At 34.2% G+C, this 72,089-nt stretch overlaps 8 protein-coding genes and 1 pseudogene across 8 annotated transcripts; 4 read left to right on the top strand and 5 right to left on the bottom strand.

Annotated features, from left to right (window-relative positions):
- Positions 1–13,797: 13,797 nt before the first annotated feature.
- YCF37 (homolog of Synechocystis YCF37) lies at positions 13,798–14,574 on the top strand. The gene has a single exon (XM_079086076.1). It carries the CDS (start codon positions 13,892–13,894, stop codon positions 14,357–14,359), a length of 468 nt encoding a protein of 155 aa, XP_078942202.1. The 5' UTR covers positions 13,798–13,891; the 3' UTR covers positions 14,360–14,574.
- Positions 14,575–16,043: 1,469 nt separating this feature from the next.
- HCF164 (Thioredoxin superfamily protein) lies at positions 16,044–17,615 on the top strand. The gene is made up of 4 exons (XM_079086075.1): positions 16,044–16,354; positions 16,752–16,973; positions 17,051–17,154; positions 17,240–17,615. Exons 1-4 carry the CDS (start codon positions 16,178–16,180, stop codon positions 17,520–17,522), a joined length of 786 nt encoding a protein of 261 aa, XP_078942201.1. The 5' UTR covers positions 16,044–16,177; the 3' UTR covers positions 17,523–17,615.
- Positions 17,616–22,319: 4,704 nt separating this feature from the next.
- LOC145164414 (uncharacterized) lies at positions 22,320–23,198 on the top strand. The gene has a single exon (XM_079083132.1). It carries the CDS (start codon positions 22,320–22,322, stop codon positions 23,196–23,198), a length of 879 nt encoding a protein of 292 aa, XP_078939258.1.
- A 9,923-nt stretch (positions 23,199–33,121) lies between these two features.
- Positions 33,122–36,266, bottom strand: LOC145167000 (uncharacterized). The gene is made up of 4 exons (XM_079086074.1): positions 35,065–36,266; positions 34,514–34,980; positions 33,825–34,442; positions 33,122–33,754 (listed from the first exon to the last, which is right to left on the bottom strand). The coding sequence occupies exons 1-4, from the start codon at positions 36,250–36,252 to the stop codon at positions 33,652–33,654; spliced, it is 2,376 nt and encodes a 791-aa protein (XP_078942200.1). The 5' UTR covers positions 36,253–36,266; the 3' UTR covers positions 33,122–33,651.
- A 542-nt stretch (positions 36,267–36,808) lies between these two features.
- On the bottom strand, positions 36,809–37,537 carry LOC145164412 (wall-associated receptor kinase-like protein). Its single transcript, XM_079083131.1, has one exon. The coding sequence runs from the start codon at positions 37,535–37,537 to the stop codon at positions 36,809–36,811; it is 729 nt and encodes a 242-aa protein (XP_078939257.1).
- A 2,573-nt stretch (positions 37,538–40,110) lies between these two features.
- LOC145164411 (uncharacterized) lies at positions 40,111–45,287 on the bottom strand. Its single transcript, XM_079083130.1, has 8 exons — positions 45,275–45,287; positions 44,967–45,134; positions 44,622–44,867; positions 44,086–44,521; positions 43,057–43,997; positions 41,718–42,848; positions 40,859–41,587; positions 40,111–40,736 (listed from the first exon to the last, which is right to left on the bottom strand). Exons 1-8 carry the CDS (start codon positions 45,285–45,287, stop codon positions 40,111–40,113), a joined length of 4,290 nt encoding a protein of 1,429 aa, XP_078939256.1.
- Positions 45,288–48,331: 3,044 nt separating this feature from the next.
- LOC145164410 (replication protein A 70 kDa DNA-binding subunit A-like) lies at positions 48,332–51,025 on the bottom strand. Its single transcript, XM_079083129.1, has 11 exons — positions 50,960–51,025; positions 50,513–50,783; positions 50,309–50,402; positions 50,100–50,227; positions 49,940–50,024; positions 49,666–49,803; positions 49,373–49,492; positions 49,172–49,292; positions 48,905–49,087; positions 48,657–48,725; positions 48,332–48,559 (listed from the first exon to the last, which is right to left on the bottom strand). The coding sequence occupies exons 1-11, from the start codon at positions 51,023–51,025 to the stop codon at positions 48,332–48,334; spliced, it is 1,503 nt and encodes a 500-aa protein (XP_078939255.1).
- A 1,189-nt stretch (positions 51,026–52,214) lies between these two features.
- Positions 52,215–54,392, top strand: LOC145164409 (nuclear pore complex protein NUP62-like; annotated as a pseudogene).
- Positions 54,393–56,761: 2,369 nt separating this feature from the next.
- Positions 56,762–60,988, bottom strand: LOC145166999 (Protein kinase superfamily protein). The gene is made up of 3 exons (XM_079086073.1): positions 59,747–60,988; positions 58,224–58,298; positions 56,762–58,112 (listed from the first exon to the last, which is right to left on the bottom strand). Exons 1-3 carry the CDS (start codon positions 60,483–60,485, stop codon positions 56,806–56,808), a joined length of 2,121 nt encoding a protein of 706 aa, XP_078942199.1. The 5' UTR covers positions 60,486–60,988; the 3' UTR covers positions 56,762–56,805.
- Positions 60,989–72,089: the final 11,101 nt, after the last annotated feature.

Below are 72,089 nucleotides of genomic sequence, written 5' to 3'. Positions count from 1 at the left end.
GAGGATCTCAGAATAGAACTTAACAGAGTTAGATAATGGGCTCTACCTGATGTAGAGTCAAACTTATTGACTTTAACATCCTTAGGTAAATTGGGCAGCTTTGCAATCAACGCCCCTTCCTTTGGCAAAATAAACATATGGACCCTTTGGTAATGGAACTATCTCAGACTTAGCCTTTCTCTTTACCATTTGGTCAACCGAGTTGACTATGGCCAATCCCTTTCCATTGGGAAGAGAATGCTTTTTCTGGATTTCCAGTGTCACCATTATCACTGTCCATAAAGTTTTTGGGAAGTTGATCTTCTAATCAAATTTGCTTTACTATCGTTCCAAATCATTGCTGATTCAGCAGCACCAAGCAAATAGATATGATCATTAAGGTTCATGTCATAGTCTGTTTCATAGTAGTCCCAAAGGAACTCACTATGTGACTTAGAAAGTGATTGAACATCCAACTTTCTCAAGACTTTGACACCCAACTCTCCCGGCTTGTCAATATGTGACTTCATCTCTAAGATGTGATCACACATAGACCTTGCTTGCCATTAGGGCTTGAGTGACCTTGAACTTGTGGGTTAGGGAGAATAATTGGAGGAGGTGGAGGAAGAGAAGTATGACTTCCATGAGCCAAACTCGGGAAGTCATATTCATTAGGAAAGCTTGGTTTGGGAAGATCATTGTTGTCTAAACCAGACATCAACAATGGGAGAAATTCACGTAAAGTTGATTTAAGTCCTTAATATAACACCAATATGATATATTAAGGCTAGGACCCAACAAACTATTTTATAACTTGGAAGAGGGATGCCGTAATCCAAGCTATAAAATATTTGAAGGTGGTGAATGACGATTCACCAATTTCCACCAAGATAAACGAAATGTATTATTAGGTTTTAATTGGTTTTGAAACTCCTAGATTCTTTTGAGATTCATTGAACTTTTCAATGGCATGTTTCAATCTCGAGTGTGCCCTTCAGGTTTTATGACTGGGATGCCGAGGATCACAAAACAAGGTGTGAAGTAACAATGCAAATATACTTGGTACCCTTAATATTTACCCCTCAATCGATGTGCCGGTTAACCACACACGCTCCAACGATACTATGATAAACATTAAGTTACCCTTTGCCTACCTTGTTAAGTCCAGGTTAGTGTGCCGGTTAACCACACACGCTCCACTAACATCTTAAACAAAGTGCAAAGTGTAATTTCATGGATTATCACCTTATTCATATTTTCCTAAGTAACTAAGATTGGGAATTTATAAGTGTTTAGTTACTTAGTATTTATCATTATACTTATAATGAAGGGAGAATTATAGTCCTTGTCCTACCTGTTCGGCTAACGACCCTCCACCGGTCAAGGAAGCGGTGGGTGAGAGTGGACACCCATTAAACTGCCATTTTATAGGTAGTAACGTTATACCCCCCCTTATAGACCGGCTTCGTGAATGAGGCCTACTAATGGTAAGACGACTTGTTCTTATACATATAATATATTAAACTTTTAATATTATAATAGTATAAGGGTGTATTTTAGACATTTAAAATACTTGGTGGTTTAATCTATTAATTAAACTAGACTTTTAATTTAATTAAACTCAAACCATATATTTATGGATTAATAATACTCTTTTAATTAAACGCTTTAATTAACTATTAATAAAGTCCATAAGAGTTAATTGAATTATTCAATAAAACATCATAATTCCAATTATTAAATTCAAAATTAAAACCATTTAATTAATTGTTTAAGTTATGAACCCAAGAGTTTTAGAAGTCAATTCTTTTTTTTTATCATAAAAAAACTTTTTCCAAATTCCAAAACTTGAGGGTAAGTTTTGTAATTCTTGAAAACTTTTGGATTCCATAACTTATGGAGTTAAATACTTGTTTTATGATGAAAATTTTCATGTTCCATAACTTAAGAACAAGTTATGGAATTCTTTAAAACATTAAGACCAAGTTTTGTAACTCCATAAAAAACTTTGAATCAATTTTTTAAAAACCTTTTCATATCCATAACTTATGGAGGTTTCAAAAAACTCTGTAGATCAAACTTTTAAAACTAATAAAATAATCATATCATTTTATCTTTTACTAAATTTGACCTAATTCAACTCATATAGCAAATGATTCAAATTTTACAAATAATTAGTTTTTCACAAAAACAAGTAATTATCTTAAAATTTGACAAACGTCATGTTTTTTTTTCTTTTTTTTCCAACTTTGAAAATAAAACATTTGCATCAATATAACATAAAACAACTCATGGCTCTGATACCACTGTTGGGTTTTGAGCATTCTAACACTCCTATGGTGTACATGCAACCCTATAAACCTTGGATCTATGTTTTCTCTATTATACATGCAAATATTAACTATTTCAAGGTTTCATCCTAACTAGCATATTATGAAGCACCTATACTACAAAGTTCTAGTTAGATGACATATCTTTTGATGTAGCTTGATGTCTTCAAGCTTTAAGAGCTTAGCCCCAATAGTGTGGAAGCCTCAAATGGAATCACAAATCACCAAAACACCTTGGAAGAACTTGAGAGAATATGTATGCACATTAAAATCGGCCCACTCTTATTTTCACACACTTTTGCCCATTTTGTGAGCCAATGACCCCTTTATATATTATGGAGGATTAGGGTTACATCCATGTAAATCCTAATACCCATGACCTTTCATTTACATAGGATCCATGGGTTAAAAGCTCCATGGACCATCCATGAAAGCTTAGCCCAACCTAAATGAACTTGGCCCATTCCATATATATAAGAGTCCATATTTAATTAGTTCTTTTTGATCACTTAATTAATTATAAATTAATTCTTGATCAATACTAATTAAATAATATGATTCCATATTAATATATTAGAACTTATAATATATTAATATAAATCATAAATATACTATTCTCAAAAGACTATCCATATAAATTGTGTCGGTGAAGTGCAACCCAAATGGACCATGCCGGGTCGGGTCAAGTACATACCAAATATAGTTATGGACTTAGACATTAATCCAACAAGATGGACCTAGCACGGATCCTATTATAAACACCAGGGCAAGTTGCCAGGCCTACGAGTAAGTATTCTACAAATCAGAGAGGCACAACCCCAGTAGTACTACGAAGAAAGCAAATTTCGGGACGAAATTCCCTCTAACGGGGGGATGATGTGACAACCTGAAAAATTTTTGCTTTTAAAAACTCAGCCAGTCAGCTCAGTTGAGTGTCAGGGTCATTTCTGCTATCATTTAGCCTCGTTTGGAGTCCGTTTAAAGGTCCAAAGGTTAGTACATTCAAGCATTGAGCAAAGGAATGGATCGCGTACACTTCTAGCATCAAAACCGGGCCTTACACTCCAACACAAGGAGTGTACGGCCGCACACATGGGTGTGCGGCCACACACCCCTCTCATGTCAGCACACTCACGTGTATAAGTGTAGAACTCAGCCTCCTTTAATCCCTTTTCACTCCCCCAAGCCTAGAACTCGATTTCTCTCTCAACTACCATCCGATTTTCAGCCTAAATCTTCAAGAATGTAAGTGTTCTTCCTTTGGTTTGTTGTTAATCTTCATAAACTAGTTACAACCTTTGATTTCATCCATTTGAAATCGTGTTTTGGCTTGATCTTCAAATCTTCATCCATTTCACCAAGAACACCAAGAACACCAAGAACACACACTTGTTCTTGGCGATTTTGGGCCTCCTCGAGCTTCCAGATCGTAAGTACTCTTCCCTTAAGCTTAGAACTTATTAAGAACTCGAGATTAAGGCCTTGAAAATGCCCAGAACTCAAGAACATATGAGTGTGCATCCGCACACACTCATGTGGCCGTACACCCTTCAAACACCCTCAAAACACCATCAAAACACCCCTAAAGGCTTGTATACTGTAAATACCATTCCCCAAGCTTGGTACTTACTAGATATGAGCCTTAGAAAACGTCCAAAACTTGTTCATCAAGGAGTGTGTGGCCGCACACACTCATGTGGCCGTACACCCCTTTGTTTAGTGCTTAAGGTCCTCTAAAGTGCCTTTCTAGCTTCAACACTTGATGAGCATCAGTCCTACAAGCCTCCCCACCATTTGGAAAACGTTTTGTGCACTCTTTACCATGAGTGTGCGGCCTCACACTCCCCTGGCCGCACACCCATGGCCGCACACTCCCTCAAGTGGCCGTACACTCCCTTAGTTTGAATCACATGTGATTCCAACACTTGGACAAAGTGTTTCCTAGTCCCGCGAGGTGTTTCCTTGCATTTGGTTACCTCTAAACACTATATTTATGTCAATGTATGCCATTATATGTCATTTAGGATGTTTTAAGTCTCGGGAGTTCATTCGTGGAACTTCTCATCCTTACGCACATATTCGTTGAATCACCCACATCAGGTGAGTTCATACCCCGTAATGAATCTTTTAACTGTTTTAAATGTTTTAAGGGGGGGGATACAAGTTGAACACAATGTTAATTGTGTAATTGTTTGTTATAAACGTTTTCAAAAGGATTACTTATTTCATTTATAAGTTGTCAAAACATTTCAAAAACTCTTTTAAAGTTATGTTACTTTATAGTTTTACCAAAACTCCGTTTTAAAGTGCAAGCATAACTTAGTAGATGAAAGAATCTTTTCAACAACAATTGAAGTACATTGCTAGTAAACTATAATAGGTATAGTTTGGAGTCAGTTCATACACGAGTCAGAACACACTATTATGAGAAACAATACACACTGTACACTATACAAGAGACTATACTATACACTAGTACCGAGTGAACATTACTACACTATACAAACACTTGAATGCTATAAATAAAATGTGACATACTACTTCTCGATACGACACACATTGTTGTATCACCTTGTAACCAGAGTCTCCTGGAGGGAGAGCGGGCATTGTGTGTATAGATCTATACGGGACAGACACTCCCACACCCCGACTGCTAGCTATAGTCCCAACCGATAAGGCCAAGGGGTGACAGAATGTTACCTCACTACATATGACACCGGAGGGTCATCAGTTATTCAGCCGTCGATCAGCATGGTTACATATGAGTTCACATTCAAACCCTTAATTAACTAATTAAGAATTAAAGGCAAATAGACTCCCCGAGGTGTATTGTCCATTTAATACTACCTGGAGTCTGTGTTTACTACCGTAGACTCCCCGAGGTGTATTGTCCATTTAATACTACCTGGAGTCTGTGTTTTACTACTTTAGACTCCCCGAGGTGTATTGTACATTTAATACTACCTGGAGTCTGTATTTTATTACTTTATAACCAGCAGTGTCGCTGCTGAGGTAAAACATTATGTTCCCTATTACATTTACCTTGTGATCTTCTCACATATTCATTAATGTATAAACTATATTTGTTAATGATAGTGTCACTGGGGAAAATACACACTCATACAAGAAACAAACATACATAACATTTGTGCCTTGTTAGAAGGCTACGTTTAGTAGAAAGGACCATAATGCTAACCTTATGATTCCCTAATGTATACATCAAAGGATACATATATATCAATAGAATCTGACAGGTAATAGGATGTGTGTTTTCCGTTTCATTTCCTGTTCCTTGTTTGGTTGTGGGCTTGAGACAGATTCACCCAGCCTATTATCTATTCGATTCTAGATATATAGGTTCCGTATACATTAAGTCATCTTAGGGGTACCAGGTATGGGTCAAGTCATAGGACACAAGGTCAATGCACAGTTTTCTAGTACAGAACATGTTTTCTAAATCAGAACTTTGGTATACAAAACTAGAAACTTACCAGTTAATGGTTTAATCCATTTTATTAAACCAGTGTAAACTTAGAGGGCCTTAAGTGATTAACTTTATAATACTTTAGTTTATACATCATGGTTACATATCCTTAATACCCAATAGGTTGCTGGATGTGTGCTTTCCGCCTTACTTCCTGTTCCTTGTTTGGTTGTGGGCTTAGGGCAGATTCACCCAACTAACTATCTAATCGATATTAGATTATATATAGCCAGTATAAACTAAGTGATTATAGAAGTAATCATTATGGTCACCATTTTATTATAAGAAATAAGGGTTTTCCTAAAGAAGCTTTTCATCAAACATAAAGGAACTATTACAGTCAACTCCGTGAGTACCAAGGGAATACACCAGGGTTATATACAATAAGGATCTAACAACCAATGGGATGTGTGTCATCTGCCTCATTTCCTGTTCCTTGTTTGGTTGTGGACTTAGGGCAGATACACACAATCGATTGTTTGTTTACTCTGAGTTTTATATAACTTGTATTCATTTAGTACACATAGAAAGGATTGTAGAGTCATTTTTACTCATCTTTCATCAAGGCAGGAAATATAGGATTTCCTGGAGGAACAGACGAGCTTTTCTAAACAGAACTTACAACTTACTACATTTTTCAACTACATTTTAACAGCAGTTTACCACAACATTTTACAACTTACTACATCTTACTAAGCTTTCTACAACTACTTACATCACTAAAATCTTATAAACTCACCAGCTTAATTGTTGATCAACTCTTTCAAATAACTTGTATTCTCAGGAGCCTAGTAGACAGGTACTCGTGCTGGGATTCAAAAGATGGAGCAGTATGGCTTCAAGCCTTGTTTGTTATTTGCTTATATACTCTATGTTTTGTGAATACACCCTTTGTAAACACTTTCCTTCTAATGAAATGGTTGTTTATTACTTCGATTACTATGATGCATGTCTTGTGATACTAAACATAACGTCCTCCACCCCAGAATGTTTCCGCCGTTCCGGTTTTGGGGTGTGACATAATTCATTCCTTTATTGTACTCTGTTTCTTATTCTCCTCATCTTAGCTTCTTGCTAATCAATTGAGGTTTTTGATATTTACTGTATTTGTCGTTTCTAAAAAAAATTAGACTAGGTTACTACATTCCATAGATAGGATTATTATTTATGCACATATTGCAAAATTGGTTAATAAGAACAATCAATTATCTTATATGTTATCGAGTTATATATATAGCTGATTCTTGGCCTATCCTACATGTAATCGACCTAATATCATCGTGGGTGGCCCTCTTCTTCTTATTATCAATACTCGTTGTTGCGAACACAACCTCTACTCAACGATATTCAACCACAAAACCATATCTCACTTTATTGACCTCCTCTTTTGCTTCTTAATCAAAGTTGTTTCATCTCTAAGCAACCAAACCACCTACGTTCTTCTCTTCTACCTTCTGAATCTCTTAAAACACGTTTCCATATTATCAAAACCCTTTTCTATGTCTACATAAAACAAATTTGATTAGGTTTTTACAATCTTCGTCATAAAGTATTGTATCCTGATATTGTCGTATTTAGTTACATATTCTAGGAAATATATTTGTGTTTTTAGCTACAATTAGTGATTATTTACTATAAATGATACTTAATATGTTTATATTTCGTTTTTGTAGCAGCAAATACATTCTTGAGGAAAAAGGTGTTAAAATGCAAGCTAGAGGCTAAGGACCGGAAGCAATCATCAAAGAGAAGAATTTGTGCAGAAAAGGTGTTAAAAGTGTCTGCCACGTCGTGGTCATATCTTTGCCACAACATGGTGACGTGTCAATTCGTAGAAGATTCATGGTTGTTTGTATGAAAACTTGGAGGCCACGTGAAGAAGTATCCATCACGACGTGGCGAGACTTATGCCACGACGTGGTGGCGTGTTTTTGGCAACTTGTAAATACGCTTATTAGGTTTGATTTTAAGGCAGAGTAAACAAACACAAATGGTGGTGTAATTAAAATAATTTTTTGGTAAATAAAAAATGGGTTTACAAATTTGTGAAACCCACTACGTGGTCCTCATATGACCATGATGTGGTGTTAATTTTTAGCCCGATTGGAAACCATATGAATAAAGACCACGACATGGTCAATACCTTGCCACGACGTGGTTCTTGCGAGTTCAGTAACTTTCTAAAGAGCTAAATGTTTTTTTTTCAATTTTCACTTTCATAAACAAAAACCACGTCCTCTTTCCTTTGTTCTCTTTAGTTTTTTTTCTACAAAATCGATGTTCTCTTCTCATTTTTGTGCTTAGTACATCACAACAGTATGATTTTATGCCCAATTTACTTTGCTTTGCTATATTTTGTGTTATTTGAGGCAAAAAGGGGGGATTTTTATTGTTTGGGTTTGTTCAAATTGGGGATTTAACTGATGAATCACGTTGAATAAATAGTGTAGATGTGTTTAGACATACCTTAAGACGAAACCCTTTTGAATATTATGTTTGATTTTGGCCAAAAACATATTCCGATTAGATACCATGTTCACCGATGTGCACCACGACGTGGTTTCAGGGGAGAACTAATTCTATTTTTTTATTTAATTATTAATTTGTGAGATGCTTGGTATGTTTGTTTCAATGTTTTGCAGGCAAATGGCTCCTAGAAGAAGGCCGAATCAGCACCCCCGAGCGAGAGAGGAGAATTTGGATGTCCCACATATACACCCGTTTATCATTTTCCAACCAATGTTGAAGATGATCGTTTAACCCGGTATAATAACCGGTTCAGATGGATTTATAATAGGGACTTCGTAGTTTCACCTACAATTGATTGGGTTTGGTTGACAAATCAAGGAGTGATGGAACGTTTTGAACAATACTTGACTAAAGTGTTTATCGGGGACGGATTTTCATTCATGTGCAATGCTTGGAGGAATTTGTTTATGATTGAAGAACCAATTTATAGGGAGTTGTGCATGGAGTTTTTCACAACAATCGCTTTTGAAGAGAACACGTTGGATCCACACTATCGGAGGACACTCACCTTTAGGCTAAGAGGACAATATCGGGAATGCATTTTGGTCGAGCTTGCATGGAGGTTGGGAATTTATGGCCATAAAGAAACCAGGACTAGAAATTTCACCACATTTATGGAGTCTAGGCTTCGGGATTTTTCAGCAGGAATTCAGAATTATGAATTTTGGACTACTATTGCCAACGGGGTTTATGATTCGCAGGAAAGCCAAATCCAGTCGCCTATTCATCATTTTCTCCATCGTCTCATTACTTCCAATGTCAATCACAAACGACATGGAGACAAGGTCCCTAGCTTGAACCTCTTTTATTTATGGAGTATTATTACACCCAGAGTATTTTTCAACATCTCGTATGCTATTACCTGATTCTTAGCCGAAAAATTCGTGAAACCGCAAGCGAGAAGTCCCATATGTGGGGGACATTTTGTGACATGACTTGCAAAATCTTATGGAATTTTGGACTTGACTAAGCTACAAACTTTTACACTTATTCCGAGTCAACGCCTCACGGTGGGAAAGTTAAAACCAATGAGAGTCGATGTAGGAGTGGATTCAAAATACCAGCCGATGATCCGAAGGTGCCGACAGGAGGAGTTGATGAACCAAGGTCGAACCCACAACCACGTCGAAACAAGAGGAGACCAGCCGAGGCATCAACTCATGAGTATGTTAAAGATGTACCCATAGGGGTGGGCCCCCTATGGATCCTTTTTCGATACAATTGGGACAATACATGGACAATATGTGTGGGGGCATATCTTATACGACTAGAACACATGGAGCAGGGAAGAGCGGAGTGTTAGAAATATGGTTTAGTGGCACTTGGAAATCTGAGAATCGTGATAATCACTTTCAAATCGAAGTATTTCGGTGGTACTCCCAAATCCTCAATTGGATAAGACTCAGATAAAATCAGAGAGAAAGAAAGAGAATGAGATGGTGTAATTTCGTGAGTACCAGAAAACTGACTAAGATTTGGTTATAAACCTTCCTTATCTGAAAAAACTGTCAAAACTGTCATATAACAGTTTTTTCTCAACAGCTCGATCCCAGCCAGGGGCTGCCGCCCCTTGGACCCCGCTCCCAGGGGCGCTGCCCCCGGATCCCCGTTCGTTCAGGGGCTTCGCCCCTAAATGACAGTATACTTTGATACTTGATCAAACTTAAACAAGTTTGTACTCCACACTTTCCTTACTTGTTTAATATTTATCAAGGTCATTTTTAGTCAACAAAGTAATCCCATTACACTTAAATAACCTTGATGATAACAAATCACCAACACGGAACACATCAGCCAGACGATGAGAAGGAGTGACTCTATCCTTTTATTTTTAGTTTTATGTTTTATTTGTTTGGTTTGCGTAAGACTATTTTTCTATTTTTATTTTGTTTCGGTGGTGTGTTTTTTAGTTTTTGGATTGTAAACTTGAACAATTTTCCTTTTTATTACTCGTTCCTGTTTTGATTTTGATCTCGCAGAATTTATAATAGGAGGTAGCACTAAGTTCAATGAACAAACCATGTGAGTCAAACAATTATATTCACAAGACACGATTAAAAAAAAAAGGAGTAAATTACAGAAATGACTCCTATGGTTTGAATAAATTCGTAGGTTTGGTCCAACCTTTAAAATTTTGATAGATGACGTCCTTATGGTTTGCAAACCTTGCAACAATGGTCTTTATGTCTAACTCCGTTAGAATATTACCGTTAAATACATATAGAATGACCTTTTTACCCTTTTTTTTGTATTCTTTGTCTTTTTGTTATTTATATTTAATACTCTTAGCATTTATTAAAAGTCTCAACACGTTATCTCAAACCCATCTCCCCCCCCCCCCCCCGGTTATCTTCTCGACAACTCGTCTTCTCTGGTAACTCCTTCCGGCCATCTTCTCCAACAACCCCCGTCGGCCATCTTCTCCAACTAAGTCTACTAGTTAAATAAAATAACATGTAACGTAATTTTCTTCTATTATAGGGGTTATAGAGCACCACCCCACCACCATATTGTCCTATGTTCATATTTTCTTGCAACATCTCCGACGACCATCATCGGAAGAACATAATCTAGCATGAAGAAAATTAGAACACAACGTTTTCTTTCCTTTTGTATTTATCGACTGGTATTATAAAAGACAAAAAGAAATCTAGCATGAAGCCGGGGATAATTCAGGGATGCAACACAATGAAATAACAAATCGTTACTAGACACCTGAACCACCCACTAGGTTGTTGAATATAGTACGTTGGCAGAGCTAGAGACACCAAGAGTAAGCCATATTTTTGACAATTTATAACACAATAATACAGGAAAAATATACAACATGAATAACCTAACCTTGTATAATCCACATCTAGGACACCTTGCAAGTTGCAACATCAAGTTGAGGAGTTTGAGAACTTCGAGAGCATGGGCATTTATTTGTCTAGAACAAACAAAACAACACTAAAGATTATTGACCTTCATAGAACTTTGAATTATAGAGCACCCACTGTAGTTGAGCTCTGATCCCTTGATCTCACTTCTATATATGTATAAATTATGAAGGCTAGGAGCAATAATCAACAAATTCATCTCACAGTAAGAGATTAGGGTTGTGAGTTTGATTAATAATGGATTACCTTAATACAAATAATTGCAGTACCTTCAATTTCATGTTAGTGCAATGTCAGTGGAGTGGGATGAACCGGTGGTGGTACCTTCAGTTTCATGTTAGTGCAATGTCAGCGGAATGGGATGAACCGGTAGTGGTGACCTGAGCTGGAGTGGGATGAGCAATTGGTCCATCGCCTAACAACTCTTTGCTTTCACCGAATAGGGTTCACTGAATTGTAAGTTGGAGTGAGATCAGGATGGTGATGTTGTTTCTTGACCCAACGATGGGATGACAGAGGCGACGACTATAGAGGATGGAAGATGAGAAGGAAGGTGGGTATGTAGAAGGCTGTATGGGAGAACCTCCTCGCCGGAAGAGAGCGACGACGATGAGACGAGGGAGGTTGTCGGAAGGGGGAGGAACCTGGTATCGGTTCTAGGGCATTTAAATGAATGAATTGTATAAAAGATATGTGAAATTACAAATTTGGTCCCTGAATCTTATTAGTTTTTTATTTAAATTTTAAAGGTAAAACAGTCAATCTGTAATACTTAACGTTTGATGTTTAACAACATCCACCAAAAGAGACCAGCAGTGTAATTATTCAAAACCACAAGGACCTAACATATAGACATTTCAAATGTTGGATAAACCTGCAAATTTGACCAAACCACGGGGACCATTTCTGTAATTTACTCAAAAAAGATTTATGTGGAAAACATAGAGTAAATAATAGTTTTGGTCCCTATGGTTTAGGTAGATTCACACTTTTGGTCCAACATTTGGATAATGGACAAGATGCATCCCTATGGTTTCCCAATCTTGCAGTTTTGGTCCTTGGTCTATATAAATAGACTATATTGCCCTTTCTAATTTCTTTTACCCTTTTTTAAAATATAAAATATATTTTGGGCCCACCTCCCCTAGCCCTCCACCCCAACCTCACTGTCTCTCTCCCATTCTTCTTACTTTTTCATTCTTCTTTCACCCTGTTCAAGAGTGCCGCTCTACCCCATATTTCTTCTTCCTATTACTTTTTTCCTTCTTCTTCCTAATCAACATAGAATCATAGTATCGATAGATGTTTGAGATTGGTGGTTGTGGAGTATATGAGGGGTTCGTTATTGTAGGAAGCAACGGAGTCACCAAGATGGGGGAAATGACGATGAAGAATAGGATGATGACGATGGAGAAGACGACTGATACAATGTCGAGGTTATGATAGTTTTGGATTTTAGACAATGTAATTTTGAGTCGATGAGCCATTTGTCATAATTGGTATGTTACTAGGGTTAGAAAAAGAAATTGGCAATGGAGATGAGATATATAAATGTCTCTGGAGGGAGAGAGGTTGAGACATTGAAGGGGAGACGAAGGATATACGAGATCTGAAGGTGCTGAATCAAACGGAACAAGAGGGTATGTGAGATTTGTAGGTGACGAACCAAACCAAAGGGATGGTTATGGGTGGTTTCAAAAGGAGATAGGGAAAGGAGTTGATGGGAAGGGAGGTACCTAATGGAAAGAAATCATGTGTTCCTTGTCTTCTGGTGTTCTTGGAGAAAATCACCAACCATGATTGTGGTGGTGTTGATTAATGATGGTGGGAGATGAAGTAGTGGCGATGACTAAAGCTTTGGGAATGTTTATGGTGGTGAATGAGAGAGATGAACATGACGGGTTATGGTAGGGTGGGGGCGGGTGTGTATGGTGGACATTTTTTATTTTTTATATTATCAAAATTTGTAAGTGAGTAAAAGCAAATAGAAAAAGAAATTGGAAAAGACAATATACTCTATTTATATGGATCAAGGACCAAAACTGCAAGATTAGAAAACCACAATGATGCATCTTGTCTATTTTCCAAAGATTGGACCAAAAGTGTGAATTTACCTAAACCACAATGACCAAAACTATAATTTACTCGGAATACATATTTAAAGATAGAGATTACAATATGTTTCAAAGTTTGTAGGGAGGAGGTTATAAATAAAATACTATATAATGTTTTCACAACAAAAACAGACTTCACAAAAAAACCTAATGAAAATGTACATGTAGAGATTTCTAAAAAAGTATTTTACTATGGAATTGTATTTTCCAACATGAATTATTGTGAGCATAATTACCTTAAATGATAAAAATACTAAGTTAAAATTTATGAAAATATACTTTTTAATGGAGATATTTCACATGTATCATTGCGAAATATATATATATATTTTTTTTCATAAAAATTGTAATTTCTCCTATTTTAATCGTATTTAATCAAATATTAAACAAAAATCCGCAAAAATAAACAGAATATTGATCCAACGAGACTGTGCCACGTCATCCACAATCTTGGAAGGATTATAAGGTAATAAACCAGTTGTCTATCTGATCGGTATTTTACTTGGCCACAAAATGAGAGACCAGTAGTCATCAAGCTCCGCCGCAGAGAAACTCATCACCACTCAGCACTCAGCCATGTCTTGCAGAAGCTTGAATCTGCTACTAAACCCATTCTCTAGCCGGAGCTCCCGCACCATAACCCTAGTCTCCTCCTACAAGGCACAATGCCCTAAAGTCGCGCCTCCATCGATTCGTTCTGATGGCCAGAGCCGGAGACATCTATTGTTTCTTATGACGGCAACAACGGCAATTACGGCAATGGAGATGCCGTCGATGGCGGAGGACATAGGGCTATTTGGATTGAGGAAGAAGCTGAAGAAGGCAGAGGAAGAAGCGGTGGAGATCGTGAAGGAAGGAATTGAGTCAGCTGAGAAAGGAGTCGAAGCCGCGGAGAGACAGATCGAGGCGGCGGAGATGGAGATTGAGACGGAGGTCCGTTTCGGAGGTGGTTTGACGCAGGCGGGAGTGGTTGCTGGTGCGGAGGTTGTTGGGATTTTGATTGCTACTTCGGTGGTTAATGGGATATTAGGACCTGAAAGTTAATTTTGAAATTCTGATCGATTACTATCACAGATTCACAGGTAATCATTAATCAAACTTTGATTTCTGATTGTTGTTTGTTAATCAGTTGTTTGAATTGCATTGCATATCTGTTGATCGTGTTTGTTTCTTAAAGTAGTTTGGTGATGAATACATGATCAAATCATCAACAGCATTTGTTTTCATTTTTTCTTTTAAGGAATTTACGATTAGGTGAAGTTTTAGATTTCTATATTCAATGGTGGATATAATTTTTTGTGTGTGTGTGTTGTAACGTGTCATGTTTGTACACATACAGCCACACAGTTGACACAACCATATCGATACGAAAAATTCATATCCGAGTACAACCATTGAAAACTATGGAGTACCATTAGATATCGGAAGATCTACAATACTTTTTGAAAAAGAAAAGGAGTTATTTTATTCTTTTATTTTAATAAATTATAAATAAAAAGCTATTGAGAGGATACTGGATACATAAATAACTTTTGTGAAAACACCTTATGATAATTGAGGCATTTTAAGGTTTTTGGTTTGTTGATGTGGTGATGATCTCATATCAAAAAACTTATTGAAAAAGTCTCTTAAGGTTGATGCTCTAAGATAAAAAAAAAATGGTGAATTGTATTATATGAACGTTCCACATCAACCCATCGTAAGGCTCACATGAGAAGTAAGGCTCCCATGAGAACTTAATCGTGAAACATTAATAATATTTTCTTTGTATACATATCAAACGAAGTTTAAACTTCACATAGAAAGAATAAAACCTCTATAATCTCATCAAAGGTCACAATTAGCACAAAATTTACCTATTTCAGATTTTGTGACATGTATTCTAAAATGGGCAAATGTCCATGTGCACTCACCTTAGTAGGTACATCCAAATTCAGATCTAACCAATTGTAATTCTATCGACATAAAACTTTATATATTTATGACATCGAGCAATGTTTACAACTAAAATATTACACAACACTTGCTTAAAAATTCTCTTTATATCCTTAATATATTTAATTCCGTCTTAAACGTCCAAGTTAATAATGTGTGCAACACTTGAGTATGGAAAAATAACATCATCAAGAAACAATTTATATTACAAGTTTAGTAGTCTAACCACCACAACATTATTCCACACATTATCAAAGGATATAGAAAGAACTTTGTTTTGTAATTAAAAAGTGGTTATAAGTAATATAAAGTTCTATATAAATTTTCTCCATACAAATAACCAAACAGTTCAAACGTAATCATATGTTTAATCACATGACACTTTTACAAATTTAGCCAATGAGCCGTAAAATAAAAATACAAATCCATTGAACCATGTAAAATCGTTCAAAGTTCAAACACTGCATGTTAAAGTTATTCTGAATCATCACATTTTTAACTGAATTCCAATATTTGTAAATGTAATGACATATCCGATGCCTATTTAAATTAACGAATAAGGGGCAAAATGGTCATGTTGACCATAAATACGGTCACAATACGGCAATATGGCATTTGACAAAAATATCTAGTAAAAAAGAAACTCTTTTCCAACCTTCTAAACATATTTAGATACTCAATGAGAACATGAAAGATGTGGTTATAACTTTTTCATTTGGGCCATATAAATTTATGAGCCCAAGCTTGTAGAGTTAGTCCAGTCAATGACTCAAATGCTTAATATCTATCTGAGTATCTGATAAGCAACTAGCAAGCGTCACACTTCACAGTTCACAGATTAGACGTTACTCAAAAATCCGCATTTCTCGGAGTACTGTAGTTTTCCGGTGACGTATTTTAAAATTCCGGTCACTACATAAGAACTGAATGGCTCGAGTTTCTTCAAATCCCGTCGGACTCCATAAATTCCGGCCGTCTTGTATTCATCCCGCCATAAAATCTCTTCGTTTCGTAAATCCCTCCGTTCATTCTCGCAATAGAAAGCTCAGATTCCAGCGGTTGTACTGCCAAACTGAACCTAATCCGACCGATTCCAACTCCGAGGTCCTCTCTCTCTCTCTCTCGATTATGAATTCGTTTCCGAAAGTGCAAATCAGATATTGTTTCTAAAAATTACAGGAAAAACTGCGACCTATGGTTTTTGGTTTTACACACTTGTATCAATCATGAATTTGACTGTTTTGACATCGAAATTTAACTGTGATTGTTGAAGAACGTCAAATGATTTTAATTTTTTAAACTTCATTGACATTTTGGAAGCAGATTGAACTACAAACAGGAGCTGATAGTTTAGGTGAATTGGTGTGCAAAACACTTTAAAGATCATGTATAGAAGTCGCTTCAGTTAGTTAGCACACACAGTATTGGGGATAAACCCTAATTAACTAATTGAAACAGAATTCAGATACATTTTCTTAACGATTTGTAAATCTGAATGCAGAAAAACTCGATTGTTGAATCTGATTCTGATAAAGATGATAAGATTACCGAAGTTACAAGTTCTCCAAGTGATGGTGGATTACCTGCTCTCCCAAACAAAAGCCTCAATCGGAGAGTTGCAATAGCTTCTGTTCTTGGAGCAGTAGGTCTGTTTGCATCAGGTAGACTTGATTTTGGTGTTTCTTTGAAAGATCTTTCTGCTGCATCCTTACCTTATGAAGAGGTTACACTTTCCACCATTTTCAATATCAAGTTTTTTAATTCTAGACATTGATTTACAATTTGTTTGCTTATTCATAGGCTCTTTCAAATGGGAAGCCAACTGTTGTGGAGTTTTATGCAGATTGGTGTGAGGTTTGTCGTGAATTAGCTCCAGATGTTTACAAAGTTGAGCAACAATACAAGTAAATCTCTTTCAATTATTAATTTCCTTTATAGAAAGTAAGAAATATTTAACTTATAATCTCAAAAACCTTTTTTAATCTGTAGAGACAGAGTAAATTTCGTTATGCTAAATGTTGACAATACAAAATGGGAACAAGAACTAGATGAATTTGGTGTTGAGGGTATTCCACATTTTGCATTTTTGGATAAAAATGGTAATGAAGAAGGGAATGTAGTGGGAAAGCTGCCCAAAAAATACTTCATGGAAAACATTGATGCACTTGCTACTGGAAAACCATCAATCCCACATGCCCGAGTTGTTGGTCAGTTTTCAAGTGCTGAAGCTAGAAAAGTCCACCAAGTATCCGACCCGAGAAGTCACGGATAAATAATTCAAAATATATATATGTAACAAATCAATAATTAATTCTTGTATCAAAATCACAAAAAAACACAATTAAATCAATGATTCATTTTTATATGTCACCTAGCAATATTTCGTAACAAGAGGCTACCAATTAACGCCACTCCGTCCACCTTTTTTATGATATTGACGCCTATCGATTTCTCACTAGCGTTATACATTGATGAAGAAGCCGATAATAATGATCCAATTGTGATACTATCATTAATTGTGTTCCACCCACTAACCCTAATCTCTTCCAACTCATCTGCCACTTCCATCATCGAATGTCTCATATCTCTATGAAATGCTAAACATCGGAAAGCCAATTCCGCCACTTTGTGAATTGACGAAAGTGTCCACACGCCTTTATTCGGGTCCAAAATTGGGTCAATTATATCATCCACACACCCTTTCCTAATTCTATCTATAGCAAGAGCCGCTAAAGAGTTTGTGTCTTGTAGGTGGAGTTTCTTCACTGCCACCCATTCGTTGGTGGTTTATTTTCCGGCTTACACCGTACCATGTACCATATACTCCGACATCTAGTCGTTGTTTGTCGGAAAAGAGTTTGTGGCTCGTTCGATTTCTTTGTACAGGTAGAATGGGACACCAAAGCTAGTGGTGGTTTCAGAGAACTGGCATCTTGCGCTCCTGAGGTTTTTAGAGGCGACTCGTTTTCTAAGGCAGTAGTAGCAGACGAGTGTGCTTGCTTTAGTCTGTCACACATTTTATCGAACATTTGGTGTCCTTTCATTAGTTAGACATTTTACCACACACTTGGTGTGTTTTCTGTAGTCTGTCACACGGTTTATCAAATACTTGGTGTCTCATTAGTCGGACATTTTACCAAACACTTAATGTGCATTTCTTTCTCAGGGATTATCGTCGAAGCTTCAGTGTCACGGAAGTGTTTTGGTAAATTGTCTAACTAATTAAAGGACATCTAAGGTGTGTTTGGCAAAACTAGTTAGTAGATGGTAGCTGGAATTTGTAACTTTCATTTGTATATGTGTGTTTGGGAAAAGTAGCGGAAAGTTTTCAAAATATGTAAAATTGCATAAAATAATTTATCTAAAACACATTTTTTAAAAAGGGTATTTAAGTCGATTTGTAAAATTATAAAAGAGTTCTTTGTTAAACACTACTTGAAGTAGATTTTGGATTTGAAACTTTTTGTTTTAGTTAAAAGCTAGAAGCTCCTACTAACGAACGAACCCGTTTTTTCGACATTTTCTTAAAAGCTAAAAGCTAAGATCTCTCAAAAGGTGCATGCCTTACATGCCCCAAGTGTTTAAAATGTGTGTCTGGCTAAAGAAAACACACCAAATGTTTTATAAAATGTATGGTTGTGATGGTTTGGTGTTTAAAGGTGTAATATTGAAAAAAAAAACAAAAAAAACAAAAAAAAAAAAAAAAACAAAAACAAAAACAAAAAAGAACAAACAGTTTCTATCCATGAATCAAATGAAGGATATGTGTAGTTGCAAACTTCACTACATTAGCTAGGGGGAATTCTACGTTGAAGCGCCATACTTCGAGAGTGTTGCAAGCAGTATTGTAAAAATCTCAACTATGCTCTTAAACGTTATACTAACAACTTAAAAATATGTTTTTTTTTAATTTTGAAAGCTCAAAATCACTGTTTTATATATATATATATATATATATATATATATATATATATATATATATATATATATATATATATATATATAAAAGGAACCTCTTTTTTCTTAAAAAATAATCTCTCGTATGACCATCCACATTCGTGAAAGACCAATAGTCTTTCAATTGGCCTTTACATTGTGTTCATTCAGACAAATACGTACTCTCATGTGAATGATGACAGATAAAAAGTGGCCTTTACAAAGTGGCCATCTTGTTCGTTTCTTTTTAGTGCAATTAGTTTGTTTCGATTCCGCAAATGCATAACAATATGCAAGAGGTCTAAAATTGCATACAAGGGTATATGAATGTATGAATGTGCCTTTAAGTTAGAACTTGAACCACAAATCTTATTATGTCAACCACCACGCAAAAAAAACACTAATGACGACTAGCTATAGCAATACAAATATTGAACCACAGTTTGTGGAGAAAATAAAAGTAACGACTTGTCCATTCTTTGCTTGCAACCAAAGGAGCGACCACAACCCAAAAACCAATTATAAATCCAAGCACTATGCTGATGATAAATCCCCACTCCTGTCCATCTGATTCATCTGAAATTGCATTGATGTAATTATTTATTGCATGGAATAATTTGGCATTATTGAAAGACTATTGGTCTTCCACAGGGGCGGAGTCAGAAATTTTGAATGGAGGGGCTTATATATATATATATATATATATATATATATATATATATATATATATATATATATATATATAAACAAAGCATCAAATGTGTTTTTCCTTTACCTAAAAATAAAAATAAGCAAGAATCATAGGAAACTAACACATGAAGTTATTAACATGAAAAAAATCGATAACTTACAGTAAATTTATGAGATAAATATGTCCAATTAAAAAAGTTAAGAAGGGGTAATGATAGGTACTGATTGGTTCGGTTGCCTTATCTTTACTCATTTATCAAGTCAAAACTCAATTACTCTGTTACTCTATCTCCTAGTTATGCATAGGTAAAGAAACCTTGAATAGAAAAATACGTGATAGAGACATACAATACAACGAATCCACATCATTGAGCGAGAGCTGAGAGGGAAAGTCATAGAGGCGACCAGCGACCAATTTTAGTTGACATTATGTTTGATAAGTGGAGACACAGAGTTATAACAGCCATTAATGCACTTTAACGAAGGTCAATAGGTGGAGAAGAATGTGAGATCGGAGACGGGAGGGGCAGAGAGCTTGAAGAAGCACACAATATCTGTGAATGTGGTTTAAATTATTTTTTCAAAGATTTTAAACTTCTTTTTATTTGAGGAATACGGATTGGGTGTTTTTTTTTTAAATTTTGAAAGTATATTAAAACTTTCCAAAAATTTGGAAGTTTGTTAGAACTTCCGATTTGCATTCTTATCTCTCTCAAATCATTTTCTTTTTTAAAATATATAGATATTTGTAATTAAAAATAGAGTTAAGGATACAGAGGATATTTATGTCAACATATGTGTTTAGTTTGAAAGAATTATAAATTATTTAACAGTCAAAGAATATGCAATGCTTGGTTTGAATAACATACATATGTAAGAATATTTTACAGTTAAACAAGTTGGGGGGGGGGGGGGGAGGGGCAAGCAGGTGCATGCCCCCTACTAGCTCCGTACTGGTCTTCCACCAATGTGGATGATCTTCCACGTTAAGGATTTGCATGGTGAGATCATCCATATTAATGAAAAGACCAATAGTTTTTAATTGTACCAAATCATTACTTGCAAAAAACAATTGAAAATCATTATTTGCAATAAACAATTACATCATATCAATACAATTTCAACATTATTTTAAATATGGTCCTATTGACACATCAATAATTACCTTATGTATATTAATATAATATGTTTCATATTGTGGATCAAACAAATTATAGTAGGAAAATTAGGGATGGCAACTCTCGACCTAACCCGTAACCCGACACTCACCCAACCCGAAAATAGAAGGGTTTGGGTTTACATTTTTGACCCGCCAACCCACCAACCCGTTTATTTCATGGGTTGGGTTGGGTTATCTGTTTGGGTTCGCGGGTCAACCCGCCAACCCGTATATATATATATATATATATATATATATATATATATATATATATATATATATATATATATATATATATATATATATATAATGATATATTTAATTATTAATGAAATTTGATTTCCATCCGTATTCGTAATATTTCGTATCATTGTATTTCTTCCGTATTCGTATGTGACTAATCTGCGTTTGCGGTTTGTTAATCAAAAAAGAAAAAATACATGTCGTTATGTTTAGATACTCACAAGTCACTAATGTAGAATACATCCACTTTCTATGAATGTTTTCATATTTCATTTTTATTTGGATGTTATTGACTTTATGAATTATTGTTGAAAACCTTTTTTTATGTTAATTACTTTAATAATTTTATGAATTTATGTTGAGAAAACCTCATTTCTTAAAATACGTTGCTTATTTATTAAACGGGTTATATGGGTTGGGTTTGACCCATTAACTTGTGAACTCGCGAACCCATATACTTAAACAGGTTAAATGGGTTGGGTTGGGTTGAGATTTCCAACCCACCAACCCATGACCCGCCAACCCGTAAACCCATCTATTATATGGGTTGGGTTGAGTTTATGTTTTCTGACCCGCCAACCCACTAACCCGTAACTCGCCAACCCGAACCCAACCCAATTGTCAGGCCTAAGGAAAATTAATTATTGACGGCTGTTTATTTCAAAAGATGGTCCTACTATAAGGCCGGACGATATGGGGAGCGGGGAGGGCCGCGGGAAGCGTCCTGCAAGGAGGAACACCGCACCGGCGGTGCGGGAAAGGTGGAGCGGGGAGGAGGGTGGGGGTGGGGTTGTCGCGTTCTCACTCCTCATCCGATAGGCTAATTATTACTATTATTATTTTTGTTCCAACGGCTACATAACGTTAATATATATATATATATATATATATATATATATATATATATATATATATATATATATATATATATATATATATATATATATATATATATTCCTATTATCACACTATAAATACCACAACATATAACCATTTTTGTAACCCATACCTTCTTACTCTCTCCAAAAAATATTAATCAAAATGTCATCATCTTCATCATCCGATTCGACGGCTCTAGAGGAGGCTAAGTTTATCGGTTCCGTCATGGCGAAAACGGTTGCATACTTTCAAAACCGACTAGGCGAAACATCACATGCACGATCTAAACCAATAAAGTCGTGGTTGCGTAGAAATCGCGAAGCCGGACACGATCGTCTTATAGAAGATTACTTTGCAGATGACGACATCTACACTGTAAAGTTTCGACGTCGGTTCCGGATGAGGAATGAACTATTCTTACGTATTGTTGGCGATTTGGAAGACCGTTTTCCATATTTCCAATGGAAAATAGATGCGATACGGATAAAAGGTTTCTCTCCAATTCAAAAATGCACGGCTGCAATTCGTCAGTTAGCATACGGCATGGGCGCAGACAGATGGGACGAGTATTTTAGGATGTCAGAGCGTACCGTGCGAGAGTGTGTGTACAAGTTCTGCAAAGCGATCTGTTTGGTTTATGGGCAACGATATTTGCGCAAACCAACTATGAACGATATCCACCGATTGTACACGGTGCATGAAGGCAAACATGTATTCCCTGAAATGCTTGGTAGTATCGATTGCATGTATTGGAGTTGGTCATTATGCCCCAACGCATGGCGTTGTCAGTACATGAGAGGCGACCACAAAGAGCCGACGATCGTTATAGAGGCTATCGCATCACATGATCTTTGGATATGGCATGCATTCTTTGGTCCAGCTGGTGCAAACAATGGCATCAATGTGCTAGACCAGTCGCCGGTATTCAACGATATCTACATTGGAAAGTCGCACGATGTACATTTTCAAGCAAATGAGATGGCATATAAGCGTGGATACTATCTTACTGACGGTATATATCTCCCTTGCCTGTTTTTGTGAAATCGTTTACATGTCCTAACGACCCGAAAAGGAAAAAGTTTAAAGAGGCGTTTTTTATTATTGTTTTCTACTTATTTAAATATTAGGTTTAATGTAATTTTTATTTTAATTAATGAAATGTTTTTTATTTTTAACTAAATTTTATGTCTACTATTAATTTAAAAATTATAAATCATAAAAAAGAATTAATTTTATTTAAAAAAATAAAAAAACAAAATAGTGAGGGAAGCTTCCCACTCATTCCTTAGGTTTTGGTGAGGGAAAGGAAAGTGAGAGAAAGTGTGTTGTGGCCCACAAAAAGTGAGAGAAGTTTCTCACTCACACCCTCCGGTCTAACTAAGTTGAAAGTCTTGCTGCAGTTACAAGTTTACACTTACATGGCTTTTTCATTTAACCTATGTGGCACTTTGCAAGTTGATTGAGAGTAGAAGTCTCGTTTGGATGGATCGGTTCTGATCTGGTCAAGCGAATCCAAATTGATTTCGGTTTTCAAAATATGGATCGATTTTTTTAATTCGGCTTTCATTTGTCAATATATTTTTAAAAAATATATAAATTGAATATCAATAAACTCTATAAAAGAAACTAACACAAATTATATATTTGTTAATTGAAATTTATAAACCACTACTAAGAAAAATATATTCTAATTTAATATTTCATAAAAAAAAAACTTTTGAAAAGAAATACATAGTAATGTATTATATTGGACGAAACTATCTAATCTATTAAAAAATCATTTAGTAAATTTATAAAGAACAAATTGTTATTTAGTTTTTTTGGACTCCTTGGTTCTTGTATTATAAACCAAATTTGGGTTTTCTAAAAACCGATCCAAAAATTCAAATATCATAACCGAATAGTGTGATCCAAATTGCCCAATTGAACAATTCGGTTTAATCCAAGTAGTAAACAACACTAGTTGAGATCACCGTTATGGGTGCTTTGAGGCCCCTAATTTCAATCATGATCGGTCCCTCATCCATATAAAAAACTTTTATATCATTTATATTTTATTTTAACTAATTTTATATAACAAAGCTTCATAAATTGTTCTTGCGAATTCTTAGAAGGACATATATGATATTTTCAAATTTATGAAGAATAAATATGATATTTAAAAATTATATTGAACAAATATGATATTTTGATGTTTAAGAAAGATATATACGAAATTCTACCTTAAAAACGAAAAAGAAATTAAAACCCATTTTATATTTACTGCCTCCCTCGCGCCCTCGTTATAACATGAAATTAAGATCAGTTTCCCTTAGGGGCCGTTTGATAGTTGCTGACTGAGAAAGTGTTGAGCGGGAAAGATCTGTCTGAGTAATAAACTATGACTGAGTAAGAAATCAGGCTGTTTGATTGTACATCTGACTGAATGTGCTGACTGATGCAAAATGACCATTTTACCCTTGTACTCTTTATAATAATAATAATAATAATAATAATAATAATAATAATAATAATAAAACTTCCAGCATAATAAAAAATATCTAATCAATCTATTCATTTAAAGAAAGATTATGAACTCACTAACAAATCTTTTTGTCTACTAATGCTTTAAGGCCTTGTTTGTTATGCAAGACAGGACATGATAGAACCAGGTGTACTGCCTGGGACTGAGGCTGGAACAAAATTGCAATTTTTGATCTCTCGATCTCTCGTCTATGAAAAAGACGTAAATGTCCTCCTAATCCTCATAGCTGAAATGCCCTTGAAACCATGTTGATAAGAATCAAGAAATTATACCCTTACAAACGGAATCACCAAAAGATGGAATGGCTGATTCCAAAGCTCTGATGCCATCCTTGGAAGTGAAAAATGAAGCATTATCAGTTGACCGCCAATTAACCAAGAAATGTGAAATTTTACAATGTAGAATTAGAAGATTGTTTTCTGTATCAGAAGTAGAACTTATGTAAGTGAAAACTGAAGCATAAACCTAATCCAACTTATTTTCAAACAGAGAGAGCATTGCTTATTTGGTTCAGGATCTAGAATAACACTCGGATGTCTTACAATCTGCTTTGACAGAACCCCAAGTTTTAAACAAAGGGAACATCAGCAGGCAATCTAGAATTATGACAATCGAATATTTAAGCTTGTTGGTTTTGAGTGTTTAGCTTACAATTAAGGAACAAATACCATCATTCAAAAATTTTAACTGTAACTGATATGTAAACTAAAAAAATAGCTGAAATAAACAAAATTTTATCATATGATTCATTTTGTGACCACATCAAAACACATACATATTCTATTTGGTGGATTGGTTTCATTGAGCAATTACTCAAAGGAGTACAAAAAAACAAACAGACAAATAAAAACCAGATTCAACATCATGACCACATCAAACTAATATAACCAAACTCTACACTAAACAGGGGAGCAAAAGGCCTTTTTGGATAAAACTTGTGTAAGGGCAAAATTGTCCAAAGCAAGAGAATTACCAGCAACCTTGTGAAAGAAACATCAATTGTAGCCACTTTAAAATACCAACAACACATCCTTGCCATTTACAAATAATGATATATCTCAGGGGCTTAATAGTAACAGATGGAGCATCTAGACTTGAGTATAGCACAACTTTCTATTTTAGTAAAAAAAATCCAAGTGTATCCATCGAATGTTTTAAATGTACATAGCACCACTCCTGCAGCAAAATTAGAGAGATTAGGAGAGAAGCAGCATAGAGAGAGGAAATTACCCCCAAGAGAAAATCAATGTCTTTTTTTCTTTCTTCCTTACTCAACTAGCAGATACAAAAGAAAAATGAGAACATAGGAGCATATGGATTCTGATATGATTTCAGGTGGTTGATTGATTGCGAGAAGATGAATGGAAGTGATTTCAGATGGTTAATTTCTTACTACTGCTGGAGATATAAACGCAAAAGAGAAGGGGAAACATACCTGCAATTAAATTCGAACCGAAGTGGAAAGAGGCAGTCCATCGATTCTTTGATTGATTTTAAGAAAGCAAAGGGGGTGTTGGATGATCGATTCTGTGAGCCTATTACGAACGAGATGCAAAAGGGGTGTTGGATCGATTCTTCCTACACGTACAGGGATACACACGTAAGGGCACAAGTGGAATTAGACGTCTTCCTTTCTCAGTCAGCCGATTCCTTCTCTCTTACCGGGCCAGACCCCAATTTCTCAGTCAGAAGGGTTATCAAACAGCTACAGCTGACCGAGTCAGCCAAAAATGTCTGACTTGACTCAGTCAGACGAGTATCAAACAGGGCCTTACTTCCTCGCCGGCAGGTACTTCCCCTTCCTCCCTCTTCAACAATTGAAAAAACACCACAAAATTTCCCCGTTTCTCAAAGCTTGTGGAGATCAAGTAAGGGCGGTTCTACCGTAACACCTAAAATTCGTGTACACAGCGTAAACTTTGTCGATTTTTTAATACATATTGTGTCACTACATAAAAAAATGGCAACTATGGAAAAAAAAACCAACAACTACTTAAACAAAATGTTGACATATTGGATTAACCAAACCCGAAAATTAGTAGTGCGATGCTTTTAATTTGAGTAAACTACACGAATTGTCCATATGGTTTGGAGTAATTTGCACGTTTGGTCCCTAACTTATTTTTTTAACTCGGAAGGTCAGTTTGTTTTTGTTGCGCTTGGTCTCTGTCTTACCTAAAAAGACTATTTTGCCCTTGATTTTTTAATTTATTTAAATAATGTGAGGTAGGTAAGGTAAGGTAAGGTGAGGTGGAAGTGGGGTTGGGGTGTTTTTATTTAAATAAATTAAAAAAATTAAGGGCAAAATAGTTTTTTTAGGTAAGACAGGGACCAAACGCGCAACCAAAACAAACAGTAGGGACCTTCCGAGTTAAAAAAATAAGTTAGGGACTAAACATGCAAATTACCCAAACCATAGGGACCACTCGTGTAATTTACTCTTTTAATTTTTATCCTATTAATTTTAGCCCAAAAAATATAAGAAATAAGGAAAATAGCCCAATGACATTTGGATAATTGGATCTATTGATCCAATTCGCACACTAATTCGACAGAACCACAAAAGAAAAGAAAAAACGAGGTCCGTGACTAGATCTGCCAATGGGTCGACCTGGGTTAGGTTCGGGTTCAACCCATTTATTAATTGGGTTGAAAATTTCAACCTAACTCAACCTGTTTATTTAAATGGGTTGACATTTCCAACCCAACCCAACCTTTCAGATAAATGGGTTGTCACCGGGTTCACCCGTTTATGTAGTTCCCAAACCAAACTATTAAATAAATTGGTTAACTTTGGGTTGACCCATTTAAAATAAAAATAAATAAATAAATTAACTAAAGATTACACCACTTAAATTAGTTATAGACTTAAATAAAATTTCAAAGTATGACAAGCACAATCCCTATTCACATATACAAAAAAATTGTTCAAATAACATTAAAAATATGTAATTTCTAAGTGATTTTTTAGAGTGGCCGGTGTTGTCGGTACCAAGAAAAAATGTAGGAATTAGGATTCCATTTTTTTAAAACATAAATAATAATTCAAAATTGTAATTTGTAAACTAATACTTAGATTAATACATGATAATATTTAAATAATTATTAAATTAAAGTTAAATGGGTTGGTGGGTTGAAAATGAGTTGATAATTTTTACCCGACCCAACCTATTTTATTAAATGGGTTAGGCGGGTTGACCCATTTAATTTAAATGGGTTGAAAATCTCAACCCAACCTGCTAATTTTGGGTTGGGTTCGGGCTGGGTTGGTGATTTGGGTCGATTTTTGTCAGCTCTATCAGTGACCTCTTGTGTTAGCTCGTTGTTGCTTGTCTCCTTCCTGTCGATAGTCGACTTCTCTTCCTGCTGCCTCCATCGCCGATTCATTCTCATCTTCTTCAGTGGCTGCACTGTTGAGTGAGTAGCAAAAATCGAATCCAAATTGTCATTGCTTAATTCGACTATAAGTAATTAATAGTTTTATTTTATTTACTTCTTTTTATAGTTTATTTTAGTATATTTCATTCATATTTTAGTTAATTTCCATGCATATTTTCCTTTTTGTTATTTTATGACTATTTCGGGTACTCTCTAGTTTCGTGAAATAATTGCAGGTTTTTGGAGACTTGCGGAGTAGGAATGTTCGGGACGTATGTAAAGTGGTTGGACTTGGAGGACAACAATGATATTGGGCTTAATATCTAGTGGAGGTAATGCAAAAATGGGCTTTGGATGGAGCATGGAAGAAGATGATCTCTTAATTAAACGAAGATGAAAGAATTTTTCCCGCGTACGGGAATTAATGATTGGGCGATTACGAGAACTTTGGAGAATTTAGAAAAGACAAATTGGGCTTAAAATGAAGAAAACTTGCAGAAAAATAGGTTAGGAGATGATTGGACTCAAACTGGGCCAAATGGGCTAAGCTGTGGAGGCCCAATACACAAAGAAGCCTCATAGTCCGTCAGTTCACGTAGCCCGCATGGAATCCTTACGTGGGCCGCATGGATTCCTGTTGGGGCAATTTCAGAATTTCAATTGGAAGTCTATATGGGGAAGATTGGTGTGCCACTTTTCTCAACTTTTGCACATCCGACTTTGGAGCCTTTTCTCTGGAGATTTTGAAGACTTTGAAGGCCAAGAACCTTGAAGAACATCATCTTTTCATCTCTAAATCTTGTTGAATATTTGGTACAATCTTTTCTTATCTTTTTTTCTTGAGTTTAGCCATGCTAGGCTAAACTAAACTTGGTTGACTTTGGTGGAATCCTTTGAATCTTTGTTGAATGTTGAAGACTCCATGAACTTGTTCTTGAATCCTTAAGAGAATGCTTTATGTTTTAACATCTTATTACTACTTGTATGTTTTTATTTATGAGTTTAAATGTGCTTGTGGTGATTAGTTGGCTAAGTAAAAGATCCTCATATTAGCAAGCAACAAGTGATTTTTGTGTTAGTTTTACTTCACACAATCATAAAAACATTTTCTCCAACATGGTAGTGAAAACATTTGACTCCTCTTGGATTTGGTGACTTTTTGTTTATTTCGTGGATTTTTTATGTTCGTTCATGTAGTTTCATTTATGTTCGTTTACATCCATTCATTTACGTTCGTTTATATTCGTTCTTTTATGTTTATTCAATAATGTTCGTTTAACACCTTAATGAGTGAACATAAATGAACATGAACGAAATACTTTCTTAAACGCAAGAACATGAACAAGGAAATTTGTTCGTTTATGCGTTCATCTTCGTTCATTTTTTCGGTTAAACTTAGACGAACAAACATGAACAAGCCTCGTTCATGTTCGTTCGGTTTGCTTACGACCCTAATTATAACATGTTAACAACATGCCAAAGGCTTAAAAATGAAAAGTTTTCCAAAATATAATGGCATATGAGGAACAAAAAAATGGGGATAAAACAGAACAAGACCGTGCAAATAATGGCTTTTGTGACATTAAGGGCGTGTTCAGCACAAAGCGTTTAAGAGCTTCTTACTTCTAGCGTTTGACAAAACGCTCTGTTTTGAACAGAAAGTCTCATTTGGCACTACAAGCTTCTAATGTTTACTTTAAACAAAACACTTCAAATCCAAAAACTACTTCACGTACGTTTAACAAAATGCTACCCGCTACACGCTACTAGCTAGTTTTTGCTGAACACGCCCTAACCCTAATTATTAGAATAAAACAGCTCCCGTTTTACTTTTTTTTTCTCAAAATAGCCGCCAGTTCACACTAGTTTTTTCCGATTCCTTCGGCAATTCCGGTCCTATAACCCATCTAATCGGGCTATAATCGAAACCGATTTATTTATAACGGTCATTTTTTGGTCATCTACTTAGCCCATGTCCATCATTTGGTTTTCCGATTCCGATCCGATTTGAGTCGGTTTCGAAACCGATTCCATGCCTAATCATGAAGGTAGAGTAGATTTCGATTATCATTGTCTAAAGTCCTAATATTCATCCCACAAAGAATCAAAGTCAAAGGCCATTAAATCATCCATAAAAAAATAAAAGAACTATTAATGTAACAATCTTTTATGTTATTTTATTTACTAACATTCTAATATCTACATTATAAACTTTATTGATATACGTAACCATTGAATAAAACAATACATAAATTATTATATATATATATATATATATATATATATATATATATATATATATATATATATATATATATATATATATATATTGCAACAAAAGTACCGACGAATTAGTATAGTTTTTTTTATGGGTTTAAGTCATTATTGGTCACTTAACTTTTGGTTTTGTGCTTATTTGGTCACTTAACTCTTTTTAAGTTTTAAAAGGTCATCAAACTTTTGACTTTGTGCTCATTTGGTCACTTAACTTTTGGATTTATGCTCATTTAGTCACCTAATTTTTAAAATTGTGTTCATTTAGTCACTAAACTTTTAAAAAAAAATAAAAGTTTAGTGACTAAATGAGCACAATTTTAAAAGTTAGGTGACTAAATGAGCACAAATCCAAAAGTTAAGTGACTAAACCAAAAGTTAAGTGACTAAATGAACACAAAACCAAAAGTTTGATTACCTTTTAAAACTTAAAAAGAGTTAAGTGACCAAATGAACACAAAACCAAAAATCAAATGACCAAAAATGACCTAAACCCTTTATATTTCATACTTTTCCTACAAGAGTTTTATATTTTAGATTTTGGCAACAAAAAGCTAGGAATAATATACTTTTTGTATTTTACACTTTTACCACGAGTTATTTATTTTATTTTGATCACTAGGAATTTTTTATTTCAAATTTTGGCCACAAGTCTTTTCTTTGTCGGTAGGTTTTGTCCCTAGACTTTTTTATGTTGTCACTTTGCACCCTCTTATTTTATACAATGCCACTTTCCACCCATCTACTTTGTAAAATTTTATTTTCATCCCGTCACATTTTTCACCCTTTTATGTTTAGTACATAGTTTTGTAAGAACACTACTCCACTTAATATTTTGTTTTTAAAACATGCTTACATCCATGAAAAAAGGACTCTAGAATAAAATTAACACCACATCAAATTACCCCCTCTTCCCTCCCTCCATAAACCTTGCATATAGTAAGCAAAACCTAGTTTGGTCCCCATGAAACAGAAACATGACAATTTCTAGTCTAAGATTATAAAATCGAAATATATTTATGCTCCCTAATAAACTACATGTAAGAGTTGAGTGAGTCCCTTCCCTTTTAATTTTTTTAATTTCCTATTCATTCCAAAGTGACGACTTATACCCTTTGACCAAACCACAACCAAATAATTAAATAATAAACCAATCATCATAACTTCAGATAACACCATTTATAGCACAAAAACAAATTAATATTACTAATTAATTAAAGAATTATTTGCCGTTTTAAAATAATAATAATAATAATAATAATTAAAAAATTAGTTGTTTTTTTTTTACTGTCTTAGTTTCTGACTTTTGTAATTAGTTTATCAAAATATAATATCATACTTCTTTCCTTCTGAATTAATCCATGAATTATGCGTCATATGCACATAATTAAAGTCTTTTCTTAGTTTCAATTTTCTAATCAATAAGAATTAAAACAAAATGGCATGATTTACTTATTAAAATTTAAGGCAAGTTTTAGGAGAAAGATTTACATTTAATAAAAAAATAAAAATAAATAAATAAATAAATAAAATCGTTTTTAAACAATTAAATGGAGGTCGATATACCTAAAAACAAAATGGTGTAATTTTTTTAACTAAAACTGAGTTCAATATAGGGTAAATGGCACAAAAAACACTCTGTTTACACAGAAATTCGATTTTGACACCGTGTTTTTTTTTGTGTCAATTTTGACACTGTGTTATTAATTTTTTACTAAATGTAACCATATGACTGGTTGCCTTCAGGTAAACCGGTTTGGATATTGCTGAGTGGGCCATTTGCTTATGTGGCATACACGTAAGATCCTACATGGTAGTTGAGCCTTTATAAATGATCCCTAACGGCTTCAACCCTTTAGAACCCTAGATCGATCTTCACTTTTTCTTCACTTTTTCATCTCAGTTCTTCACGAGGATTCTGCTATGGTGTCTTCGTCTCGATCAGCTGGATCAACGAGTGGGGTAAACAAGTCAAACAATGGTCCCTCTAGGACGTGCTACTATGGAGTAATTACCCCCTTGAAGATATCAACGAGTGAGAAGAATCCTGGAAGAAGATACTTTGGGTGCAGGTATTGGCCCGATGAAGTTGAAGACTGTGGCTACTTTGAATGGTATGACGGTGAAGTAAGTCCATGGTATAAGGAACTTCTGTTTGAAGTTATGGCAAAGAAGAAAAAAAGCACTGGACAGGGAAAAGGGAACCCTCATCATGGTGAAATAAGTTTAATGGATCTTGTTAGGGTTGTGATTGGTTTGCTTGTTATTTTAGTAGTCATGGTAGGGATTTTGATGTGGATGGTGTACAAGGGTTAAGTAGGAAGAGGTTGTGGTAGGTCTTTAAGTATGAATTAATGCCAATTAAGGTCCAATGTTGACCATTTTTGTGTCTGGATGTATTGATGTACTACCTTTAAGTTTGTATGTTCCAATGTTGACCAATATTGATATATATGGTGAAGTGTATATGTTTGTGATTGTGAATTGGAAGTCTGATGCTAGTGGACCAAACTACCCTTTACTTATGTAACAAACCAGTGACCAAAAAATAAAGGACCTAAATACCCTTACCTTATGAAACAATTGGAAGTATGAAAAATACCAAAAAATAACCAAGTGAATTGGAAGTATGATGTTATATGTTGCTAGTGGACCAAACTACCCTTTACTTATTGAACAAACCAGTAACCAAAAAAGAAAGGACCTAAATACCCTTACTTATGAAACAGTTGGGATTGTAAAAGATAAAAAAGATTGACCATAAACACCATACCAAGGATAACATTTACAAAAGATAATTGACCATAAACACCATACCATAAACCCATCCCATTTACAAAAGGGGTAGTAATGTTTGGGTATACCATATACAAAAGATAACACCATACCAAGGATAACATTTACAAAAGATAATTGACCATAAACCCCTAACCTTCTGCACCCTGATCTACTCCAAAGAAACAGGGTCCAACCTACTTCGACCTGGTCCAGCAACCTTCTTTCCAACAGCCTTCATTCCAGTCTGAATTTTAGTAATTCTCTCTGAAGGCCTCCTTGTTCTCATCAACCTTTGGGATGGTGGTGTCTCAGCAATGCCTTCATCCTCTGTTTCTGGTACAATGTCAACTTGAGCCACATGTGGAACTTGTTCAACCTCTGGATCTTCTTCAACCTCTGGAACTTCTTCATGCACAGTTTCAAGAACAGGTGGAACTTCAGCCAAAACTTCAACATCTAAATCTTGTTCATATAGTACATGATACACCTCATCCTCTGAGTATCCTGATGCAAGCAACTCTGTAGCATGTGCATCCCCATTCAAAAACTGTACCAACATAACATCTTGCAGCCCTTCATCTTCAAAGTCCTTGCTACTACCTTCATGTATCCCTTTAACAGATTGAGATGCCTTTGCTTTACCCTGTTAATAAAACAGTAATTGTGTTAACAATAGTAGACACTAAAGATTTGATAAAAATAGTAAAGCTTACCTTTTTTGACTGTTACACCTTGCCTGTCCATCCATTTGCCCATCCATTTCCTGAGTGTGTTGACTATTTTGACTCTTTTGACTTGTGGATGCTGTTGTTTTTTTCATTGCCACATCCCTAGTCACTGGCCTACCCTTTCTTTTCTTTTCCTTTGGAGTTTGGGGCTTAGTTGGATTCTTGCAGGTTCTTTTGTTATGCCATTCCTCCCAACAGTTCTGGCATATCTTTGTACCTCCAACAGACTTTATCTTCCTGTACTCTCCATTCTTCTCTGTGACATGTTTCCTTCTTCTGGTTTTAGGTCTTCCTGGCATCCTCCTTGCAGGTGATGGCAGTGGCTTGGCATATGGTGTCCTGGCCCACATTTTACTACCATTTAGAGGCCTGATATTGCCTTTGTAAGTCTCTACAAACTTCTCTTTGGAAAACCATGAACTGGTCAGTGTTTCAGGTTGCTGTTGTGTGTGGTTCATAGTTGCACATGCATGGACACATGGAATCCCAGATATTTCCCATAATCTACAAGTGCATAATTGTTCTCCTAAGTCCACCTGAAAAGACTCAAATCCTAGTCTCACTTCAAATACATTTGTTTCACTAGCTACAACACTCCACAACCTGTAATTCATGCAATACATGTTAGTGAATAATCTTAATGAATACTGAATAATTTTAGTCAGTAATGTTACCTCATATCTTTACACCAGTCATCCAGCTTTGTCAATATTGTAGGGCATACATCTCCCCTCCATGTTAAGTGTATTGTAGACATCCTATAAAACCTCTCCATAACATACATTCTGAGCTCCTCCAACATAGTAAGAAATGGCTTAGTCCTTGCCTCCAAAATTACTGAATTGAAGCTCTCTGATATACCATTTTCTACTGCTTGACATGCTCTACCTTCCTTATAAAATGCTCTGCTCCAACTCTCTGGGTTCCTTGCCATGAGGTGGTCATAAGCACCCCCATTCATTTCTTTGAGTTCTTCCATTGTCTCAAGAAAAGATGACTCTGTGGTTGACATTGAAGCTGCCCAAAAATGTCTCTTGTAATCAATCCCATTGTACACCTTTTTAAAGTTGACATACACATGTCTGGCACACTGCCTATGCTCAACTAATGGTAACTTCTCCTTTACAGCCTCTACTAAGCCCTACATTCATACAAAAAACTATAAAGATACAAAAAAGACTAACCATATATAAAAGAGTAAACAAACAAAAAAGAGTAAACATACCTTATGCTGATCAGAAATAATTGTCAGCCCTTCACCTAACTCTAAGCCAAGGTCTTCTACAAGCAACTTAATAAACAACTCCCAGCTGTCCTTGTTTTCAACATCAATCACAGCCTTGGCTATTGGATATACCTGGTTGTTCTCATCCCTACCTATTGCAGTGAGTAACTCCCCTTTGCATTGCCCTTTTAGAAAACAACCATCTAGTCCAATGACTCTCCTGCAACCCCTAATCCAACCATCCTTTATAGCCTTAAAACATACATATAATCTTTTAAAAACACTGCTACCATCTTCTTTGACATCAACTCCAACCTTTGATGTACTACCAGGGTTTGATATGATGATCTCTCCTCCATATTCCCATATACGAGCATAATGCTCTGATAACTTTCCAGTTAAAATCTCTTGTGCTTTCTTCTTAGTCCTATAACATTGTCCCTTAGACTCAATGCATAAAAATTTCTTCTTAATTTCTTCTTTCATCTCCCTGGCTTTCATTTTTGGTCTAACACACAATTTTTTCAAGAACTGTTTGGCTATCCAGTCAGGATTAACCAATGTGGCATGCTTGTACTCCCTAACACAAGTATGCTTATTATTAAGTCCCTTAATTTGAAATGATTTCTCTTTGTTCATCCAGGATGCCCACAGCTTGAAGGTACATCTCTTGCCTTTATTGTCTAAACCACATTTTGCTTGAAGCCTTGTACTAGAAGATTTGGTCACCTTAATTGGATAACCATTGTGAACTGCATAGTTAGTCAGGCAGAACCTTAACTCAGTTTGATTAGCATACTTTTCACCTAAATGTGGTTTCATTTTCTTCCAATGAACAGAAGGGTCATGAACACTATATTTGGTTGGTTTTTGATCAACCTCATCCTCGTCATCTTCAATTTCTTTATCAGAATGACCTTCTTCTCTAATGACTTCATCATCAACATTTTCCCTCTTATTGTAAACAGGAACATTGCACAAATCATAAAGAAAGGCATCAAAAGGAAAAGTGGTGTGTTCATTTGCATCATAGTCACCCAATTCTTCATCGACAACAAATGCCCTTTCTGATTCACTCTCTGATTCTGACTCTAACTCACTTTCTTCAAAATCAGAGTCGTAATATGGTCCCTTTTCCATTTCATCGGACGGTTGTGCTCTCCTTATCTTACGTCGTGGGTTCCTCATGATGGTAAGCTTTCACCTTTCTTCGAAGTTACAGACGGTAGAAACCCTAGTTAATGAGGGTAGAAACTTTTTCTCCTTTTTTTACGTAGGATGATAAATGAGGGGGACGAGGGGGATGACATGTTAAATTAGGGGAAAGGGGGTGACATGGACGATGCCACGAAGACGTATTAGGGGCAGGTAACCGGTTAACCGACTGTAGTAGGTCATATGGTTACATTTAGTAAAAAAGTAATAACACATTGTCAAAATTGACACAAAAAAAGAACACGGTGTCAAAATCGAATTTCTGTGTAAACATAATGTTTTTTGTGGCATTTACCCTTCAATATACCTAAAAACAAAATGGTGTACTATTTTGCCATGTTATTTATGTTTTTCAGTTTTTGTAACAATTGTGTATGTATAATAAATTATATTTATATTAGCATTTGTAACATTTTAACGAATTTTAGTAGATAATCATTTATAAAAAAAAAACCACCCATGATTTTTTTCGTGACAAATGTATTTAATAATTTTGTTTTCTTTTCAAAAAAAATTCACGGAAAGCGATCTAACCTCTACTGCAACCATCGCCGGCGATGAACCCATCACCGTCGTATCCTTCGTTACAGTGACACCGGTAACCCACCGTCTGATTCACACGAGACACATTCCGGCAAACAGCGTTTTTATGACAACCGCAGTCGCCGTGAACCCACCAACCCAATTCCAACGACACCGGCAATCCATGTGAAATGTTCTCCTTCAAATCAATCGTCACCGACGACAACAAAACCTCACAACTAGCGGATTTCAATTCCGTCAAATCAATAAACTCTACTGGAGGATTATCCTCAGAGTAACAATTCATGCTCCGATTAATCGCCGAATCACACTGTTGTATGCTGAAACGACTCTCAACTAAACTAGTGGACACTATACAATCATTCAACCTCTCCCTGCAGTCTTCCAACAGCAATGCGTTTCGTGAAGTGAGAGCGAAGTTTGAGTTATCGAAGCGATTAATTTCTTCAAACGAACGACTGCAATTCGCCGGTAGACTAATCGACATATGATCTCTGGTTAAATTCTGAACGGTGTATCCACCAAAACGGATCTCTCCATCAGAACAATCGAGACGAATTTCACAACCATCGCTAAATCCGAAGGGGTAGGAAACTTTATTCCGCCGACCACCAGCTCCGCCTCTACAAACACGATTGCAGTTTGCTTGAGCAGATGTTGACGACGGCGATGAAATTGTTAGAATCACGGAAAAGAAGAGGAGATGAAGAATCATGTTTGAATACAAAGCGGTTTAGTTGATGTTGTTGAGAACTTTATAAATGCCGAGAAAAACAGAGAGATGATGATTTCTGGCCAGAACGTTAATTGTTGCAGCTCCTAGATATGGAAAGCCGGAAAGAGAGACTCCGGGTCAATTTCCGGCGACGTTTTACTTCTGTGAACAATGAAATGAAGGGGAGAAATCGTATAAATGACATTTGAATGTAAATGTGTCATTCTACCGCCTTTTGTGAAATTACAGTTGTACTTTTTGAGATGGTATTTTTCCTTTTTAAATTAAATTTAGAGTTAATGTGATTTAAGATGGTCAACTATTTAGATTTTAGATGTTCATTTGTTAGTCCTCATGTACAAATCTCCTATCCTAATAAACAAGAGCTTTCTTGCCAGGTGGTAATTTCTAAGCCCCTACCAATCATTTTTTCCTGCTCGAATATGTAAAGTGAAATACCGACACTGCGCTTTTCCTTAGCCCTTATCCTTACGTTACAATTACGATTACGATAAACTCCATTTTACCTCCGATACTTCTCCGATGTTTCTTCTTCTCATATATACTAGGGCTTATGTTGAATTGCGATTACTCCCTCATCAATGGTAAAGAGGACGCCCATATGCCCACCGGCGCCACAATTTCCGTTCGGGTAAACATCGATCTTCTTTGCGCAACTTTACTCATCTAGGTTAATCTATTACTCCCACATCTTGATCCGGCCAGACACACCGACGACGACGTTCTACCTCCTGCCACAGGGTTCGATTTCTGATTTCAACTTCGATTTTTGACTTTGCATGTTCGATTTTTCAAGCTTTATCTTCGATTCCAACTTGATTAGGTTTATTGAATACAATTTCAACTTTCATCTTCAATCTATATGAATACATGGATTGTGAGATTGCTTTGAATGGCCTTCCGAAATAGAAGAACAACCTTGTAATACTTCTTATTGCTAAAATTGTAATCGTTTTTTTTTTAAAATTGGCACTGATTATTGCTGAGTTTAGCATATTTTATCCTTGTGTCATGGGAATGTAGAACGTATACAAGGAGATATTTTGTATGATTGTTTATGACCTAAAACTGTTGATACACGATACTTCCTCCTCTGGTAACTGTGATATTTTAACTTTTAATGTCAAACTTAGAATTACTTCAATTTTAGTTAGTATTTATTATTTTAGGGTTTTGACATTGTTTTCTTTTTGTATGTATAATATATTTATTGGAACTTTTGAAGCAGTTATAGGATTTTTAATCGAAAAATAATATGTAAATACCAATTTCAAAATTGAAAATTGTTTGTTTGATTGCTAAACTAAATATAGCATAACTGATGTAGGATGCCCAAAGTACTCCTCATTCCATCAAAAATCCATTTCTTTGTTTTTCTTAATTGGCCAATAAACAAAATCTGATTTCAGATTTGTACATTCTGAAGTTTATGATGTTCCTGAAGTACCCTTTTTTAAAGATCTTCCGGAGATTCATCATCTTATTGTGTATTTAGTCAAGTGTAGCAATTTCCTTCTATATCCGATATCTTTATATTTCAGCTGAGTAAATTTGCTTATTGGTCTCTATGTGTATGCAATTTTGCTTGCATTTATAAGAAATATACAAAAGTCAATTGCGATTTCTTGGAAACTTAAAATTTCCAACAGTGTTTGACAAATTTGCAGCTACTCAAGTCAACAAACTACGACCACAAAATTGTGGTTACATATTAATTGCACTTTGTCCAGCGGAGACTCTTGGGTCCTACTTTGGAATACATGAGAAAAATTCTACAATTACACTAAAAGAATTAATTATATATTTTATGTTTTGTATCGCCACACTTTTTTATTAATCAACCTGCGTTTGTCTTTATCCCTGTGACACTACAAATTATGTTTATTTATTAATATCATTGTTTATCCACATCTTGGGTCCACTTTTACCACTAATTAGTTGGCTCTTAGTTTTTTGACTCCTTTTTGGTTAAGTGGTAGTTATAATTTTATTTATTTGAAAGAATTCCACTAGCGGGTCAGGGTCAGTCATCACAACAATATCTCAACATATATACCATTTTTTTATTCAAGTTATAAAGACCAAGTTCATCTTTATCATACTACTAGGTTATAACCCGTGGACACCACGGGAAAGAAATTTAAAAATAATTCAATTAACTTATAACTTAATTATTGAGCAATGTTTTGTCTAAAATTTCATAGTGATATAACGATTGGTTGAGATTAAGAAATTATAATGGTTTGAATATCAAAACAGCAATTTGTATTTGTAGATATGTTAGAAAGTTATCATTTTGTATAATGCATTATAAATTTAAATAAAACATAAACATAAATTGATATAAATAATAAAGTTGTACAAAGTTTTTATAAATTTCTAAAAACTTCTTTATACACGACATTTAATGTTTTATTTGATAGTCTACCATGGTTATCTAAAATTAACAATTTTAATCTCTCTCTACTTTGAACTCTAGATAAAGCAACATACAATTGGCCATGTGTAAAAACAGGATCCTTGAGAAACAATCCAACCTTAGATAAAGACTGTCATTGGCTCTTGTTAATTGTCATTGCAAAACATACAGCCAATGGAAATTGTCTTCTTTGGAATTTGAACGGGATCTTGTTTTCAGTAGAAGTTAAAGACATTCTTGGAATGAAAGTCCGGTTTTCAATATTACTTCCAGATATGATAACTGCCTCGATAACTCGTTTGCCCAAAGATATGACCTGTAGTCTAGTGCCATTGCATAAGCCATTTTTCTGATCAATGTTTCTCAATAACATAACTGGAACACCGACTTTTAAAATGAGATTATGGTTTGGCATACCTGAGATTTTAAGACCATTTAAAACATCAGGTGAGTATAAATTTGCATCAAACTGATCATGGACAAACTCAGATTGGCAAAGGCTATCTGAACGTAGATATTCTTTTTGCTCTCCTGGAATCAATTTTAGCAACCGATCATTTATTTCTTGGACAACTTCATTCTTGGGAGCAAGTATTGCTCTTTCTTGAAAATAACCCACAATGTTGAAGTTTTCAAGAATGGAAGGATATACAAAATTGATTAATGAACCAATAGGATCACATGGATCATTAATGAGAATGTCTTCTGGAATATCAACAGTTGCTTCACCATCATTCGGACCACCAAGATTACATTCTCCTATGTCCAAAAGCCGAAAAACCCGTTATTCGATGAACAGCAGATAAATCGCTTCCAACAGTTAACCTCATGTTTTTTTGTTAATTTATGGACTTTGTATTGTTGCCATAAATACGAAGAACTTAAAGAAGCATTAACAATGTTTTGTCTACTGCCACCCGGAACAACAGGTAGAATTTGTCTGAAATCACCTCCAAAAACAACCACTTTCCCTCCGAATGGAATATTTGAGTTTGTATGATCAACAAATCTTAATATATGCTTCAAAGTTCGATCTAAAGCTTCAAATGCATGCTTGTGTACCATGGGTGCTTCATCCCAAATGATCAATAAGGCTTTTCTTACTAAACTCGCAAGGTCACTCTTTGGATTTATTCTACAAAAAGAATCCTCGGTAAGATTTATGGGAATTATAAACCGAGAGTGTGCTGTCCTGCCTCCAGTCAATAATAATGAAGCAATCCCACTTGAAGCAACGTTTAAAACAATCTCTCCTTGGGATCTAATTGCTGCAGAAATTGTCTTCCATAGAAATGTCTTACCCGTTCCACCATAACCATAAATAAAGAATACACCTCCCTTATTATTTTTAACCTTAGCCATTATATCAAGAAAAATGTTGCGTTGCTTGTCGGTTAATGAAACAAAGAGGCGATCAAACTCATTCTTCAAATTTGGTATGTCATAATCTAACTCCTCGGCTATCAAACGATTGTTTGAAGATGAAACCAAATCAGCATCTGGGTAAGGCATCCTTCTATAGTCTTTGAGACTGGAATTGTTTCGGAGTAAAATTTGTTCTATCTCAAACAAAGTCAAGTTTTTAATTTGATCTTCGTTTAGTGATAAACCTGTACGAACAATACTATATTACTTACAACATACTAAAAAAGAGATTAAGTGGGACATAAAATGTAATTGAGTGCATATTGGAAATTTATATGATACAATTTTAATAATAATGTAATAAACATACAATACCTGGAGACTTTAATCTCTTTTGTTGAGTATAAAGAATTCCATCTGACAAGTATTCCCATGTGTCTTCCCATAGAATCTCTGGTTTAGACAAACTGTTGGACAATAACATCGTAGCAAATAAGAAACGTAGATAAAAACCAGATCCAGAAAGACTTGCTTCCTTAATTGCTTCGATGTATTCTTTGTCATCATCCAAAAGACCCAGATTATAGCATGCATCTTTAAAAGAAGAACATATTTCACCATTGACTGTGCGAATTTCTTCGAAGGATTTTGGACCTTTCACTTTATTTAAAAGAATTCTTAAAAAATATGCTTCGCCAAGCTTAGGTGAAACGGAGTGAATTCTACCAATAGAATATCCAACTATCCTTGGCTGCCAACTTTGAAGTTTAGGTTTCCAAACAAACTTGGTAGGAAATTCAACACATGTAAGCTTTCGTGCTTCTTTATTGATCTCATTACACTTCATCCAAGATATGAACATTGAAGAAGCAACTGAAGGCCGGTCAAGAACATCTTCAATATCATCGTCTGCCTCATATACAACTTGTTGTTGACCAGGCAGATGAAAAGGTAGTCTAATCACAGCAGGATGCCTATAATGAACATCATATTTAAAAATCTGCCACGATGCTTCACATGCAGATATATATCTACAATCATAGTATTCTTTGATTTCATCCACTGCATCGTTCTTATCAGAATCATTATTGCTTTGCACCATAGCAAAAGTCGCTCTATCAGGACCCTTGTTTATATATTTAAATAAATATTTTATAGAAGATCCTTGATTGCACCATTCAACATTGATGTGTGCCTGGTATCGTTTTAACAGATATTTGTTGTATGGAACAACGTTTCTGTTATCTAACTGAACACCAGATTTTTCAATAAAATTTCCATCATTTCTTCTCCTATATAAGGGAAAACCATCTGGATCAACTGAAGTATGATTACAGAATTGCTTTGGAAAGTTTTTAGAACACTTTCCGTCTACCATGCATGGGCAATTGAAATTTTCAGCTCCACATGGACCGTGAATCATGAACTCCTTGACAAGTGAATATAATTCTCGATCTTCATCAATATTTGGAATCTCAGCAGAAATAAGTGGATCGATATATTCAACTGTAGGAAGCTTGCAGTCAGAATGCATAAACAGACATATATAACTATGAGGCAGACCTCTTTTTTGAAATTCAATTATGTAAACCATTGCATATAAAAATACAAAAAATATGATACAAGTTAGCAACTAAAGAATATATATATATATATATATATATATATATATATATATATATATATATATATATATAAGTATAATTGTAAATACCTGCTTGAACCTTGCCAAAAACTTCATTTTCCCTTAAATCTTTAATAAATGCATCCAAATTAATCTTAAATAACCTACATAATATATCCGGTCTATCTTCTGGATGAAGTGGAGTGTCCTTAAGAAACCTTTGAACTTCTGGCCATTTTGGATTACACGTAAAGGTTATGAAAAAATCTGGATATCCAAACCATTTACATAGCGCCATGGCATCCAAATAGTTTTGCATCATATAATGTGCACCACCGGTAAATGAAGAAGGTAAGATCACACGTTGCCCAACGTCCGAAATATCTGTACTCCCATGTGCTTGGTGATCACGCAGATTCTCATAAGTCTCACATCTAAGAATTTTTTGTTGCTTACGTATGAAAAATAATCGCTCACTTTCAATCATGGTATAACCATCAACTAAAAATTGTTGGAACAACCTTTTTGCATTAAGAATTAGTGAGAATGATTGATCTCTATCTTGAATTCTATAAGCGAAAAATTCTCTCATCGTACATGTCGGGCGCTTGCTGTTACTTGAAGATGTAATACCTCTATGAAGGATGTCAACTCTGTAACTATCATCGTCATATGGAAATAGTAATGGATACTGTAGAGCAAGGTAAGAAGGATGTAATTCACTGATACGCTTTAGTAATCCCGATGAGGTTTCAACAATGATGTCTCTTTTTTCAATTGAATCATGAATGTCACCAACAATTAAAGCGGCTACCTCAGAAGAAGTTGGTAAGTTATACGTCCTTCCATCTTGTTCTCTTTTTCCGATTAGTCTTAACTTCAAATTAGAGCCAGGATTTTCATGAAGACTGTCTCTTACCATCCGATAAGACTTCACCAACGCATTGTTTGAATCTAACATAACCTTCAAAAATTCTATAATCGGGAGATCATATGGTCTTGAACTTGATGTAGAAGCATTTGTTGATCCACTGAAAATATTATAAAAAAATAATTATTGTTAGTAAATAAAATTAAATGAAGTGAAAATATTTATTGAAGTTGATTGTAAAAATATACCCAATACTTGTCGATCTATTTGAAATCTCGTTCTCCGTATCATATATGTATAACTGACAGAATTTTGGTCTTGATCCACCTGTAGGTAGAAGACTTCCCATACTATGATAATTTTGACCGCTAAGTCTGAATATGTATGGTGCATTGCCTGTGTTGATAGATGAATCAACTTTGCCTCCCATTGATGTAAATGAAAACATTGAATTGTAACGTCGAATGTTCTTCATGAAGTATTGGCTTTTAGAATCTACGGAACGGTAAAGATTTTTGTAAGATGACGGTGCTTCTTTTAAAGGTGGTAGCTCAACTTTGCCGTAACCAAAACATAAGGAATAAGATGTATTCCTTTTTTGTTTCCCTCTAACCGATTCATCTGTCCATAGTTTTGCATGACACATCTGGCATATAACAATCTGGTCTCCATGATCCAAGTAATCTGTTGAATTCCATAAATAATAAAAATTCATGAATATAAATAAAGAATAAAAAATAAATAATATTAAATTTTATATAATTATGATCACCTATCGAAGTACCGCGGAAAACATCTTCAATAATATGGGCATCATTAATATTTTCATCTAATGTCAAGTCAAACATAGGTATAGCACATATATGTGTAGCCTTCCTTTTTAATTGATGTTTTCCTCTTGGTAACTTGATTGATGAAGATTTTTGAATGATGGTTGAACGACCGGTGGATGTCATGCCAATATCAAACACCGAATTATCATTGTTAATAGATAGCGGTGTTTGAATGTTATTATTGAAAATATAATTTCCTGAGAAAATAAAAATATTAATTATAACGTTAAGAATTTTTATAAATTATATAAATACGAAACATATGTTTTAGAATTTGTCTATAAACAAATGCATACCATTTGAAATGTTAGATAAGGGAGTTCTAACATTTATATTTGTAGAAGGAGAATGAATAGTTGTATGTTGATATACAAATGATTTGACTGACTTTTGGTTTTCCTTATCTGATGTAACGTTTCTGTAGTTATCTATAGATACTAAATGACGACGACGATTGTAGACATCTGTTATGTAATGAGAAAAAAATAGTTAGTAATAAAACACATAATTTTAATTTTTTAAAAAGAGAATAAATTTAATAATACAAAATTTTGATATATTTTATATAGTTAAAAATAATTGTAAAAAGAATGAATAAGAATACCATTATTCGACATGTTAGAAACACGTGTAATAGAAGATTTTTGATGCGTAGATGTATTAGAAGTTATTTTGGATTTTTTATTATCCAAATATAACTTTCTAATTTTTCTCCTCTCTTTAGCGTTAGTAGAGTATGTAGTGTTAATTGAACCTGTAAAATAATAGTAAATAATTTAACGTCGTTTAGTTATATAAAGTTCAATATATTATATTTTATAAACGTTTATTTATTTTTAAAATAATTATGAAGAACACATTAAAAATAAATAAATAAAACATATTACATATGTAAAACAAAGTAAGAAATTACCATATTCACTAAAAGGAATAGCATGTGCAATAGGTATATGTTGAGACGATTACGCGGTATTGTTTTTCTTGGATTTCTTATAATCCAAGTATAACTTTCTTTTTTTTCTTCTTTCTCTAGCGTATGTGGCATCCATGTTCTTGTTTGATATATAATAAAAAAATAACGTTAAAAAAATTAATAATTTGAAAATACCCATTACAGATGATTAGTAACTTATGTAATACGTATAAACTTTAATTAAAAAATTGATTAATAATAAAATAGCAAACAAATGGTAGTTCTAAATCATAATGGGTAATGAGTTAGTTATATATAATATATATATTTAAGATGTTTTATTTATAAATTAAGACATTTTTTTATGTATAAATTAATAATAATAGTTAATATTATATAATGATATATATAAATATAAGCAAATTAATAGATACGACCTATAAATTTTTTTATAGGTTATCAGTTAATTTACATACATTGCCTACATTAATCGGGGAAATATAGTAATGAAAATTATGTAAATATTTAATTTGAAAAAATGAGAAACAAATAAAAAAAACATTTTAATCATTTTTTAGCATATTCAACATTTTTTATTTATCAAAAAAATTATTTTCACTTAACATTTGTCGGCATCCCAATATTTCCCCCTTTCCCCTTTGTCTGTAAAAGAAGCGATGTAAAACAAACCAGACCTAGAATCGATTACATACATATCTCCAGAACCACCGATGAAAATCTAAAACGGTGTCAAAGTTTCTCCATCTAAATCGATGAAGAAATATATTACTACACAACCGATTAGAAATTTGAAGTGAAGAGAAGCTTACATACAGTAATAGCCGATGTCGAACTCAGAGACTGAAAAAACGCAGCTTTGGCGGTTGAAGAAATCACGATCGGAGGTGAGAGAAGATCAATTGATTGTTAATCTTAGTTTTTGTAACAGAAAATACATTTTGTCAAAGAAATCTTACCTGATTTTATTTCTCCATAAATGTTGTATTTGAAGATATTAGCGAAAACTGAAGTTGTTCAAAGGAATGCCTTGAAATTCTTTAAGAGCGGAAACACAATCAGGTAGATATGCTTTTGGTTCGAATTTTGAAATTTGAGTATTTGTTTAAATATTTGAATTTTGAATTTGCGAAAATTTATACATAATTTGGTGCAAAATAAATCACGGGATAATATATGAGTAAATAAAACAGTTACTGTAGTTGATATACCTTCCAAATTATATGACATTTGTATAATTGTATATTTAGGGTTTCAATTTTAGGTATAATACATATGATCTCTATGTGATCAATTACATCTAAGAAATAAGTCGAATATTAAAGTTAAAACCACACCCAAACACCAAAAAATTGAATTTTTCTTACCTATATATTAGCGGATATTAATCATAACAAAAGAGAAATTACAACAATAGAAGAGATGGCATCCCATTCCAAGAATATTCTTTCACAATTCCTATTTCAAAGGCAGTTTAGCTATTGGTGCTTTGTTGGTATACAGTAGAGGTTGGTTTTAAATTTTAATTCATACCTGAAGAAACAATTTTGAAATTCTGTCAATAATCCATCTGATCATATGATTTATATCCAATGAAACTTTTCTCAGGTTTGCTTTATGATGGTCTAAAGGCATTCTTTAAGGGCTCTCCAAATATGAACTCACTTGTTGGATTTGGATCCATTGCTGCTTTTATGATAAGTGTTGTAAGCTTCTCATTCATGGACATCCTATTTTTATCAATTTTTCATCATCACATCATTACATGTTTTATACTACTAATACATTCTCCATCTTCTAGATCTCACTTCTTAACACTGAGCTTGGATGGGATGCCACATTCTTGTGTTCAGGGGAAAGTTATTGCTGGAAGAAGTGTTGTGGATGAGTCTATGCTTACTGGTGAGTCTCTTCCTGTTTTTAAGGAAGAAGGGCTTTTTGTCTCAGCTGGAACAGTTTGGATGGGTAATATTTTTTCATTCCAAGAATGTCTTTAACCACACCCAAACACCAAAAAATTGAATTTTTCTTACCTATATATTAGCAGATATTAGTCATAACAAAAGAGAAATTCAAACAATAGAAGAGATGGCTGAGAACCTCCAACAATTTTGAAATTTGACGATTTTACCCTTTAGTGCATCTCTACATATAACAAACAATTTATGTATACTGTTTGCATTTTTCTAATTTTCAGAATGAAATTTACAAAATTATGCGTATTCATACAAACAATCATAGTTGTGTCATTATGCCTATTTTGTACTTCAAAAAGTAAACAAAGTTTGAATCTTCACAATCTAGCAACTTGATGGTCTGACTATTAGTGAAAGGTACTTAATACTTTTAATAATGGTATGAATATTTACTAATAGTCAAAAAGATAATAGATTGCATCAAGTACTCTTTTACATAATTGATTTGGAAATTTAGTAATATGAAAGTATATTGCAGTTAACATTCTATTGTGATCTTCTTTACCTTAATGCATTGATAACATGAAAAACAGGTTTAAAAAGATTTATTAAACAACAAAATAATTTCTAAATCATAAATTCATAAAATATTAAGAATGCACGATAAACATACCATTAAAAAACAATCATCCCCAACAAATGTTTGAAACTTCCAAACAATAATATCAAAGTACCGAATGAAAAATAAAATGCATAAATCTTGTTTAAAAGCCATGGTCCACTACCTTATGAAACTTCAAATTAAAATAATAACTCAGCCACTTTTTTCCAACTTGACCTTCACAATCTGGTTAATGCGTCCTTCTGGTGAAATTTTTGGAGTTTTTGATGATGATAACTTTTCATTCAACTCCAAATCAAATACTTCTTCCAAATTTCTCTTCAAAACTGTTTGTGTATTGAAACTCTTCATGGGACTTGTTGCTGAGTTTTTATCAACTGTGGAAGGTGTTATGTTGTCGTCTGTCCCAGAAATTTGATCCTAAACAGAAAACAATTGTACTTAGTTAATTAATTAATTTATAAAGCGAACTAATATTTATATAATAATTAGATACAAATATAATGTGTACATCTACCTTCAAAGTCCTATTATTTTGTGTTTCAAAATCAGATTCACCAATATCAAATGACTGTGAATTACCAACCTGCATAATAAATAATAAAAAATATGAACATAGGTCAGCATATTAAATAAACGTGTAAACATTTATATCAAATATTTAGACTATTATTTAGTAAATACAATAAGGTTTATGTATACATAAAAACACAAAAAATATAATAATCTCAAAATCTTAATAATAATAATAAATAATATAATGACCTGGGAAGCGGTAAACTTATTTTCCAGTTCTTCAATCAACTTTTCATCATCACTGACTCTACATATACTGTATTGGTTGTTCTTTTTTGAGATGTTGAAGTTTTTGATTGATATTTTAAAAGTCAATTTCAAACCTTTCGGTGCATTTATCTCTCCGGGATAAAAAGCAGTACCAAAACCAAGCTACAATAATAAAAGTAAAAAAAGTTTGGTTAAAGTAAATATATAAAGTCAATGTATTAATTAATTTTATTTATGGTGCACCACCTGCACTGCTTTTTTAAACAGTTCATAGGCTGATTTCTTCAAAAGATACTTTCCATCTCTTTCAAACATGGTTAAGGTAACAATACCAGTACTTTCTTGCACACGTATCGGAATCATAAATCTATAAAAAAAATTCCAAAATAATATTTATATATATGAAATATAACATAGGTTTAACTGATTCAGGAGGAAATTAATAACCTCGGAATAACTGAAGTTTCAGTTTTTTTGCAGTCCTTATTATGACATTCATAACCATTAGTTGCTCCAATTAAACCATTTCCATCAGGTTGATCGTCTGCACCAGGAGGCCGAAATGCTCTGTAGTTGCAATTTGTACATGCCAAATAATGTCATGGTTCATTTTGTAAAATTCCGTTTATAGTGCCCATGATAATGAATGTATTTTTCTGCATATTAATTTTATTTTAATAAATAAATATGCATAACAAAAAAAGTAGAGTTATATTGATAATAAAGTATATATAAATCGCACCTCCACAAGTTCAGAAACATCAGCAATAGTCTTCAACTGAAACTTAACCATGAAATCATCATGTTCAGAAACCTTATTAGACATCATAAGTGTCATTGTATTCATGGATGAATCCGGGCGATCATCTCCATCCAAACTGTTAGATAAAATCAAATTAACAAATATTAGTCACATAAGATTTGGATGTAGAAATTAGAATGTAATAACATAAATTAAGTAATATTACTCACAAGAAAGTTAATTGTAGAAATTACAATGATAACATAAATTACCTTTTCTTAAAATCATTGATTTCATCAATGTCAGTGTTAATGAACAACTTTGACACGGTAAAGTAGGTGTTAACTGTGGGGCGATCTATAAAAAAGATGTTATTCAGTGTTAGTGTAATGATTATAGAATAATATTTAATAAGAAAATAATACAATATACCTCTCCAAATACTAAGTTTTGAAAATTGAATGATAACAATGATACGAAGATTGTGCGGGTTGTTATCAAGAAAGCCTTGCATTTTGTAAGCAAAATCACCCCACAAATTGACACTCAGTTGCAAACCACTAAGAAATAAAAGTTTTAAATTAAATGAAATGATTATTATATAATCTAATATACAAAAATAAAAATAAATTTTAACAAACTTTGCATCTTGGATTTGGAGGTTGAGCCTGTGTTTTTTCATATCAGCATTGTCTCGCACCATGTCACCAAATGCAACGATTAATCTAATAACATCTATTAACAACAACAAATATCAATGAAATATTGTTATTAATGTAAAGATAAAATATTATATTCAAACAAAAAAATTGCCCATAATTAATCTATATTAAAATGCAACTAACCGATAGCAGTGTTTTCAGGATGGGCCAATGAGATAATAGACTGGTAATCAACAAACTCAAAACCAAATGTAGTTCCAGAAAAGTCATGACACTCAGTAACAACAGTGTCATGAAGAAAACTAAGTTTATGTTCCTGTTGAGTTAACCTGAAAGCACCCATCTTTTGTGATGCAAAGCTTGGACATTTTATGTAAAATGCCAAGCCATCTTTTACAATGTTTTTGAATCGGTAGATGTATTTTCTTAATACATTTGCTTGTATCTTGGTACCCTAAAAGAAATATAATATATAAAATTTATAATTAAATCATATTACATTTTAATGTGTAAAGAATATATAATGTTAACTTGATAGATACCTGTTCATCTATCAAAATTAACTCAATAGAGAAGAGTTCAGCATTGTTATAGAATGAAAAAAAGGTTCCATAGGTTTATCACTCTGACTTTGATAGTTGAATCATCTTTGAGTACATCCAAATCTGCAATGAAAGTAACATCTGGATGTGCCATTGATCTGCAAAGAATAAAGTATGTATAAAATGTTTAGTTAGAAGGTAAAATAACAAATAACATATATAAATTGAATTAAACAACAACAATTTCCAGTTTGAAGACAAAGACAGAAAGAATAGAACAAAAAATGTATGAAAAAACGGAACTATTTGTGCAATTTGATATTAAAAGAAACGAATTACAGTTTGAATAGAAAGACATGCAAAAAAGAAAACAAAGAATGTATGAAAAGATGGAAATGTGAAGTTACAAGTTAAAATAACAAATAACATATATAAAATGAAATGAAAAACAACAAATTCCAGTTTGAACACAAAGACAGAAAAAAAGAGAATAAAAATTGCATAAAAATGGAACTATTTGTGCAGTTTGATTTGAAAATAATTGGCTGAAATAAAAAAACGAATTAAAGATTACATATTGTATTTTACATAAATAAATTTGCTTTTATTTAAATTTAAAAAGAGGTAGAGGAGTATGATCTGAAAATAATTGCCAAGAAAAAAAAACGAAAAAATAACAACTTTTAAAATAGTAACTGCATTTGCTGCAAACATAGCAAGAATGAAAGTCAATTAATTGATGTGAACATAGAATTGAACATATTATGAGTTGTGAATGATTGAAACTACCGGAAAAAAAAGAGAACAAAGAATGATCGAAACTACTGAAATAGATGTAGAGTTTGATGTTAAAATAAAAAAAAATGAAAAGATTGTATTACTAACATTTTGCAAATCGGTAGAGCAGAGCAGATAAGAAACTGAAAATTGGAGGGCAAACCAGTAGAAGGTTATGTGCAATTCGATAGGTATATATAAATATGCAGAGACTAATGAAGCACATATTTTATTCCTGATTTTTATGGATTTGATTAGTGGGTAATTGATTTAAATTTGGAATTCGGTACAGATTTATGATTATGATCTACAAATAATTGGCAGAAAAAAAAACGAAATTGTAGTCAACGATTTGCATTCATTTGATTCCAGGAGTTGATAATGCGGATTTAAAGAAGCTGATTTAAATCCACGATGCTGATTTATCGATATTTTGACCATAAAAATAGGATTGATATGAGTTTTTATTTGCAGGTAATTGAAAATATGTGAGCTGATTTTTAGGGGCTGTTTCTCGATTTTTTGCTGATTTTTAGGGGCTGTTTCTCGATTTTTTGGTGTAAAGAATGGGCGGGAATTTGATGCATAAGAGTTCCCTGGTAAAGACACGTGTCAAGTTGGAGGTGCAAAAGAGGGACACTTGGCATCCAAAGTACTCTTTTATTAAGAATAGATTCTAGAGATTTAAAAAAAATAAAAATAAATTGCAAAGTCATGTGATTGTCTGTAGGACAAGTACGAGTGTTGGCACAGCTGTTGTTCCTGCACCAAAGTTACCATCTGAAATTACTGGAAAGACTGTTGAGGAGGTACAAATTTTTTATCTTAATTTCCTTGAATGGTAACAACAAATGCTACTACTTGATTGCTATTCTGGCTAAAATACAAAGTCCTATGAATATAATGGTAGATAGATGCAAAAATAAAGTATGTTAACAACCTATAATATTAATGTTAGAAAGATGTAAGTAGGTTGTTGTATTGTGAAATTTGAGCACATCAATACATTTATTTTGGGTTGGGCTTCTTCTTTTGTTTAAAGATCATCAAGGAGTGGAATGTGGAGCTCCAGGAAAAAACCGGAAAGTTCCGAAAGCAAGCTAATGCACTTGCTGACTGGGACAAGATGTAAGTAGGTTGTTGTACCCACTCTTTTTTATTCTTAAACTTAAACTCAAGAGTGGAAATGAAAAAATAGCTCTTTGTTTTTCCATCCACCTTTATTTATTTATTTATTGATTTTGAATTTTGTTTAGAAACAAAACAAACAGGCAGAAGTTGTTAAAGTTGTTGAGACCCAATCAAACCATGAGCGCCAGCTTGAACTTATCGAGACTCATCAGCAAGGGGTACTTTGAATATTATGATACTGATTCAGTGGGTGGTAGTTGTTGTAAATTGGTATATAATAATAATAATTAGACAAATTGTTGTTGTTAGTTTGACAAGTCTTTACAATGTGTGGAAGAAGAAGCTGAGCGAATATACAAAGATGAACATGACTTACTTCTTGATGATGAAGCAGCTTCAACCAGAGATGCAATGTAAGTTTCTGGAGTCGAGGGCATTTATGTCTTTTGCATATTACAAACAAGGCGGTTCTTATTGTTTTCATTTGCTAAATTTCAGGTATGAGCAAGCTGAATTCACAGAGAGAGAAATGGAACAAATGACCGAACAAATAAAGTCTGTTATTTAGACTCTTAATGTCAATCAGGTTATTTATCTTTATTTTTTATTTGGCAATGCAAAAAACAGCTTTGAAAAGTAAAAAAAAATGATTAATTTGAATATGTTTATGTTGGATATAATAATAGGCGGGAGAAGTTGAAGCAAGTGATGGTATGGGTATGGCCCCACTGGATGTGGTGGTTCGGATCCTTAACAATCAACTCAGCTCATTAATGTGGATCGACAAAAAGGTTGTATTTATATATTTAATTTTGTAATTACAAAAATAACAACTTACTTTGAAAATCAAAAATATAACTAAATTATAAATTATAAATAATATAAACATCTTGCTGGTTCCACAAACATCCTTTTGAAATCCAATCCTTTTTTTTAATTTCCTATCAATTTTGGTCCCAGTGTCGTCAAAGTCAACATTTAACTGTGAAAATTTTATAATGACCACATGGACCAAATTTGTTATTTACCCTAATATGTGTTATTTGTTTTCTGTAAATTAACCTTTAGAAAATTTTGAATTTTTAGTCATGGATCATGCTCAAATGATTAAAGAAACGTAAATATATTATGAAAATATTGTTATTATGTTATTATTGTTATTATATATCATTTAAATTCAAATCCCTTTAAAATCGGTATCTAATATCAATATATTTGTTAATTTGTCAATTTTCCAACTTACTCTAACACAAATTATAGGGATTACACGGATATTTATACCATACAATCAGAGATTTAATTTTTGAATTCCTTAATCATTATATTTTTTATGGAGATATCCATAAAAAATATATCTGTTATAAATTGAAGTTTTCATTTTCCCTGAGTGTACAATTTACTTCTGCAGAAAATTTTGTCTCCAACCCTTCCTTTCATCACGAACAACAAATAAGATAACATCAAGGTTAGTTTTTATTTACTCTATAATTTTGTATTATGTTCATCTTTTTCCTTCTATCAGTTCATCTGCATTATCTGTATCTTATTCTGCAATGACATCAACATTTGATTTTACAGAAGTGTTCGCATCTACTTTGTTCAAAAAGTCATAATTATCTTTGCATAATATGGTTGTATATAATTATCTTTTTCTGTTGTGATTGAGTTGCAGCCTAAAATTTTTCTCCTACATGCTTCCATAAAGATTATCACTTATAATCTTTCATTGTGTTAGGGCAACTGCACGTTTTATAAAATTTTGTGAACTTTATAGATCGGCATTTTATAAATGTAATTTTTTATAAGTTACGCATTCTACTTCCATTTATAGCAATATACTTGAATATAATTCTTTTCTGATATTCAATTTTGTATGTTGGTCACTCTAATTCTTATTTATTCTTTTTTTTTTTCTGTATGTTGGTAGTACATCAACCAGTTTGAGTTTTTAATCCTTTGGAAAGTCTTATTTGTTGTAACTATTCTGTAAAACAACCTATTATTATTAAATAAATTCATCAACGCATATATTGAAATCTATTTTGCCAATCTTGGTAACCAACATCTTTTACTTGTGTAAATAGAGTTGAATATGTTTATTATAGCAATGTACTTTAACAAGGACCATTTTTTATGCGTATTTGTATCTATATATGTGACTTTTTCTATATCTATAATTGTTAATGTGTCTATTATAGAAATGTATTTTAAAATTACTTTGCTATTGTATCCAATATAAAAATGAAAAAAAAAGTTAAACAGGGGCTATTTTTGTACACACTACAAACCCTTGGGAAAGTTGTGGTCTTCAAATCCTAATTTTTAACATCTACTAGTACGGGGAAGAGGAATAAAAATTCAATATTTCTACTGTTATATAGATGATTTTAGAAGGGATTTCCCTTTAAAAACTGTTTGTGAGATCACAGAACCACTGAATGTATATTTCATTATTTTATATCCTTTAATTTTATTTAAATATTTTTTTTTAATTTAACACCATGAACGATTAAGAAAGAGTAAAAAGTAAGGGTTTTAAAAATCTCCATTTTTAATTTAATACTTACCATTTATTGTGTAATTAAATACTTACAAATCAAAAAGTTATTAAAAAAATACAATATAAGTTTTCTAACTTAATGATATATTATTTAATACACAATTAAATTTTAAATTCTATTTAACATTAACACCTGTGGGTTCCACGGGTTTTTACCTAGTAAGAAATAGAAGAGAGGGGAGAAGGCTTTAGGCTAGGGTGGGAGTTGGGTCTCTTGGCCTTTTGGGCAGTGGCGGAGCTTGAAGTTTTGATTTGGGGGGCCGAAAATAAAATTTTTATAAAAATTGAAGAACAGGGGGGGCCAAAGTCAAACTTTATAGTTTTTGGGCATAATATGTAACTCTTTTAATACTTATGGACTAATTATTAAAAAAAAATAGGGGGGGCCACAGCCCCCCTGGCCATATATAAGCTCCGCCAATGCTTTTCGGGGAGTCGGACCTTAATTTATTTTATATTTTAAAAAATTATAAAATTATAAAAACAAGTAAAAATAAAAGAAAAGAAAGGTTAAATCATTTTTTTTTATGGACCAAGGGGCTTTGTGTAATTTTCAAATATGAAAATTATGCAACCTATCGTTACTCACATCTTCCAAACACTTGCCACAGGAAAAAGATTCAGCGAGCAACTGCCGAATAAGGCATTTTTTGCCTCTTGCTGAGAATAGAGGGTGGTGTGCCCACAACATGTCGATATTTACGTAGGAGATGACTCTTCTCAATCTAACTAAAAGATCAAGAATAGTAGAAACTTCTAGTGAACGATGGCCTAAATGTGTCATTAACTTAAAAACATTTTGGTAGTGGTAAACAAAAACAAAACAGATTTAAAAAAACAACAAAGTGAAACAAACCAAAACCGAAACAAATACAAAAACCGACGGTTTGGTTTTCTATTTGGCAAAAACCAATGCTCCTTGGTTCGGTGTGTTTTTATGTTACATTACATGGATGTTTAAAATAAAAAGTCTTAAAAAATTATCAAGTGAAGATACCACGAAAATATGTTGACTAGGTATATATGAAAAGCCTCTTTTAATCTATATGAACAAAGTAAATATCGTTATGCTTAATGTTGACAACACGAAATGGGAACAAGAAGTCGAGGAATTTGGTGTTTTGAGGGTATCCCACATTTTGCATTTATGGATAAAAATGGTAATGAAATGAAGAAGGGAATGTAATGGGCAAGCTGCCCAAAAAATACTTCATGGAAAACATTAATGCACTTGCTACTTCAAGACCATCAATCCCACTTGCCAGAGTTGTCAGTCAGTTTGCAAATGCTGGAACTAGAAAAGTCCACCAAGTATCCGACCCGAGAAGTCAAGGTTAAATAATTCAAAATATATGTAACAAAATAATAATTAATTCTTTTATCAAATTACAAAAAAAAATAAAAAAAATAAAAAAAAAATAATTAAATCAAAGATTTCTTCTTTCATAAATGATTTATTTTACAGGTCACCTAACAATATTTCCTAACAAGCTGTTGCTTGAAGGTGAACTATGCTCACTTAACCATGGATCCTGTATAGAAACGGGTGAATTATCTTTATCTTTATCTTTACTTGCATCTTTTTCATCTTGTATTGTTAAACAGTCTGATATAACACTAAGCCTACGGCTACCAATTGCCGCCACTCCTGCCACCTTTTTTATGATACTTCCGCCTATTGATTTCTCACTGGCGTTATACGGTGATGAAGAAACCGATGATAATGATCCAATTGTCATATTATCATCAACCGTGTTCCACCCACTAACCTTAATCTCTTCCAACTCATCCGCCACTTCCATCATCGAAGGCCTCATATCTCTATGAAATGCTAAACATCGGAAAGCCAATTCCGCCACTTTGTGAATTGACGAAAGTGTCCACGCGTCTTTATTCGGGTCCAAAAACGGGTCAATTATATCATCCACACAACCTTTCCCGATTCTATCTATAGCAAGAGACGCTAAATTTACCTCACTATGATCCCGAGAAAAATCAACCACTTTTAAAGCGGTGATCATTTCTAAGAGAACAACTCCAAAGCTATACACGTCACTTTTATCTGAAAGATGGAAGTTTTGATGGTACTGCGGATCGACGTACCCTGGTGTGCCTTGTGGAGCGGTTGAGATGTGGGAATCATCCAGCATTCCCAATCTAGAAAGACCAAAATCGGCGACTTTAGAGTTGTAATTATGATCCAAAAGTATGTTGCTAGATTTGATATCTCTATGGTAGATAGGCGGATTCATAGCCGAATGTAGGTGAGCAATCGCGTGTGCGGTTTCGGTTACGATCGTGAGTCTAACTGTCCATGGGAGACCTTTCCCGCGTTCCCTTTGTAGATGTTGTGAAAGCGTTCCATTTGGCATGAATTCATATACGAGAATTTGCTCTCCTTTTTCGATGCAACATCCCAAAAGGCGAACTAAGTTAGGGTGGTTTACGGTGGAGATTAGTTTGATTTCGTTCATGATTTGGTCGTTTCCGTCTGTGTCTCGTTGTCGGAGTTTCTTCACCGCCACCCATTCGTTGGTGGTTAATTTTCCAGCGTACACTGTACCATATGCTCCGACACCTAATCGTTGTTTATCAGAGAAAGAGTTTGTGGCGCGTTCAATTTCTTTGTAGGGGTAGAATGGGACACTGAAGCTAGCGGTGGCTTCAGAGAACTGTCGTCTTGCACTCCGGAGGTTTCTAGAAGCGGCTCGTTTTCTAAGGCAGTAGCAAACGAGTGCGAACGTTGACATTAGAGAAGCTCCGGCAACTATACCTGAGAGTAAGAAATGTACACCAAGTGTTTGGTAAAACATCTGACTAATGAAAACACATCAACTGTTTGATAAAATGTGTGACCGACTAAAGGGAGCATTGCGAATTTTACCTCCAATAAGCACACCAACTCTTGATGTTTCACCGCATCGACCAGACATGTACCTTGAAGCGCCACAATTCGAGACTGTTGCAAGTTAATGTCGACAAATTAAATAAAATAAACTTAAAGGATAAACCGTAGTTTTGATAGATCAAAATATAAGTTTTTAATGAGACCTCAAAAAATTATAAAAGGTAATGAAATTTAAAATTTAATAAATACTAGTAAAAACGAATTTAAAGGAGTGTCCAATTTAATTTTTGTTCGTTTTAAATGTTTATTTATTACTTTGATTATGATTTTGAATTTTGAATTTTCTCAACAAAACAATAATATATCTCTTGAATAATAAAAAATCAAATGTTAATTCCCCCATTATCATTAAAAAGTCAACCAAAACCATCATAAGAAACAACCTACAACCCACCATCAATCAAAGATTTGTTAAATCAAGGCTACCAAACTACATGTTGGAATCGCATCATTTTATGAAGATAGATTAGATATTCGATTACAATCGTCTAAAAGTCCACATATTCATCCCACAAAGAAATAGTCAAAAGTCAAACGCCATTAAATCATCCATAAAAAATAAAACATAACTATTTATGTAACAATCCTTTTTGTTAATTTGTGTATTAACATTCTAATATATAAATGAAAAATTAAATTGATTATAAATTGGAAAGATATTTATGCTACCTACTAAACTATTTGTTCACATGAAAGAGTTGAGAATATTGAGTCCCTTCCGTTTCAATTTTTTTAAATTTCCTACTCATTCCAAAATGACGACTCATACCCTTTGACCAAACCACAAGTAAATCAATATTGGTGGCCCTTCAAATAAATTCCATGTATAAAAAAAGTAATAAATTAATAATGCTAATTAATTAAGGGATTAGTTGATTATTTTTCTGTCATAGTTTCTGACTTTTGTACATTATTTTATCCGAATATAATGGTATCATACTTCTTTTCTTCTGAATTAATCCATAAATTATGCGTCATATGCACATAATTAAAGTTTATTCTTAGTTTTTCAATTTTCTAATCAACAAGAATAAAAAAAAGGGGGAAAGGTATGAAATCAATGTTTGTACTTTAGTTTAGAATATTTAATGAAAAGTGATTATGATCAAATGATTTACTCATTAAAATATTCAGTAAACTTTAGAAAAAAAAAAGATTTACATTTTAATAAAAATTCCATCTATAATTTTTTTTTAAATCTTAATTTACCAACTAAAATTGGTTAGAAATAATTACAAGGACACGATTTATTAAAATGATTAAATGAATATACCTAAAACAAAATATTGTATTTTTTTTGCCATTATATAAACATTTGAAAATTTTTACTGAATTTTGGTAGGATAATAATTATTTATACATAAAAAAAATCTTCGTGACAAATTTTTTTAGTGATTTTTCACGTAAAAAGGATTTAAAACATGATTTTTTTTTTTTTTTAAATTGTCGTAAAAGAAATGATAATAGTAAAAGTGGTGGTCGTTGGAAAGGGAACTAACCTCTATGGCAACCATCGCCGGCGATGAACCCATCACCGTCGTATCCTTCATTACAGTGACACCGGTAGCCCACTGTCTGATTCACACGAGACACATTCCGGCAAACCGCGTTTTTATGACAACCGCAGTCGCCGTGAACCCACCAACCCAATTCCAACGACTGAAACTCCAACGACACCGGCAATCCCTGTGAACTGTTCGCGTTCAAATCAATCGTCACCGACGACAACAAAACCTCACAACCGGCGGATTTCAGTTCCGTCAAATCAATGAACTCTTCTCGAGAATTATCCTCAGAGTAACAATTCATGCTCCGATTAATCGTCGAATCACACTGTTGTATGCTGAAACGACTCTCAACTAAACTAGTCGACACTATACAATCATTCAACCTCGCCCTGCAGTCTTCCAACAGTAATGCGTTTCGTGAAGTGAGAGCGAAGTTTGAGTTATCGAAGCGATTAATTTCTTCAAACGAACGACTGCAATTCGCCGGTAGAATAATCGATATATGATCTCTGGTTAAATTCTGAACGGTGTATCCACCAAAACGGATCTCTCCATCGGAACAATCCAGACGAATTTCACAACCATCGCTAAATCCGAAGGGGTAGGAGACTGTATTTCGCCGATCACCGCTTCCACTACTACAAACCCGATTACAGTTTGCTTGAGCAGATGTTGACGATGGCGTTGATATTATTAGGATCACGGAAAAGAAGAGGAGGTGAAAAATCATGTTTGAATACTTTTGGAATTGAATTGTGGCAGAAATTTTATCGGGGAACGTTGAAATTGAGAGAGAGAAAATGTTTGACTTTGATAGGTCATTAAAGTGGTTTAGTTGATGTTGTTGAGAAACTTCATGCTTCCTTCATAAATGCCGAGAAAAACAGAGAGATATGATGATTTCTGGTGAAAACGGTAATTGATGCAGCTCCGAGATATGGAAACCCGGAGAGAGAGAGAGAGAGAGAGAGAGAGAGAGAGAGAGGTGATTTGACTTCTGATAAGATACAAATTGAATTCAAGGATTAAAAAGGGGAAGCCATTAAAGAGCTCCAACAGTTCTTCCTATTGGCTGATGGAAAACCAGACGATAAGATCATACGGCGGAGAGAGGGAGACTCCGGGACATTTTCCGGCGAAGTTTTACTTATGGGAAGAATGAATGAATGAGGGGGAGAAATCTAATAAATGACATGTGATGAAGTCGGGTTAGCGCCTTTTGTAAAATTACAGTTGTACTTTTTGAGATTGGTATTATATATTTCCATTTTGAGTTAGATTTAGGGTTAATGTGATTTAAGGTAATCAACTATTTAGATGTTCATTTTTAGTCCTTTATAAAAAAAAAAAATTTAAAGTCTCCCGATTTAGATTTTCGGTTCCAATCTGGTAAACATTTTACCCGAGTGGATTTGAATTTGTATTTGAATTTTAGTTTTAGTGTACGATCACTAGAATACATGGTACAAGACATCAAGATACCAAAATCAAAGGTTAAACCAACTCCTTCTTTACCATTTATGGCTTAATCCCAACCAATATTTGTAAAATCTCATTGCAAATATTTTTTTGTTTGTTAGTGGTCGACGAAAACTAAATTGACAGTAGAGTTGGTGGTGAATATCGTCCATCATCGATTTGCTTTAAAGAGACTCGAAGAAAAAAAGAAATAGACTTATCGCCATTTAAACCCCAATATTTATGTGAATTGTCATTGCTTTAGAACAAAGAGACGTGTTATATTTGTTATAATAAACTAACGTTTAAAATGAGACATAATTTGAGTATTTCACCATAACTCAAGGGCGAATATAAATTGGACATGAGGTGTGTTCAAAATTCTAAATAATATAAGGCGTTATTTAGCAGCAATGTTTAGCCTCAAGCGTTTACGAGTTATGATGAGCCGTGCCATTTGTAAGACGTGACTCAAGGTGACAATTTTATATATATATATATATATATATATATATATATATATATATATATATATATAATTCATTTTTATATACATATATGATTTAAAGCGACATTTTGTTAAAGCGTGACGGCAGATACAAGCCTTTGAGTCATGATGCATCATGACGAGTTTTTTAGAACCTTAGTTCATAGACATTTAAAATAGATTATCTACTTAAAATGGTTAAATTGTATCGTAACGGGTTCCAAGACATGACATTGGAACAAACTAACACATAATATATCCAATGATATATATTCTATTAAACTTAGCATTGATTTTATTTGTTGTAACATCCACCGATAAAAATGATTTTATGCAATAAGATGAATGATCAAATTGTGAATGAATGTCTAGTGTTATATACTAAAAAAAGATGTGTTATGCAGTATTATCAATTATACAATTATAGATTGTTTTAAATGGTGTGGAGTCTAGATAGTTATGGAGATCTCTACTATTTCTTCCTAATGGTGGTACACACACGATTAAAATGGTTTTTTTACCGTTAAAGATAAAACATTTTTTTGAGATTGCTTTTAGATCTGATCCCTTCTAGAAATAACTTGGACCAAATGGGTATTGGGTTGGATTAAATATGTGCCCTTTATATCTCACTCATATAGAAGATACACAACACATTTTTTTCGCGTTGTCATGTTGTGGTTCAAGTTTGGAATATGGTTAGGTGGGCTGATTTCCTACTGCCGAGTTTTCTTCACATCCCAGAGGTTTTTAAGTGGGTAGATACTCGTAACTTGTTGGTATGTAAAAGTCAGCATTGGAAGCAATGCGCATGACAATGATATGGGTGCTCTGGTGTATCGAAATGCGGCATGTTTGGAGCTAAAGAGTTTTGTCAAGATATGATTTTTGATAAAATTGTGCTTTTTCGTTTAATTTGTCTGTTCATAGATTTCATAAACTGAAAGTCAATTAGATTAAGTTATTGTACTTCCTATATTAGCTATTACTTTGTAAGTATGTTGTTATTTTTGCTAGTTTCTTACTACGTTTTTCATAAATTTCGGTCATTCAAAAAGAAGATTGTTTTAAAAATATCAATAATTGTTGTGTACCATTTTTTAGAAATTTACAAAAGATATTACGTTTTGATCTTTGTTATGAAAACTACAATTGCCTTATATGTTACTATTTATAACCCGATCCGATAACAAAAAATTATCGACCTTTTATTTTTTTCAAATCATTTAATTTTGAGTTTTGACACACATGAGTTTGAATCATGAATCCATGATTGTCATAACTAAAAATCCTTATATTTTTTCAATAATTACGAATGTTAATAGTGTCAAGATGTAACATCCAAATTTGCAAACCAAAATTTTCATTTTTAAATCCATAGAATAACAGTTTTCATAAAACCATCCCATAAAGGTCATAATGGAAAAATACAACTCTACATCAAAATATCAGAGTGTCCCAAAATATCCAATAACAAAATCTCCCGACGAATGTGTACGATCAAGCCTCGCCTTCCCGCGACCATCAGAAGTACCTGAAACACATTTAATCCATAATTGTAAGCACACATTTAATCCACATTTAATCATACAGATGCCAGAGGCCACATCCTGGTCTTTCATACAATTGCCAGGGGCCAAATCCAAGTCTTTTTACACATATCACAAATATAGCTAGCATCATATATCACAATTAATGGGTCGGCCTTGGTGCCTTCGACCCATTGATACAGTGAGAAATTCACCTTAGTCCGCTGATAAATAACTAGATGCTCGGCTGCAGAACTGGAAAATCCCACACTAACACAAAAAATAACCCTAATCAAAATGAGGTCATAAACCATAACCGTGGGTCTAAAATCCTAACCCACACTCCTAGGAAAAAAGGCCATTTTACCCTTCCCATAATGGGCCTAACCAAAATTGGCCCAATAACACCATAATGGCCCGAAGGCCCATAAAGGCCCAACTCATACTACTTAACGCCCACTAATAAAATCTTGAGGCCCACCTACTTTAAACAGGCCAAGGCCCAACACCTAACTAAGGCACAAAGGTCCAAAGCCCAACCGATGTCCAAAAGCCCACTGAGAGGCGTATGCTGGACATACGCATTGTACGCTTGGTCCACACAACTAATTGCCAGTACGTGTAGCCTACCACTTGGTACGCCCAGCTTACTGAGCTGCTTGCCACCCTAAGCCATTTAGTGCTTAATCCATTCAGCCATAGGGTCCAACTTTCAGATCTCGTCCATTTTAGGGTTCTAATACGTAAATTTGGCAACTTTAACCCTTAGCATGTCCTAATGGAACCCAACATCCATTTTTATCCATCAAAGCTCATATTAAGGACTTAAATTCATGCATGGACTCATATCAACCATCAAGATGACATTTTTATGCATCAAGAGCAACAAAGAGACTGAGATCTAACATATCTAACTCCTGGAGTTGCTCAAACTCACAAGGAGAACCCATGGGACCAAATAAAGCTCAGAAACAACCCTAAACTAAAACTATCATAATGGATCATCAAGGTAAGAACTTTATACCTTCAAAAGCTCCCAAAGTTGATGAAGACTCTGGATCTAGAAGCTTAACCTCAACAAATGCTTGGTCTCCAAGTTCCTTCTTCTTGAATACACACAAAAATGCCACAAAATCACTTCCAATGCTTAAAAATACTCAAAGGATGAACATGGGTTTCAATGGGACGTAATGAACAGTGGAGGCTGATGAGGGTAGGTGTCCAAAGGCCATAATGATGTCTAAATAGGGCTCATGCCCTAAAAATTAGGGCTTGGTCTCGGTTATCGTACGCCCTGCGTACACCACGTACGCTCAGTATACGTGGTTAAGCTCCCCGACTCCAAGCGCGTGTGTATGCTAAGCGTACCAAACGTACGCCCAACTTACGAGGGACCATTTTCGCAAAATTTTAAAACTTAAAGGACCAAACAAGAAATACCTGGAATCGAATGTTACAAGTTCCCCAAGATATCCCATACAACACAACACATAAAATAGTTATGGGTTATCAGCAACCCTGGAGACTACCTGAAGTCTCAGTTGGCAAACAACATGCCCTGTGGGTTATCAGCTACCCTGGAGACTACCCGAAGTCTCAATCACACATAACAACATAAACACAATAATAACATCTGGACCCAGCTGGTCATCACATATATACAACTATTCTACCACACAGGTAAGAATAAGTGAGGAGACTCACGTGGCACTGATTATTGATAGAACTCACACCCGAACTGCCGGAAGTAGACTCCGCCTAATTAAATACACCGATTAACCTTAATTAATAATTAAGATATTTCTCACATACTGTAACGCCCGATTCCCGGTAAGTATTTTTTTTATTATTACAAGTTTTTGCATACTTACACAGGGACTCGACAAGTTGGAGGCCCAACTCGTCGAGTAGGGCGAGTAATCGGACGCGGGTGCAAGTATCTACTCGCCGAGTCGGAAGCCCCGACTCAACGAGTAGACCTGTCTGGATGAAACCCTAAATTTGAGGGTTTACACCCTATTTAAACACTTTAACTGGCCTCCACTACAACCTTTATCACCCTTAGACCCCATTCTCGAAACCCTAATCAGTTGTGAGTGTCCTTGAGCTATTTTGGTGCCATTTTTTTTGATTTGAAGCTTGGAGAAGGAAGGAAAGGCTTGAAGGTTCAAGAAGAAGGCAGTAGATCCAGAGTCTTGGTTACATTTCCAGCTTGTTTGAGGTAAAAAGCTTCAACCTTGACTTCCCATTTGTTAGATCTTCTTTAGAGCTTGAATCTTGTCATTTTTGGGGCATTTCTAAGTCACATTCGAGTGTAGAGTATATAGTAGAGTGATGACTTCAGATCTTGAACCTTGGAGGGTTCTCATGGCATAAAGGTGCCAACTTTATGGCCATGAGAGCCCCATGCATCTTGTAGACTTCATTTTTGGGTCTTTTGAGTTTGAAGACCCATGCATGGACGTAAAGTTTGTGACTTTACGTATTATATCTGATGGTTTTGAGCACTACAACAATCCTATGGTGTACATGCAAAACCCTAAAGCTTTTGGATCTAGTTTTTCTAATGAACATGCAATAATCATCCAAAGCTTATAAACCCTAGATCTAGCATACAATAGTCGAATTAACATATGAATTAGGGTTTAGATCTTACCTTTCAATGGTTACAAGAGTTCTTTGATCTTCAAGAAGCTTAGTGTCACAAGTGTCACACCTCTAATGGCTCACAAACACCAAGAGCAAGAGAATGATGAAGAGGAGAGAGGATGAGAGGCACCAAAAACGTCTAAGAACCCTTAGGGATTACTTCCACACATTTTTGGGGCCTTAGGGGTTCCTTATATAGTTAGGCTATTAGGGTTTTCAACCAGGAAACCCTAATCTGACTGCTTAGGGCCTAAGCAGCCCATGGACTCCCTCCTTAGAGGCCTCGGACGAATTCTAATGGGTTTCCCCATAGATTTCGTCCACTCCAACTTCTATGGAGTCCATTAGCCCAATATCCAACTATCACACAATTGATAGTTCTAGTCCCCTTTATTTAATTAATGTCTTTTAGCCACAAAATTAATTCTTATTAATTCTTGACTAATATTAATTAAACAATATGATTTCTCTCTTAATATATTATTCATATAATATATTAATAAATCATAATAACATTTCTCTTCATAAATCATCCTATCAAGTTGCTTTGGTGAAGGCAACCCAAAAGGACCATGCACAACCAGGTCAAGTACATACCAAAATAGTTACGGGCTTAGATACTAATCCAACAGTCTCCCACTTGGATAAGTCTAGTAACTATAGTGCAGGTAGAATCCGATTAGCATTCGTAGCTTCTCAAAGACGCTGTCGAACTCTGATCTTATCAGCAACTTGTCCTTTAGATAAGGGATCATATATTCCTCCATTCTAGATATCATATGAACTGAGACATGGATTTTAATCATACTCTCTGTTCAAGTGTTGTTTCCCGACTTCCGATTTATGACGACTGACAACAGACTACAATTGAACACATCAACTTAGTCCCGGCTTGGCCAAGCGCTTAGGGTGTCATCACTAAATCACCGAGGGCCCCACAAATATCGCTTTTATCCCACATTGGGTAAAAGGAACGGATAAACTTCGAATCAATGCTCGCTTGTACATACTCATCAAATCACACACAACAATATGTTTTATGACACAAAGTTACTAGTGCGTTTACATATTATCAATGCGCAACCGACTTGTAAATTACAACTCACACGTCTCGGTTTCAAGAATATAAGATATTATCGTCTCACCAATCACTCGTGATAAAATCCATGAAGTGATTCAAGTGAGCGTGAGTTTAATCCAATGCTCAAATCTTGTTCATAAGCACTCATGAACGTTGCAGCAAACTTTTGCTATGTCTAATACACTTTAGACAATCTACAAACCAATTCATGACAATCTTCTTTCATACCTACTCCTAAAGTTTGAGCGACTGTGGAACGTTAAAATAAGCTTATTATTCGGGAAGTCAAAACATGCAAAGTGAAACACAAGAGTAATCGAATCCAATATGGCCCCAAACTTTTGAGTATAAATGAAACTCCTTTTATCTAATCACCATATTGATTACATATTATTCATTGTTTCGGGTAATCAACTTATTACTTGAATCATAAAAACAGTTATCCCATGCTCCAAGCATGCACACTATGTTTACCTATGGTCCATACTTTGTGACATAGATCAATTGAAAACATTTCCAATGATGCTCATTTCACAACTCCTAATCCTTATCGTTAGTGTAAGAACACAAAATTCTCACCACTACTAGAATATGTTAGATTCTAACATTTTATGCAATGATCCTTTTGTAATCTTATTGCACAAAAGTCACCAAGACTTTGCCAACGAAATTACAAAGTGTTCTATTGGAGATTGTTACAAGAAAATTCCATAGATATGAAGTCTCACATTCAAAGTACATTCCTTTGAACATCCTTCTTGCATAAAAGTTTCTAATCTAGATATAAATTCTTAACGTCCAACTCCCAATATGGAAACATTTCCATATTTTCCATATGACAACTCATTATTAATAGAATCATATCTAATCATAATAATGTCATTATGGTCCATTCATTACTATACTTCCAACGGCTCACAAACGACCAATCCTTAGCGAACCTTAGATTGTCCTTGACAGTTGCTTAATTATTTTAGTCAAATCCGGTTCTAGTCCTTTTTCCCTCTTGATGCCCTAGGCATTTGGAAATTTTTAGAACAGTTGAATATTACAGCATATGCAATCGAACCTATACCCGAAGCGTATGGGACACGATTCATAATGAAAAACGTGATACTTTACCACTTTCTTGCTATAATATGCCATATATAGGATTCCCATATGTTGAATCTTTTCAACATAACATCCATATATGTCCTTTGACTAATTTTAATTAAAATTTCTTGATCCAAGCCTTTAGATTTTGAAACGAAGTATAATATTCTCTCCCTTAATTATAGCAAAACAACTTTTCAACCCCTGCAACTTTGCAAAGTGAAACTGTTGTTTTCTATAACTAATGTTGCTAACTTGCAATACTTAAGATAACAATCATCCTCCCACTAACATGATGGTTATATCCTTATCAGCATAACACTTATGCTCCCACTAGCTTTGACATGCATTCAGAAATCTGCTAAACTTCGAGAAAACAATACTTATTGATTTCCAAAGATCATATTTCTAATACGATACGCTTCGACAATCTTTTATCTAAGCTTATAGAAAACAATTCATACACCTCTCCTTAAATAGCTCACATGTGTGTCTAAACAATTCTAGAACTTATAGCAATAAGTCTCGAATGTTCAAACTAATTGCCAAATCTCACAATTCGAACTATGAAGAGGGATGTCGTAGTCATAATCTAATTTGACAATGCAATTTACATAATCGCTATCTCATCAAAATCTTCCTAGTGAAAGCGTTTCCTCACAATCATTTTCATGAAGGAGAGAAACTTTATGACACTTAGATTTTATGGTGTATGTGTTCATATCCATGTGAATTTGTCATAACCATAATCATAAGATAATGTTTGTGACAAATCCAAACTCTTATGGACAAAATTTTTTCATTCTTAATTTCTTGCCATCAAGGGTCCCACCATTGCTTCCAACATATTAAGCAGCTCACCCGTACCTATCAGTATACTTTCCATTGATCAGGGTGCTTGCCCTTATGCAGTCAATTGAGAACTCGTAGAACTCATATGCATAAGTAACTTTACTGGAATGGCACAGAAACAAGAATATGTCAACACGATAGGTTACAAACCTCAAGTCGTGTGCTAGTTTTTAATAAGTTTACTCTTGATTAGTTCTTGAACCTTTTCAAGATCATTTAGCTCCCACTGACCTCTTGACATATAAGATTCTCCTGTCAAGAAACATTTCTTGACAAACAAATATTCAAGAGTTAGTGCAGATTCTTATAAAGACAAACCACTACACACAATTGGTCTTAGTTGGTCTTTGTCTTACCCAAAACATCACAACTTACCAATTTGAAAAGTGCAAGAGTAAGAAAAACAATTTTCTACTCTACATTTGATGAGTGTGTTAAAACTTCTTAAGATATGTCACTCAAGTCACAATCTTGGAGTATGACTCTAAGACTTGATTTTGGAACGAAGTATGATTCACCTATTGATTTAACCATTTCAACAATTTCTGATTCCTCTTCTTAGCCATACTAGTGCACTAAGATTTACTTAGAGGATCAATTGTGATATGGTTTCACAATCAATAAGTTAGTCATAAAATAGATACTTAAATACTCTCCCATCTTTTCAGATTGGAGAAACTTTTATCTTTCTGCCTAATTGATTCTTCTTATTCGTTCTGCTATTCAATGAAACTTTTTCCAATGATTCAGAATCATACTTAATCTTTTAAGTATAATCACATTTACTAATCTTTTAGCAAATCATGACGAACATTTTATCGTTCTTTGTGGTGGACTTAACCAGTGCACAACATTGATTACCAGATCTCCTAGTCCTTCACTTGACTCACATACTTATGTGAACAAGGAATTAGTCTTAATTTCCCAAATACGAAGTTTCTCATTCATCATACAATACCAGTTGCATGATTCCAAGTTTCTATCCAATTGAAACTTAGGCGATGAGAATATTTCCTTATTTGGTAAATTTCTGACATTACCACAAATAACATAACTAAGAATCAAATCCATTCACAATATTGCTAACAATAGAAACATTCAAACACCAATTTTCATAAATCCATCGCAAGGAAACATAAATAAGACAAAATCAAAATTTATTTTATTGCGGAAAAATCTTGTCCTTACAATGCGATTACAAATGAAAACTATGTAAATATTATTTAGCAATCTATCCTAACTCTAAAGTAGCATCTCAAAAAATCCGATCTTTGAATCATGCGATCGAAATCCGTTTCTTCATGACCAGATTCAGCTCACTTCTTTCCTTTTAAGCTTCTTTTTTCTTTGATCCTGCAAAACACCAAATGTAATCTTATCACATTATGTATTAAGAATCCAAAAAAGAACTTAATAGAGTTAGATAGTAGATTTTACTTGAAGTAGAGTCATACATCTTGACTCTCCCATCTCTTAGATCTCTCAGGTAGTTAGGGCAGCTTCGTGACCAATGCCCCTTCTCTTGGAAGTAGAAACACACAAATTCATTGGGAATGGCACAAGGGACTATCTCAGACTTAGACTTTCTCTTGCGTAGAGAAAACTTTTCTGGACTTCCAATGTTGCCATTGTCCATAGAAGTTTGATACATTAATTTACAAGAAAAATTTGCTTGACCAGTCCGCCAGATCATTTCTGATTCAGCATCAACAAGCAAATAAGTCAAATCAATGAGGGTCACGTCTCGGTCCATCATATAGTACTCTCTAATAAACTCACTATATAATTTGGGAAGTGACTAAAGAACCAAGTCAACAACCAACTTCCTAGAGACATTGACACCCAACATTCCCAATCTATCAATATGCAACTTCATATCCAAGACATGAGCGCATACCGACTTTCCATCTTTGTGTCTTTTCGCCAATAGGGCTTGAGTGACCTTGAACTATTCAAGTCTTCGAACACGTGGGTCAGGGAGAATTATAGGAGGTGGTGGAGGAAGTGAAGCATGATTTCCATTTCCACAATCCAATCGTGGAACATCATCTTCATGTGGAAAACGCTTTCCAACGGATTCAGGAAGACCATAGTTGTCAGACTTTGACATCTACAAAACGGGAGAAATTCAAGTTAGTTGATTGGTGTCACACCCCCAAACCGGAACGGCGGAAATGTTCGGGGGCGGAGGACGTCATGTTTAGTATCACAACACATGTATCATAACAATCATAGTAACAAACAACCATTGTATTAATATTAAAGTGTTTACAAGTAGTGATTCACAAAAGATTGAATCCAAAAGTAAATAACAAAACGAGACATGAAGCTACTATAATTCATCTTCTGAATCCCAGTGCGCGTACCTGTCTACTAGTTTCCTGAGAATACAAGTTATTTTGAAAGAGTAGATCATCATTTAAGCTGGTGAGTTCATAAGATTTTAGTGATGTAAAGTAAGTTGTAAGTTCTTTTTAGGAAAGTTCGCCTGTTCCTCCAGAAAATCCTATATTTCCTGATCTAATGAAAGATAAGTAAAATGACTCTACAATCCTTTCTATGAGTACTAAACAGATACAAGTTATATAAAACCCAGAGTAAACAAACAATCGATTGTGTGTATCTGCCCTAAGCCCACAACCAAACAAGGAACATGAAATGAGGCGGAAGACACACATCCCATTGTTTGTTAGATCATTGTTGTATATAACCCTGGCGTATTCACTTGGTACTCACGGAGTTAACTGTAATAGTTCCTTTATATTTGATGAAAACATTCTTTAAGAAAAACCCTTATTTCCTTTAGTAAAAATGGTAACCACAATAGTTCCTTCTATAATCACTTAGTTTATACAAGTTATATATAATCTAATATCGAACGGATAGTTAATTGTGTGAATCTGACCTAAGCCCACAACCAAACAAGGAACAGGAAGTAAGGCGGAAAGCACACATCCAACTACCTATCAGATATTAATTAGATATAACTCTGATGTATAAACTAAGGTATTATAGAATTAACCACATAAGGTCCTTTAAGTTATAATGGTTTAATAAAATGGATTAAACCCTTATTTCCTTTAGTAAAAATAGTAACCAAAATGGTTCCTTCTATAATCACTGAGTTTATACTAGCCATATATAATCTAATATCGAACAGATAGTTAATTGTGTGAATCTGCC

Source organism: Lactuca virosa, chromosome 3 (assembly GCF_052849685.1).
Source record: "Lactuca virosa cultivar CGN04683 chromosome 3, Lactuca_virosa_CGN04683_v6, whole genome shotgun sequence".
NCBI classification, from domain to species: domain Eukaryota; kingdom Viridiplantae; phylum Streptophyta; class Magnoliopsida; order Asterales; family Asteraceae; genus Lactuca; species Lactuca virosa.
The sequence above is the reverse complement of the archived record's forward strand: the minus strand, read 5'-3'. Positions and strand labels throughout refer to the sequence as shown.

Coding starts and splice junctions, on each gene's coding strand:
- YCF37 (XM_079086076.1), top strand. CDS start 13,892: ATGTCTTGCAGAAGCTTGAATCTGCTACTAAACCCATTCTCTAGCCGG.
- HCF164 (XM_079086075.1), top strand. CDS start 16,178: ATGGCTCGAGTTTCTTCAAATCCCGTCGGACTCCATAAATTCCGGCCG. Junction 16,974..17,050: donor CATCCTTACCTTATGAAGAG/GTTACACTTTCC, acceptor GCTTATTCATAG/GCTCTTTCAAATGGGAAGCC. Junction 17,155..17,239: donor AAAGTTGAGCAACAATACAA/GTAAATCTCTTT, acceptor TTTAATCTGTAG/AGACAGAGTAAATTTCGTTA.
- LOC145164414 (XM_079083132.1), top strand. CDS start 22,320: ATGTCATCATCTTCATCATCCGATTCGACGGCTCTAGAGGAGGCTAAG.
- LOC145167000 (XM_079086074.1), bottom strand. CDS start 36,252: ATGAGGAACCCACGACGTAAGATAAGGAGAGCACAACCGTCCGATGAA. Junction 34,443..34,513: donor GACTGGTGTAAAGATATGAG/GTAACATTACTG, acceptor CATGAATTACAG/GTTGTGGAGTGTTGTAGCTA. Junction 33,755..33,824: donor AGGTGTAACAGTCAAAAAAG/GTAAGCTTTACT, acceptor TTTTATTAACAG/GGTAAAGCAAAGGCATCTCA.
- LOC145164412 (XM_079083131.1), bottom strand. CDS start 37,537: ATGATTCTTCATCTCCTCTTCTTTTCCGTGATTCTAACAATTTCATCG.
- LOC145164411 (XM_079083130.1), bottom strand. Junction 44,868..44,966: donor CTTATCTAACATTTCAAATG/GTATGCATTTGT, acceptor TTATTTTCTCAG/GAAATTATATTTTCAATAAT. Junction 43,998..44,085: donor AATAGATCGACAAGTATTGG/GTATATTTTTAC, acceptor TAATATTTTCAG/TGGATCAACAAATGCTTCTA.
- LOC145164410 (XM_079083129.1), bottom strand. CDS start 51,025: ATGGCACATCCAGATGTTACTTTCATTGCAGATTTGGATGTACTCAAA. Junction 49,293..49,372: donor GAAACTTCAGTTATTCCGAG/GTTATTAATTTC, acceptor TTTTTTTTATAG/ATTTATGATTCCGATACGTG. Junction 48,726..48,904: donor ATAAGTTTACCGCTTCCCAG/GTCATTATATTA, acceptor TTTATTATGCAG/GTTGGTAATTCACAGTCATT.
- LOC145166999 (XM_079086073.1), bottom strand. CDS start 60,485: ATGATTTTTCACCTCCTCTTCTTTTCCGTGATCCTAATAATATCAACG. Junction 58,299..59,746: donor CGGCGATGGTTGCCATAGAG/GTTAGTTCCCTT, acceptor AACTTGCAACAG/TCTCGAATTGTGGCGCTTCA. Junction 58,113..58,223: donor AGTTGGTGTGCTTATTGGAG/GTAAAATTCGCA, acceptor TCTTACTCTCAG/GTATAGTTGCCGGAGCTTCT.